The 72,089-nt window shown below is 37.8% G+C and overlaps 2 protein-coding genes and 1 pseudogene across 3 annotated transcripts; 2 read left to right on the top strand and 1 right to left on the bottom strand.

Annotated features, from left to right (window-relative positions):
• The first annotated feature begins 39,304 nt into the window (after positions 1 to 39,304).
• LOC149176015 (polyamine oxidase 1-like) lies at positions 39,305 to 42,560 on the top strand (annotated as a pseudogene). Its single transcript, XR_016258343.1, has 10 exons — positions 39,305 to 39,510; positions 39,633 to 39,882; positions 39,975 to 40,133; positions 40,232 to 40,293; positions 40,383 to 40,539; positions 41,079 to 41,202; positions 41,345 to 41,494; positions 41,599 to 41,853; positions 41,981 to 42,062; positions 42,358 to 42,560. The product of XR_016258343.1 is annotated as a polyamine oxidase 1-like (transcript).
• Positions 42,561 to 47,816: 5,256 nt separating this feature from the next.
• On the bottom strand, positions 47,817 to 49,387 carry LOC149176014 (uncharacterized). Its single transcript, XM_089419832.1, has 2 exons — positions 49,218 to 49,387; positions 47,817 to 48,942 (listed from the first exon to the last, which is right to left on the bottom strand). The coding sequence occupies exon 2, from the start codon at positions 48,877 to 48,879 to the stop codon at positions 48,412 to 48,414; it is 468 nt and encodes a 155-aa protein (XP_089275958.1). The 5' UTR covers positions 48,880 to 48,942; positions 49,218 to 49,387; the 3' UTR covers positions 47,817 to 48,411.
• Positions 49,388 to 60,145: 10,758 nt separating this feature from the next.
• Positions 60,146 to 61,131, top strand: LOC149176013 (17.4 kDa class III heat shock protein-like). Its single transcript, XM_089423008.1, has 2 exons — positions 60,146 to 60,565; positions 60,655 to 61,131. The coding sequence occupies exons 1-2, from the start codon at positions 60,161 to 60,163 to the stop codon at positions 60,916 to 60,918; spliced, it is 669 nt and encodes a 222-aa protein (XP_089279134.1). The 5' UTR covers positions 60,146 to 60,160; the 3' UTR covers positions 60,919 to 61,131.
• The last annotated feature ends 10,958 nt before the right edge of the window (positions 61,132 to 72,089 follow it).

Here is a 72,089-nt window from a genome sequence, read left to right as displayed (position 1 = left end):
CACTCTTCAACTTCAACTTCATCTTCAGGAATAGCACTTTCTGCATGTGGTTGTCAAGCATCTCAGTCTAGCTATGCACTAAATGTATCTTCTTCTTCTCATTCTCATGAGTGGCTCATTGATTCTGGAGCTTCTTATCACATGGCCAAAAACAAAGACATGTTTTCTTCTTTAAATGATTGTATCACCAAAAATATATATGTTGGTGATGATAGATCTCTTAGTGTTGTAGGGACTGGAACTGTTCATATAGACAATGGTCAATTTAATGATGTATTATGTGTTCCAACCTTATCCTGCAACCTTCTATCTGTATATCAGATAAGTCATTCAAGTGAAGGTAAAATTGTTGAATTTTCACCTCACGATGTTGTAATTAAGGACCTACGAGATCCTAGACAGATTTTAGCTACTAGCATTGATAATGATTCTACAAGGTTGTATAAGTTTCACAACTTTGGGTCATCAAATCTTCCCTCGGTATTTGTTGCTCATAACGATGAAGTGAGCAAACTTTGGCATGAGCGATTTGGTCACTTAAACTATCGCTCCCTTCAGAATCTATGTAAAGAAAATATGGTGACAGGTCTTCCAATGGTATCTTGCAGAGATGGTGTTTGTTCCGGATGTGTACTTGGAAAACATCACCGGGATAGTTTTGAAAAACGTGCCTCTTGGCACGCCTTAGCCCCTTTACAGCTTGTGCATAGTGATTTATGTGGTCCACTTCCAGTTGTTTCATTCTCTGGCTACAAGTATTTCTTAACTTTCATTGATGATTTCTCCAGACGCACTTGGGTATACTTCTTAAAACTCAAAGAGTGTATTTAACATGTTCTTGGCCTTCAAGGCCTTTGTTGAGAAACAATCTGGACATAAAATTCTTAAGCTAAGATCTAATAATGGCGGAGAATATGTTAACAACAAATTCATCAACTTTTGCACTGAGAATGGAATTCAAATGCAACATACTGTTCCATATACTCCACAACAAAATGGTGTCGTTGAAAGGAAGAATCACACCTTAAAGGAAATGGCTAATTGTATGCTTCAATCTAAAGGACTTGGTCTTAATTTTTGGGCAGAAGCAATTAACTATGCAAATTACATAATAAATCACACTCCTACTAAGGTTTTAAATAATATCACTCCAGAAGAAGCATGGAGCTCAACTAAACCAGATGTAAGTCACTTTCGTGTTTTTGGAAGTGAAGCATGGGCCCATATTCCAGATGAGAAACATATAACTTTAGAACCTAGGAGTGAAAAATGTATTTTTGTTGGATATTCTGAAGATGTCAAAGGATATAGACTTATTCCACTTAAGTCCAAAAATGTTATCATTAGAAGAGATGTAAAGTTTGTTGAAAATATATCGGCCTACGAGCCTAGTTCGGCGGATGTGCCACCTCTCCCTATCTCTTCTACTTTTGAAAATATTTCTTCTTCAGATGATGAAAGCGATCATGACAATCCTCCCCCACCTTCTCAGGATCCTCCTTCAGCTCCTCAGCTTCCAAAATAGGTCTATGCTACTCGGGATGCAGCAGGTGATCTTGTCGGTGATCCTACAGATCAGCGATGTACACGTTCTCAATTTGATAGAGCCTCTTCTTTACTGGCTCAAGCTTCAGTGAATTATGATCCTGACACCTTTGCAGAAGCTTCAGGCCATCTAGATTGGGAAGCAGCTATGAATGAAGAATATCATTCATTATTGGCAAATGATACATGGGATCTTGTTCCTCTACCAAAGGGACAAAAACTTGTTAGATGCAAATGGGCTTACAGAACTAAGTATGGACCAGATGGGAAAGTTGATAAACATAAAGCTCGTCTTGTTGCTAAGGGTTTTTCACAAGTTGAAGGCATTGACTCCAATGAAACCTTCTCCCCTGTTGCCAAAATGAACTCTATCCGCCTTGTTCTTTCCCTTGCTGCCTCTTTCAAATGGGAAGTCCATCAAATGGATGTTAAATCTGCCTTCTTGCATGGGGACTTGCATGAAGAAATCTATATGGAACAACCTATTGGCTTTATACAAACAGACTCCAGCCTTGTATGTCGGCTTAAGAAATCCCTTTATGGTCTCATGCAAGCTCCTCGAGCTTGGTATGCCAAAATGGATAACTTTCTTTTAGAAACTGGCTTTTCTAGGTGTCATTCTGATAATACTGTCTACACCAAGAAAGTGGGCAAGTCTCTTATCATTATTGTTCTTTATGTTGATAATCTTATCCTGACTGGTAGTGATCCCAACCTTATAAACCATGTGAAGTCTAGCCTTAAAAGGAAGTTTGAAATGACAGACTTAGGACACTTACATTATTTTCTTGGTCTTCAAGTCTTGCAATCCAAGGAAGGTATTTCCCTTTCCCAGTCCAAGTATGCTTGTGATATTCTACGCCATTTTCACATGGAAGACTGTAAGCCAGCCCCTTCTCCCTTTCAGTCTGGAGTCAAACTTTCAGTCACTTGTACTTCTCCTGAAGTTGATGCTACCTTATACCGTCAACTTGTAGGAAAACTTTTGTATCTTTCCCATACTCGTCCTGACCTTTCCTTTGTCGTTGGCCTTGTTGCTCGGTTTATGCAAAACCCACATGAAAGTCATTGGAAAGTAGCTAAAAGAATACTTCGTTATGTTCGAGGTACAGTTCAATTTGGGATCCATTACGGTGCCGAAGCATCTCCTCTATTAGTTGGTTTCATTGATTCCGATTGGGCTGGTGACCCTGATGATCGGAAGTTTACTGCAGGTTATGTGTTCACTCTTGGTTCAGGACCTATTACATGGGCTTGCAAGAAACAAGGTGCCATTTCTCTTTCTTCAGCAGAAGCAGAGTATCATGGTGCCGTAGAAGTTAGTAAGGAAGCCTTGTGGCTTCGTCAGATCCTGTCAGAGTTTGGCTTTCAGCAACAACATCTGACTACACTTTGGTGTGATAATCAAAGTGCTATTCAACTATGCAAAGATCCAGTCCAACATCAGCGCAACAAACACATTGAATTGCACATGCACTTCATCGGAAAGCTCATTCACGACCATGTTCTTGAAGTGAAATATTGTTCAACAGATGATCAAGTTGCAGACATCTTTACAAAGGCTCTCACAGAGGCGAAGTTTACTAAACTTCGATTTATGGTTGGAGTTTAGGAAGTTGTCACTAAGGGGGGATATGCTCTAGTGCCTCCTTCCTTCTCCTATTGTGTCATATTTGTAAATCCTTCAATCCTATCCCAAGTTGTTCTTAAGGGGGGATGTTAGGATATTCTGACACATAGGAAATAGTTAAGTATAACTTGGTCTAGTATAGAGTTAGGTTAAGTGTGTTTCTTTACTATGTACATTTTGTAACTTACAATCTGACGGTCACGATATGTAGTGATCTGACGATTCATTCTCTCCTCGGTATTACCGAAACTTGATCCATGGCTTAACACCCGATTGGTCCATGATCTCTATTTAAAGAGCATGGAGGGTCATTTGTAGGGTAACTGTCCATGAGAGAAGCTTATGTAAATTTTCATTCTTTTATTAATAAATTGCCTGAAGTGGCCGCGTTGGCTCAGGTCGTGGACTGTTTCCCTCTTTGAGGGTTTTAACCATGTCAAAAATACTAGTGTATTGATCTGTGATCTGTTTGTGAGCGGTGTCCTTTGGTGTTCTGTCTGAGGAACTTACCCTGTAAATTCCTACAGATGTGTGAGAACAAGAACCTTCACACAATGTAATTAATCATATATATAATAAAATGAAAACAATTATAATAAACATATTTTAATAGTATGACACTCTAAAGAATTTACAATTTTTTAATTAATTAGAAGTTCAAACTCAAAATAAAATTATATTAATAAATATTTATAATTGACATGTTATAATAATAAAAAATGACATCCTTTGTAAATTTTACACAAATTATAAATACAACGAGTAAAACCATTAGATAAGTGAATAGTTTAACAACACAGTGTAATTAACAATGAAGCCTAATTTCTACCATATGTTGGGTAAAATTGACAAACAAAAAGTCTGGGAAAAGATTATTTCATCTATTAATTAAACTTAGTTTCTTCCAAAGCAAAACTAGATGATTCAATTTGCCTATTAACCATTGTTAATTTCACATTGACCAATACAAGTTATAATGTTTTATGTAACTTTTTCTAGAGCATAATTTCTAGCTTCTCACTAATGCGATACTTGTTTTATATGAATTGTTGATTTTACATTCAATACATTTACATATAATCAAAATTTTACCTCTTTCTTTCCAGTGCTTCCTTCCCCTGCTTAGGGGGTACGCTAGTTATCATTATGCATTAATTTTTGACAATGTGCTAGCTACTTTTTTCATGGTGAATTCATCCAAAATAAATGCCCAGGTATGAATCTAATTTCAGTGTCATACTATGTTTTATTTTGGTTATGGGTCATTCTTTTTGTTCTCATTCAACATATACCTCAACATATTTTTTGTTTCTGTCGGGAACCTGAAAACCATGTTTTTCATCTTATAACAGATAGATTGAAACATGTTTTTCATCTTATAACAGATAGATTGAATTTTGGGGCTATGCAGATGTGGTTTTCAGAAAACCCTCCAGACAAAGCTACAATACATGAATGTTGAAAATGTCGATGATTACAAATGGCTAAATTCTTCCTATTGTCTAGTTCCTAGATAGCTTGATTTGTAGCAATGAAAGAATGTTATTTCAAGGGAGATCATCCAACCACTCTGGTAACAACTTTTCCAATTTGAAGTATCGAAATCCAAAATACTTATCTATTCTAAATCATTTTTGCTTTTATTTACCTCAATTTTACGCTAAGTTGGACAATATCCTCTCTTTTTAAATGATGATATTGTGGTACAAAAAACTTTGTTTGCACTTTGGTTTGTCAACCTCCAAGGAAAGTTAAATGGTAGTATCTCAATGCCTATGCTTGGGCATATACGATGAATGTTTTTACTTAAAAGAATGGAAGAAACGTGAGTTATTACAAGTGGCAAAGCACGGTTAGTTTTTATACCAATCTTTGTATCTCATTATCATTATATAAAATGTCTCTTTAAAAACAATAAATAATAATAAAATTCAATTATTCTTCTTTATGAGCTTTCTTAATTGTAGTCATGTATACTGACTTGTGGATCTATTGCATTTTTCAAAACAAGGACATTGGTTTGTCAACCTCCAAGGAAAGTTAAATGGTAGTATCTCAATGCTTATGCTTGGGCATATACGATGAATGTTTTTTACTTAAAAGAATGGAAGAAACGTGAGTTATTACAAGTGGCAAAGCACAGTTAGTTTTTATACCAATCTTTGTATCTCATTATCATTATATAAAATGTCTCTTTAAAAACAATAAATAATAATAAAATTCAATTATTCTTCTTTATGAGCTTTCTTAATTGTAGTCATGTATACTGACTTGTGGATCTATTGCATTTTTCAAAACAAGGACATGGTATTGTTGATTTGTGGATCTATTGCATGTCTCAAAATGAAGACAGGGAGGATAGGGTATTGTGGAAGCTTGGAACATTGCCTCCCAATTTGATTACATTTTACAACTTGACCTTCCTCTGAATAGCTCCTAGCATGTATTCGGCCAAGGATACACAACCCAAGTGTGGAGTTTTTGGATATTGAAAATTCAATTGTTCGTCACAATAATGGGAACATGAAGCCTACCTTGGTTTGAAATAGCAATGAGAAAATACAGGTCTTATTGGACAAATTATGTAAAATTTGATCATCTATATCTATAACAATGCAATATCAATTAATTAATTAGTTGTTTATTTCCATCCCAATACCTGTTGCAGGAAGTAAATTTATATTCCTATTCATTGTGGTTTGTTATATATTTCTATTCATTTATTTGTCCATTGAGTTTAGGAGATATGTATCTATTCATTTTTCCATGGAGTTTAGGATGGATCAAGTGATGGCAAAAACAAAACTTTTTTTTTTAATTGTAAAAGGAAAACACAATATGTAAAGTTCCTAGACATAGTTGCCAATATTTTCATAAATAAATTGAGATTCTATGATTTTTCTTGGATTGATGAGAGTTCCTCCTTTTTATCAAATGATTGCTTAAAAGAGGAAATTTTATTTAGAGTTGCCAACATTTTGAGAAATAAATTAAGATTCTATGATTCTTCTCAAACTGATGAGAGTTCCACCTTTTAAAGTTGTAGAATTTTTTTCACAATATCATTCATAATATGTCTATTGGCAAAAATTTTCAATTTTTCTTGCAATTGTATGTTTTATAAAAGTATCTAATATGCTAATAAATCCCAACATTTAATTGACCCATTGAAATTCATAGGACCATCCATGCACCAATGACATTTCATTTTCACTACTAAATCTCAAATATATGTTTATTGGCAAAATTTCCTAGTTTTTCTTTCAATTATAGATTCTATAAAAAGTATCCAATATGCATGTTGGTTGGCACATATTCCTATTCACTTGTTCCTGGCATACTTCGGTATATTTTGAGAAATATAGTTGATGGTGACCTTGATTAGGATACAACATCTTTATAGGGAAAGAACTTTTGTAAATGCACCACATTGTTTAGTGAAAAAAACATTTGATTCTTTCACTACTTAAATACAAATGCATACTTTTTGACTCATAGTGTGGGGCAAGCATTAAAGGGCGAGGTTTTTTGTTTCATTTGAGGGATTTTTTAAAAGGACTTGGCCTGTGTAGATTTCTAACCTTCCACTCATGTTGAACAAATATTTTCAAATTTTTAATATCGTTATGCAAGCTTTACACATTCTAATTAAAATTTCAGTTTACCTTGTAAAGGTTTGAAGTGTTTGAATATCATCACAAAATTGGGGCTCTTTACATTATATATATATATATATATATATATATATATATATATATATATATATATATATATATATATATATATATATATATATATATATATATATATATATATATATATATGGATTAAAAGTTTAATGATATGTTTTGATAAATGATAAAACTATATTTTTTTAATACAAATATTGGATAGTTCACACATTAACAAGTAATATTGCCTTTAGTTGAATTGTAAGTTGATGGAACGTCAATATCATAAATAATATATAAATGGTAAAAGTATATCTTTTTCATGTAAATATTGGATAGTTCACAAATTAACAAGTAATATTGGTTTTGGTTGATATGTCTAAACAATGTTGTTCTCTATTTTGTTCTTTCTTTTTTAATAATTGTCTTCTTTTTCTTTTTCTTTTGTTATTTATTTCATTTTTGTCTTGTATTCACATTTATATTTTATTTCAATGTTTCTTTGTTGATTTGAAAGAGGAAGCCACAAATGTAAATGAATTTATAATAATATATTTTTGGATTTACAATTTGTGTTTTATTAATCAAACGTTTTTTGAATATTTTTGTCTCTAATATTTGTATATCTGGACTCTTATACACCAATTTAAATTCATAATCTATGTATAGGTTTGAGGATTCCTCTCACGTCTTCCTTATCGTTCTTATGCTTCACCCCTTCTAACAAAAGTAGATTACAGCCATAATAGACATTTTGTGGCCTCAACCTGCCCATCGGGAAACTAGGTCTGTTTTCCATCGGAATGCATTATATGCCATCCAAAATTTGAAGTTCTTAAGTCTGTCAAACTTAGCTTTATAGGCCTAAATGTCTAGAACTGAGTTCACTATTAACCTACTAATAGCAGTGCTACTTAAAGACATATACAACATCAAAATTTAACAACAGTCACAAAAACAAAACAAAAAACATCTAGAGCTAGTCCTTTGAGGACTCCATTGGAGTTGGTTCCTTTGCACTGGAACCCAGAATATCTGACTGAGGCGGGCACCTGATGTGCTGTTCAATACGACCCAACTGAACATTTTGTTGCTGAATTTGAAATTGGACAAGTTGGAATTCCTTTTGGATTTCTTGAAATCTTGGATCAGTTTTAATGAAACTTGTGTTCATAATTTCTCTAGCCACTATATTCCTCATCATCCAATAGAAAGGAATTTATTTTTTATACCATGTAAGCTTGTTGCGGGTATTGTCGGGATGCAGAACCAACATCCTCCATTCTTCCTCCTGTATCTCCTGCTCGGCTCATTGGTTGAGGTCCGCCTCCCAACCTGCAATCATCTGTCTCACCTGGGCAGGGTTGCCTGTGACATAAGCTTGAGTCGCAGCACTGATATGTCGAGCTTGTGATTTCTGGCTAGTTTGCCTTGGCAGTTGCAAGGAGGAAGCTCATCTTCCCTCCCTAGGTGTTGCATTTCGGAGACGTCTGCACCCTCTTGTATTATTTTGTTTTTTCATTGCGGTTGACCAAGCCATATTCACCAAACTCACACTAAACAACAGAACAATATTTGATCCAAACTGTCAGTCGACCAGATGCCCACAACTCGCAGAATAGGCGGGCTTTCAACCTATTAACACCTGGTGCATTAACAAAGAACAAAAAGAGGGGACATATAAAATTAGGTTTATTTCTAATAAAAATACAACAGAACTGGGCGTCCCCCTTCCATTGGTACCCTTCTCCATCTGCTAGCACCTTGGGCCATTTCCCACATCGAAATTCAGAGTAACAGTGAACCAAAACTGACATCCTACAGGTCCTAATTGTAACCCAATTCGACCAAATATAGAAACAATCATGTCAACCATGACAGATACCCTTCTCGCAAAGAGAGAAGGTCCGTACTATGCCATACATTCCTATGTGAAGTAATAAATACTATACAGGACTAAAACCGGTTTTAAAACAACGGATTCAACCATATTCCCATCTAACGAACAGACCATATCGAATATCAAAGTCACCCATTCATGGGAGGGAACTAAGATTGTATGAAATATTGTCACATTTTAGGTATGTCTCTGGAAAGGGTCAAAGGGAAGAGACAACACATACCGTATAACCATTTCCATGAAGCCTGCGTCGAGACCCTTCCACAATTGAGGCCTGTCGTCCAAACTTGTCGTAGGAAAGGAGCTCGATCAGTGATCCTCAGCTCCCAGAACTGCAATGCACCACAACCAAATTGCATGCAAAGAACTGGCGATATCCTCCACCACCTGGTTGTTTAATTCTCAGCACGACTTTCCACCCAACTTGCTCTCTCCCATGCCTCCTCGCATCACCTCATATATGTCATACATGTCGCACACCTGCCACGACCGCCCTCCCACATTAATAACCATCAAATCATTCATGGCTTGGGTCCCAAGTGGACAATTCTCTTGCACGCACCCCGATCAGGGGATCACCAAAATTATGTTAATCAACATAGTACTTTAGAATATTGTTACCTATCTTTGTTCCTCTCATGCTTTCTATTATTGGTATGTGAGACCAATATCTAATCATTCCCTTGAATGGAGTTACCATGTTTTGACTTTTTAATTAGTCAAGGATTTTGAGTTGTTAGGATTTTGTTTTAATTGATGGCAAAGAATGGAAAAGGATGGAAAAGGTGTCAAAGGTTTTAATGATGATGACACTAGCGATCAGGATATAGGTATAAGGAGAAGAATGAAAAATAATAGGAAAGGTGAGAAGGTACAGTGACTTCTAAGCCATTTTTAGAGTAGAAGATCACTTAAATAGTAGGTGGAACCCACTTGGATGGAAAGATCCTTCCAATGATATGTGGAAGTCAGAAAATGGCCTCCTGGATCAGAAGATATGGGCAATGTAAGGCAAGACCGAAAAAAGTAAGTTTGTAGAGCTATTATTGGTAGTGATGTAGAGTAGGTCTATTTTGGTGCATTACCAATTTGGCGGAAGGAAGACGGAGCATGACCATTAAAAGACAAGCATGTATGTGGGTGGATTTGTCGCCATGCGCCCCCATCCACATATCGTCAGTCATGTGCAGGCTCGAGCGATTTTGAGCATTAATGTGCAGGGGGGTGTGCAATGGCCGATTTTCCCAAACTTTTGATCACAAGATTGACGATGGAGGATGACTGTACCCACTCGCCCTTTATGCCACAAACCACTTGAGGGGGGTCCGAAAACCACTAGTTGATTTTGTATGGTTGTGATTGTGATCGCGATGTGACTATGACATGTGATCACAGAAGTGGAACCATAAGAAAATGGGTGACTAACTAACAGGCGATAGGGGTCCAACGAGGAGAGGGCACGTGGCAGCATTTGGTTGATTGATGATGACGTCAGCATGACGCACAAGGTGACACGTGGAAGTCATTTTTGGACTTTTCAAGTGGCTAAGTGGACCATTTCTCGGTGACATGTGGACCAATCTAAAGACACTACGTGGCAAGGATGGCACAAGCATGACATCATCCCATAAGCTTAATCCTGGAAGACTTTGAACGGAACCTGTGGGATGATTGGGCATCGGGAGTATGTGGCAGTTGTTAGAGACAACTCAATGCAGTTGCATTTGATTGGTGTGCAGGTGTACCGGGCGGACCCTTCGGGACAACTCATCTTGATCCCTTGACCCTGAAAGGTTTTAAGAGTGTGAAAATAAGAACGGCGGGATGACAGGCACCAGGACAAATTGGCATGTACAGTTAAGTAGCGATGACAGGCACCAGGACACATTGGCATGTACAGTTAAGTAGCGACGACTAATGGGAGAAGTGGAAAGGTTGCCCCTTGCAACACATAATCCTACAAGGTAGACTCCGGAAGGAAATTGAAGGCACAATAGAGGAGTGTCGGGATAAAGGAGTCGGCGGCCAAACTTTAGTGCCAAGACATGGTTCGGTGCAGCAAAAAGATAGAGGACACAGAGGTAGTGTGCCAATAAAATAAAGTTTGTGAAATTCCTACAATATTGATTCACCCCCCTCTCTCAATATTGTCCTAGTTTATAACAATTGGTATTAGAGAAAAGTTGCTTCAAATCAGTTTAATAGCTAGAAGAAAGATTGAGGACCATGGAAAAGTAGGAAGGAGGAGTTACTAATGGGGCACCTATGTTCAATGGAACAAACCATGTATTTTGGAAATTAAGGTTGAAGAGCTATATTCAATCACTTGGAGCTTATGTATGCGATGGTGTAGAAGAAGAATATCAAAAGGCTCTAGCAGTGATTACTAGAAATCATAAGATTGAGTTCACATGCAATGCTAAATCCATGAATGCCTTGCTTGTTGGCCTACCTGAATCAGAACTTGTAAAAGTAATGGACTACACATCTGCTAAATCTATATGGGATAAGATGAGTAGCTGCTATGAAGGTGATAGTAAGCTAAAACAAGCTAAACTTCAAGGATTTAGAATGAAATTCGAGTCTTTGAAGATGCATGACAATGAAGATATTGCAAAGTACTTCTTAAGAGTTGATGAGGTTATGAACAACATAGGAGGCCTTGATGAGAAATTAGAAGAATATGTAGTAGTTCAAAAGTTGTTGAGATCTCTTCCTGAGAGATTTAATCCCAAGGTTTCAACCATTGAAGAAATGACTAATTTGAACACTTTCACTTTGGATTAGCTAACGCACACTTACTGCTTATGAGATGAGAATTTCCAATGGCAATCCTATAACAAAGAATTCATCCATTAAAGCAGACAAGAAGCCCAAGGAAGAGCTTGATGATTCATGTTGTGAATCAAATGAAGAAGAAGCCAAGTTTGTGAGGAAACTCAAGAGAGGCTCAGGAAAATATAAAGGTAAGTTACCTTTTAAGTGCTTTAATTGTGGCAAAGTTTGTCACTATGCTTCAAAATGTCCTAAAAAAGGACTATGATCCTAGAGAAAAATTTAGGAAAATACAAAAGGATAGGAAGAAGGCTAAGATGAGGAGTCTCTATATCCAAGAAGCCAACTTATCTGAAAGTGAAGTCAGTGAATCCTCCAATGAGGACAAAGATAATGAAAGTCCAAAAGAATTCATGCTTATGGCCATAGACAAACTGAAAGTGGAAGTTATTAATTATGATGAAGAAGACACTGAAGTGGATTTAGAACGAGCGTTGGTAAGTGTTCTTGAAGAGATTTACTTATGTTATTTGATAGCTTGCAGTACCTGTAATGTGCATTGATTTACTAATTGTTGTTTGGTGATAAATGTATCCATGATGCATATAGTTTGGTACCTTAATTAGCACTCCATTGTTTCTTCCATTCCACCTCTCCAGTCTTCCATACTTCTGTCAGAACATTGTTGCTTAGGATTACGCCTTGTTTCCAACCCTATGCATCGGATTCCCTCCTCTCTTTCCTCCTCTTCATTTTACTACAAATCCAATATTAAGTTGCCTATTGTTGTGTCGGCCACCAAACCAGACATTTCTCGTTGAGATTGGCCCGATTTAATCCCTATGCATTTAGATACTTGTATTGTCTTGCACTCACCTTGATGAAATACTATTGAACCAAGACCCCTTCGTTATCTTTTCAAAGTACGTGACAATTGGAGTGCAGTATAAATCCCTACTCATAATATCCAAAAGCACTCCTCTCTTTAAGATGTCCTAGGCATTGGTCTATAATCAACCCAGAGGTTGTCTCTAGGAAGCTTTCTATATCTCCTGAAGCACTTGTGCTACATGTGCTAGAAAAAGTGACAACATATTTCTGTCGTCGTTTCCAAGGAACGAATCAGAATATTTTTCCCTGGGTACGACAATTTTTACATTCCCCATATCAAGTGAGCAAGGGAAGCGTGGGTTGAATATCTCTCACCTTGGCAACTCCATTGTCTGAATTTCATTATAAACATCCTGGCGACTCCACTGTCTATATATTTATTTGATCATCTTGGATTTCAAGAGGCCTCATACTCGCTTTGATGCTAAACAGCTAAAATTTTTCCCTACTTTGAACTTGAGATCACTCACCTAAAGGGGTTTTCAAAATGGCCATTCCTGCATTCTTCGCTAACTAATTTTCCCCACTAGATTTTTCTTCTATTGTTGGTTATCCCAAACATGTCCCTTCATTTCATGAATGGAATACCTATTTTCCTAGATTAAGTGGAAACACAGATAGAAGGTCGGACCAACACCTTAAGAATTTTCATGAATGCACAAAACAACAGGGCATTGTTTTTGAAGATGCCCAAATGAAATTGTTCATGTACTCTTTAGAAGAATATGTTAGATTTTGGTACAGAACAATACCTCGTGGCATAATATCTCCCTTAAAAAGCTTTCATATAACATTCAATCATTATTGCAAAAGATTATATCCACTGAATGCTCTGTTTGAAGATTGTTGCGTACATTTTAATGTTGAAAATATTCCTGAGGTTAATGACCCTAATGAAGATGTTTGTGAGACTACATTCCAAGAAGATATCTACTCACATCAAGAAGAATTGCCCAGTGATCAAGAAAGAAAAGAAGGAAACACCATCAAGCTACAAATAAACCCTCAGAGATCTTATTCAGCCGAATTTAATGACTCTCCTTCCTATGATGAGTATGAATCCGATGGGAAGTCGAGTGATACAGAACTGCAAGAATCCCAATCATGGGAAGATGCCCAGAAAGAAGAGGCTCTAGTTTATGAGTCACATCCTTCACCTGGAGAACAAGTTAAAGAACCCCCTCCGATTTGTGATTCATATGATTCTCAGGAGCATGAGATGGTCGTGGATTGTCAAAGGGATCTACTTACAAACAAGTGGAGAGAGGGCTTTCAGAGACAAATTTTTCAAGAAGAGCCAAAAGTTGAAGAGCTAAGCAAAGTCTGTGGCTACCTGTTGCAGAAAGTTTCCTCCCTGAAAACTGTTCAAGAAAGGGAGACAACTACAAATTTTTCTCATCAGTTCCATGATCCAGTAGCTGACTACATGGTATCTTTCTTTGGCCTACAACAATATACATCTATTCCAACGTATGTGTCAAACCTTTGGTCTGAAGCTCTTATAGGGTGTATGCACATGTTAACCACTGATTTTCAAGAACATAGCCCCATTAGAATGTTCATGGAGGAGATTAAAAGAGTTGAGCATCAACTACTGAAATTGGGGCACATATCAAAAATTTTGTCCAAAGCTTTTATGTGGTACATGCCTATTTTAATTGTTGAATTCCTAGAGAATGATGGCATAAGTTCCAGTGCCCTGATGTTGAGATGGTATCATTGGAAGGTTGAATTCACTTGGGTGAACTGAGCCTTGTACTTAAGTAGGAGTTGTACATAAATAAGCTCACTAGCTGAGCATTTAATTTCCAGTTGTTAGAATTTATTTTTCTGCATTTTAGTTTGATGAGGAAATGACTCCCTACGAAAAATGTTCCATGGAGATTTTCTAGTTATATAAGTCTCTTATATTTTTAACTCCATTCCTAAGGGTGAAGGTTATTGGTATGCAGGTTCTCAGCACCTTGCCAGCAATGAACTGTCCCCAATTGGAGCCAATGTTGTCACCTACTGCAAAATGTGTTTTCAGCTGCCCAAAGTGTGCAAAAGAGTAGAGATGTTTGCAGTCATATTACAATCAACAGAAGCACTCAAAGCTAAATCGTACCCTCTCAATTGGATAGTGCTCGGAATAAGATTTCCAACAGTACGTGGAAGTCCAAATATGGACTTCTGGATGAGAAGATATGATCCGTTGAAGTTAAGGGGTTTTGTTCCCTTTGAAAGGAAAGAAAGAAGAGCATATCGGAGGTCCAGGAGACATCGACAATCGCAATATTAGAGGTCTCACAAATCAGAGGTACCGACACAGTGGTGATCGCAATATCACAGGTCATAGCATATCGACGCATCAAATATCAGAGCTTTGATATATCGGAGGTCCAACAGCGGAGCAAAGCCAATCAGCGATCAATGATTGTCGATATCACAAATCAACAATCGAAGGTTCCAAAGCACATCGCAACATCAAATCAATATCGTCGATCAGCGACCAGTGATCATTCATATCAACAAATCGATGCGTTAGCGAGGTGACAACTCTAAAATGTTACAATATTGTGAGTTGTGATATGTTAGTGTTAAAGCGTCGGGGAGGGCCAATTATGACTAACAAAGAAATTCAACGCAAAACCAAGGGTAGATGACCTTTTCTCTCTCCTCTAGAGGGCCACATGGTGGAATACCATTGGTCCCGATAAATCCATGTGGCATCTGATGTCATCATGACATGGTTGTATGTAAGACACGTCGCTGGAAGGTTCAACTTTTTGAGGGTTCCTAAGGGGCAAAAACAGGGTGAAACATGTCACCATTCACAAGGCGCTACATAGCATTGATTACATCGCAGTCAAAGGTCACTAATTAACATTTTGTAACACTGGAAAAAGAAAAACCTATGATTGAATACTTCCGATTAGGGGGCTTCGATAGTGGAGGTAGCCCCACAGTCACAAAGGGAACGAGGGACCAAGGGTGGAGCCAGAGGCCGAGTACCAAATGCCTATCACAATCTAAGATTGCAAACATGTAGTGGCTCCAATGTAAAAGCCCTGACTGGAAACCTCTGATGTAGAGGAGCTCCGATATAGGGTGTGTGGTTGCTAGAGCAACGCAAAGGAATTGGACATTAATCTATTTACAAAGGAAAAAGGCCCCCTTGATAGGAGAAAAAGACCCTAGCGCCTTAGGACTATGCATCGAGTCATAGCCCACAGTCATATGATGAAGAAATAAAAGGGGGCTAAAACAAAGGGGGCTAAAGATACCGAAACTTGCCTATTTTGTAAGGTTTCTAAGTATAATGTTCCAATAATGAGAACCTCTGATATAAGCATTACGACAGTGTTACTAGGAATTTCATGGCTTTGATAGTGTTATATAGGAAGTATAGAGGGATGGATGAGTCAAAAGCTACGGTTCACGAGCAACACAGAGACCACCATTATTAATCGCTCCTAGCTCTAGAAAGTGGGAAGTTCATTGAATTCACATGGTTAAAGAGGAGAGTGACAGGCGGACAGCCTGAATCATTAAGGCAGAGAGATGGCTTAAGCAGAGGCCATAATAGGAATGACGTAGAGATATTTTCCTCCCATCATCATTTAGATTTTCCTTTTTCTTTTATTCTGCAATTTTTGTATTTCAAGAAGGGAATCAAATCTATTGTAATCAGTTGGTAAGTTGATCTATCACACCCCGAGATAGCTAGTCGATCAGATATTTGGAGCTCTAGTTGAGATATTTTGTAATATATTTTCAAAGTGGCTCCAATGTAAAAGCCCCTACTAGAAACCTCTGATGTAGAGGAGCTTCGATATAGGGCATGTGGTCACTAGAGAAACTCAAAGGAATTGGACGTTAATCTATTTAAAAAGGAAAAAGGCCCCCTCGATAGGAGAAAAAGGCCCTTGCACCTTAGGACTAAGCATCGGTTCATAGCCCCCGGTCATATAATGAAGAAATAAAAAAGGGATAAAACAAAGGGGGCTAAAGATCTCGAAACTTGCATGTTTTTTAAGGTTTCTAAGTATAATGTTCCAATAATTAGAACCTCTAATATCAGCATTACGATAGTGTTACTGGGCATTTCATGGCTCTGATAGTGTTATATAGGAAGTATAGAGGGATGGATGAGTCGACAGCTACGATTCACGAGCAACACAGAGTCCACCACTATTAATTGCTCCCAACTCTAGAAAGTGGGAAGTTCATTGAATTCACATGGTTAAAGAGGAAAGAAACGGGTGGACTGGCCGAATCATTGAGGCAGAGACATGGCTTGAGCAGAGGCCATAACAGGAATGACGTGGAGATATTTTCCTCCCATCATCATTCAGTTTTTCCTTTTTCATTTATTCTGCAATTTTTTGTGTTTCAAGAAGGGAATCAAATCTATTGTAATCAGTTGGGTATCCGAGCTATCACACATCAAGATAGCTAGTCGATCAGATAGTTGGAGCTCTGGCTGAGATATTTTGTAATAGATTTTCAAAGCTCTCCCTCTCCTTATAAAAAGAGGGAAGAAACACTTAATAATGGTTCTATAATTCTACACCTGTGGGGTCCAAATTCTGTGATTCCACTTTTGGTTCTATTTTCCTGTTCATGACGGACTTGAACTATGTATTTCTAAATGTAATGGACTGTTGAATTGAACTCATTTTGAGGATTAATGGAACGCTTTGGTGATTCCAATCAGATCAACGCGCAATATGTTTTTCTCCTCAGTATATCACTTCATGTATGTTCTTTCTCCCTCTGAAATAGTGTAATGAAGTTGTCGGTTTCACTCTTATTCATGGTTGTATGTTTGTTGCTAAGTAGTGAGAAGTACCTTTGTAGTTACAAATTTACTTGTTTTATTTGATAGCCTACAGTACCTGTAATGTGCACTGATTTATTAATTATTATTTGGTGATACATGTATCCATGATGCATATAGTTTGGGACCTTAATTAGTGCTCCATTGTTTCTGTCATTCCACCTCTTCAGTCTTCCATACTTCTACCTAAACATTGTTTCTTAGGATTTTGTCTTGTTTCGAGCCCTATGCATCGAATTCCCTCCTCTCTTTCCTCTTCATTTTACTACAAATTCAAGACTAAGCTGCCTATTGTTGTGTGTCATCCACCAAAACGAGAAATTTATCATTGAGATTGGCCCGATTTACCCCCTATGCATTTAGATCCATGTATTGGCTTGAGCTCACCTTGATGAAAGATTATTAAACCAAACCCCCTTTATTATGTTTTCAAACTACGTGACAATTGGAGTGCAGCAGAAATCCCTACTAATAATATCCAAAATCATTCCTCTCTTTAAGATGTCCTAGGCACTAGTCTACAATCAACCCAGAGGTTATCTCTAGGAAGCTTTCTATATCTCCTAAGCACGTGTGCTACAGGTGCTAGAAAAAGCGACAACAGTAAGGTTCACCGATCATGAAGAAAAACAAGTAGTTATAAACTAATGGAATTCATAGGATCATGACATAATGAAACAACAAGGAAGCAGGTGAATAGAATAAGGCTCCTTCATTCGGAGGAATTTGTTGCAGAAATTCTGAGGAAAGATGGGGTATGTATGCTCACAAGTGATATGGTTATAGACATCATGAGTCAATGTTCTATCTTAAGAAGCATGATCAGAGAAAGGATCTCCTCCTAGGATGCATAAATGCATAGATCACATATTTAATAGATGAAATCGACATAATATGTCCTCATATGAAAAATGAGTTAATTGGATACAATTGAGGAACTCTAATTGGAATATCCTAGAAAGATAGGAAGAGATCGTGGAATGAGCAACAATGGTAAATGCAGTCAACATATGAGAGACCAAGAAGATTTGAATATGGTATCTCCCAAAAAGATATGAAGACTCTGATGGAAGTGTGGAAAAGATAGAGACCCTTGATAACACATATATTTAGGTGTTGTGTCAAGATGATGCTGGATGATGATGCCTACAAGAAGATGTACTTCTACATGAACATTGTTACTTAGGATTTTGTCTTGTATCGAATTTCCTCCTCTATGCATCGAATTTCCTCCTCTCTTTCCTCCTCTTCATTTTACTACAAATTCAAGATTAAGCTGCCTATTTTTGTGTGTCATCCACCAAAACCAGAGATTTCTCTTTCAGATTGGCCTGATTTTCCCCTTGTGCATTTAGATCCATGTATTGGCTTGAGCTCACCTTGATGAAAGATTATTGAACCAATCCCCCTTTATTATGTTTTCAAATTACGTGACAGTTGGAGTGCAACAGAAAGCCCTACTAATAATATCCAAAAGCACTCCTCTCTTTAAGATGTCCTAGGCACTGGTCTACAATCAACCCAGAGGTTGTCTCTAGGAAGCTTTCTATATCTCCTAAGCACTTGTGCTACAAGTGCTAGAAAAAGAGACAACAGTAAGGTTCACCGATCATGAAGAAAAACAAGTAGTTATAAACTAATGGAACTCATAGGATGATGACATGATGAAACAAGAAGGAAGCAGGTCAATAGAATAAGGCTCCTTCATTCAGAGGAAAGATGGGGTATGTATCCTCACAGGTGATATGGTTATAGACATCATGAGTCAATGTTCTATCTTAAGAAGCATGATCAGAGAAAAGATCTCGTCCTAGGATGCATGAATGCATATATCACATATTTACTAGATGAAATCAACATAATATGTCCTCATATGAAAAATGAGGTAATTGGATACAATTGAGGAACTCTAACTGGAATTTCCTATGAATGAAATATGTGAAGAAAGATAGGAAGAGATTGTGGAATGAGCAACAATGGTAAATGCACTCAACATCCGAGAGACCAAGACGATTCGAATATGATATCTCCCAAAAAGATATGAATACTTTGATGGAAGTCTAGAAAAGATAGAGACCTTTGATAACACATATCTTTAGGAGTTGCGTCAACATGTACGCTGGATGATGATGCCTACGAGAAGATGTCATGGTGAAAAACATTCACAAACGTAATTATGATTTAAGTGTTCATTACTTATTTATAGTATTCGGATGGGCTTATGCAAGACTACCAAAGGGAAGAACTATGGATATCTTCCAAGAAGAATGAAACACCCTTCCAAAGAAGAAAGCATGATGAAGGTAGCATAACATGAATCAATGCCATATGTAGACTGATAGCTCACTTTTTGATGAGAGGGATGATGACATGATTAACTCATGGATGAAAGTGATGGATGGTCTATGCCCTATGAAGAAGTCCCCAAAAGAAAAAGACTCATTGACAAAGAAAATACATGACATCGAAGGAAGGAATTTTGATATGGGGGCACATATCAAAATTTTTGTCCAAAGAATTTATGTGTTACATGCCTGTTTTAATTGTTGAATTCCTAGAGAACGATGGAATAAGGTCTAGTACCCTGATGTTGAGGTGGTATCATTGGAAGGTTCACTTCACTTGGGTGAATTGAGCCTTGTACACAAGTAGGAGTTGTACATAAATAAGCTCACTAGCTGAGCATTTAATTTACAGTTGTTAGAGTTTATTTTTTTGCATTTTAGTTTGATGAGGAAATGACTCCTTACGAATAAAGTTCCATGGATATTTTCTGGTTATATAAGTTCATTATATTTTTAACTCCATGCCTAAGGGTGAAGGCTACTGGTCTGCAGGTTCTCAGCACCTTGCCAGCAAGGAACTATCCCCAGTTGGAGCCAATGTTGTCACCTACTACAAAATGTGTTTTCAGCTGCCCAAAGTGTGCAAAAGAGTAAATATCTTTGAAGCCATCTTTCAATCCACAGAAGCACTCAAAGCTAAATAGTACCATGTGAATTGGATAGTAATCGGAATAATATTTCCAACAGTATGTGGAAGTCCAAATATGGACTTCTGTATCAGAAGATATGGTCTGTTGAAGTTAAGGGGATTTTTCCCTTTGAAAGTAAAGAAAGAAGAGCATATCGGAGGTCTGGGAGACATCGACGATCGCAATATCAGAGGTCTCGCAAATCGAAGGTCCTAGCGCATCGATGATCGCAATATAAGAGGTCATGGCATATTGGCACATTAAATATCAGAGCTTCAATATATCAGAGGTCCAGCAGCGGAGCAAAGCGAATCAGAAATCAACAATTTTCGATAGCGTAAATCGATGATTGAAGGTTCCAAAGCACATTGCAATAGAAAATCAATATGGTCGATCAGTGACTAGTGATCAGTGATATCGACAAATTACAACTAACAAAGAAATTCAATGCAAAACCAAGGGTAGGCGAGCCTTTTCTCTCTCCTCTAGAGGGCCTCATGGTGGAATACCATTGGTCTCGATAAAGCCATGTGGCGTATGATGTCATCATGACGTGGACACATGGTTGGAAGATTCAGCTTTTTGAGGGGTCATAAGGGGCCAAAACAAGGTGACACATGTCACCATTCACAAGGCGCTACATGGCATTGATTACGTCACAGTCAGAGGTCACTAATCGACATTTTGTAACACTCAAAAAATAAAAACCTATGATTGAAGACTTTTGATTAGGGGGCTTCGATAGTGAGGCTAGCCCCACGGTCACAAAGGGCATGAGGGACCAAGGGCGGAGCTAGAGGACGAGTACCAAAGGCCTATCACAATCTAAGATTGCAAACATGTAGCGGCTCCAATGTAAAATCCCTTACTAGAAACCTCTGATATAGAGGAGCTCTGATATAGGGCGTGTGGTCACTAGAGCAACTCAAAGGAATTGGACGTTAATCTATTTACAAAGGGAAAATGCCCCATCGATATGAGAAATAGGCCCTAGCACCTTAGGACTGAGCATCGGGTCACAACCCCTGGTCATATGATGAAGAAATAAAAAAGGGGCTAAAACAAAGGGGGCTAAAGATCCCGAAACTTACCTGTTTTGTAAGGTTTCTAAGTCTAATGTTTCAATAATGAGAACCTCTGATATAAGCATTACGACAGTGTTACTGGGCATTTCATGGTTATGATAGTGTTATATAGGAATTATAGAGGGATGGATGAGTCGACAGCTATGATTCACGAGCAACACAGAGCCCACCACTATTAATCGCTCCCAACTCTAGAAAGTGGGAAGTTCATTGAATTCACACGGTTAAGGAGGAAAGTGACAAGCGGAATGGATAAATCATTAAGGCAGATACATGGCTTGAGAAGAGGCCATAACAGGAATGACATGGAGATATTTTCCTCCCATCATCATTCAGTTTTTCCTTTTTCTCTTATTCTGCATTTTTTGTATTTCAAGAAGGGAATCAAATCTATTGTAATCAGTTTGGCAGTCGAGCTATCACACGCTGAGATAGCTAGTCAATCAGATAGTTTATGCTCTGGCTGAGATATTTTGTAATAGATTTTCAAAGCTCTCCCTCTCCTTATAAAAAGAGGGAAGAAAGACTTAATAGTGGTTCTATAATTCTACACCCGTGGGGTCCAAATTCTGTGATTCCACTTTTGGTTATAATTGCCTGTTCATGAGGGGATTGAGCTATGTATTTCTAAATGTAATGGAATGTTGAATTGAAATCATTTTGAGGATTAATGTAACTCTTTGGTGGTTCGAATCAGATCAATGCACAGTATGTTTTTCTCCTTTGTATATCACTTCATGTACGTTCTTTCTCCCTCTGAAATAGTGTAATGAAGTTTTCGGTTTCACTCTTATTCATGGTTCTATGTTTGTTGCTAAGTAGTGAGAAGTACCTTTGTAGTTACAGATTTACTTGTGTTATTTGATAGCCTACAATACCTGTAATGTGCACTGATTTACTAATTGTTATTTGGTGATAAATGTATCCATGATGTATATAGTTTGGGACCTTAATTAGTGCTCCATTGTTTCTCCCATTCCACCTCTTCAGTCTTCCATACTTCTACCAGAACATTGTTTCTTAGGATTTTGTCTTGTTTCCAGCCCCATGCATCGAATTTCGTCCTCTATTTCCTCCTCTTAATTTTACTACAAATTCAAGATTAAGCTGCCTATTGTTGTATGTCATCCACCAAAACCAGACATTTCTCTTTGAGATTGGCCTAATTTACCCCCTGTGCATTTAGATCCATGTATTGGTTTGAAATCACCTTGATGAAATATTATTGAACCAAACCCCCTTTATTATGTTTTCAAACTACGTGACAATTGGAGTGAAGTAGAAAGCCCTACTCATAATATACAAAAGCACTCCTCTCTTTAAGATGTCCTAGGCACTGGTCTACAATCAACCCAGAGGTTGTCTCTAGGAAGCTTTCTATATCTCCTAAGAACTTGTTGTATAGGTGCTAGAAAAAGTGACAATAGTAAGGTTCACCGATCATGAAGAAAGACAAGTAGTTCTAAACTAATGGAATTCATAGGATGATGACATGATGAAACAGCAAGGAAGCAGGTCAATAAAATAAGGCTCCTTCATTCTAAGGAAGTTGTTGCAGAAATTCTTGAGGAAAGATGGGGTATGTATGCTCACAGGTGATATGGTTACCGACATCATGAGTCAATGTTCTATCTTAAGAAGCATGATCAGAGAAAGGATCTCCTCCTAGGATGGATGAATGCATATATCACATATTTACTAGATGAAATCAACATAATATGTCCTCATATGAAAAATGAGGTAATTGGATACAATTGAGGAACTCTAATTGGAATTTCCTGGGAATGAAATATGTGAAGAAATATAGGAATAGATCGTAGAATGAGAAACAATGGTAAATGCGGTCAACATCTGAGAGACTAAGAAGATTCGAATATGATATCTCCCAAAAAGATATGAAGACTCTGATAGAAGTCTAAAAAATATAGAGACCCTTGATAACACATATCTTTAGTAGTTTTGTCAACATGTATGCTAGATGATGATGCCTACAAGAAGATGTCATGGTGAAAAACATTCACAAACGTAATTATGATTTAAGTGTTCATTACTTATTTATAGTAATTGGATGGGCTTATGCAGGACTACCAAAGGGAAGAACTATGGATATCTTCCAAGAAGGATGAAAGACCCTTCCAAAGAAGAAAGCACGATGAGAGGGATGATGACATGACTAACTCAATGATTAAAGTGATGGATGGTATGTGCCCTATGAAGAAGTCCCCAAAAGAAAAAGACTCCTTGACAAAGAAAATGCATGGAATCGAAGGAAGGAGTTCTAGCAGTTGGTCGTCCCATAATCTCCAACTGAGGAGCTATTGTAAGTCCCTAATTAAGAGGGAGCTTGGAAACAAGTTTCGTACTTGGAATTAATTTGGAAATTCCTAATCCAAGAGGGATCTTAGGTACATTTTGTCTGTAGGAATGAGTAAATTTGTCCTGCCTAACTGAGAGGGGGAGATAAACACATTATTCTTGTCTTCACTTGGGAAGACAGAATAAAGGATTGGGTAATGATTTGGAATCCGACACTCTTTGAGGATGAGATAAGGAATCCAAAATAAGAGGATTCGTGGAGGACCGATATTCTTTAAGGGTTGGGGAGTCCAAGATAAGAATAGTCCTCATGGAGCACACCCTGAGAACCCAGGTGGGGTATGTTCCGAGAGAGAAAATGATGAGGGTGCCTATAAAACATTGGTATCACTAGCATTGAGCTCAGATCTTGTGGAGAGATAGAGTTGTTATTCAAGGCATTTATATATAACAATGTTGGTTAATATGATACTAGGCAAATGGATTACCAATCTGATTCTTCTTATGAGAAGTTCTTCAGATTGAGAATGACCAAGTACCATTATGAATACCCCCATAGTTAAGAGGGATTGTTGTAAAGTGTAACTAGGTTCAGTCTTCATATTGACATGTAATTGCGATTTTATGTAAGAGATGTAAAGAAGATAAATAAAATTATTGTAATGCTTGCATCATGGGTTTCATGAGCAAGAGATTTTATTATAGTATAGGCTCCCATTGAGAGCCCTTGGGAACTTTGTCATCTAGTCATAAAAGTATAAAGAGTCATTGTCATGTAATGAAGACATGTTACACATTGTAAAGAGTCACACTCGTCTATGTAAATTCATCCTCCAAGACCTTGTCACTAGCCCTCATCAAGTCGACCTACAACGAAGGGAGAAATCCAGAAGATGATGTTGGCCCTCCTTCAAGTGATCATCTCGCCCTAAAGGACTTCAAAGTAAGAAAGCTCGATCAAGCAATTCTAAAAAGAAGTGCAAAAAACATACAAGAGAAAGCATCTATCTCAGCGAAGCAAAAGGAAGGAGAGCGAAGTTAGTTTGTTTACTGTTTTGGGAAGTATATCCTCCCATGTGTGAAGGAAGAAGATACGAAGGTGCCAAAATAAGGTCGAAGTCTTTCATCTACATCAAGGTTATCTTATTTGGGTAGAAGGCCTCGCTAGAAGGAGTCAAGTAGAAGTGCAATAGGTCTCTCTCTTGAGACTAAGATTCTCAAGGAAGCCGAGAAGAGGAAGACCGAGATTCTGAAGGAAGCCGAGAAGAGGAAGAAGAAGAAGCAGTGTCAGAAAAGAAGCTAGTGACTTGGTCTTGGGAGGACTCTATGTCAAGGGTCATTGTCATGGTCTTGGTGTTATCAATTGAAGATATATAAGAAGAATTTTGTTTGTGTTTTCCTCTCAAAGAGTGAGAGGTTTTTCCCCTGGTTGACAAGCCTATATATTGTCTCTTGTCTCTCTATTTTTTCATGATATGGTAATTGTCTTGATGAGAAGAACATAATAATAATTACAAGAAAGAGAAGATCATAATCAAGAAGCAAAAGTGTTAAAATTGGCAACTAGGGCCAAACTCTGTGTGGGTCATCTTATTTATGGCAGCTGATATTTTTCTTAGATCCCTCTCATCGAGAGGTGTAGGATTGATCTAAAGATCATCCGATTTTGATAAGTATTCATGGAGTTATGAATTTATTTGTGTTATAAGACAATTCGTCAAGGTCAGAAAGCAACTAAATAACACCCACATGTGCTCAACGTTTTAGTATAAAAGGAGATGACTTGAGAGTCATTTCACACACACTCCTCTCTTGATTTCTCTCCACTCGCTTTGGGTTTTTAGTGGAAGAGAAATCTAGGAGAGGAAGCCCTAGACGTTGGATGAAAGGAGGTTGCCCTAGCTGTAGCAAAGAAGACAGGCCAGCGAAGCTATGGAAGCGATGACATAAAGGAGCCCTTACCTTTGTCATGGAAGAAGTTTAACGCAACTATGGAGGAGGCCTTAACAAGCCCTAGTCGCAGTCCTAGAGGGGAGATCTAACCCTAGACGCAGTGAAAGAAAGAGCCCTGATTGCGAATACCTATACGCTGCCCTAATGAAATCAAACCGCAATCAAGGAAGAGATTTATTCACTGTCCCAAGGGTGATCCTAAGTTGTCTATAGGATGCCCTAACCATAGCAAAGAAGACAGGCCAGTGAAGCTATGGAAGCGATGACCTAAAGGAGCCCTTACCTTTGTCATGGAAGAAGTTTAACGCAACTATGGAGGAGGCCTTAACAAGCCCTAGTCGCGGTCCTAGAGGGGAGATCTAACCGTAGACGCAGTGAAAGAAAGAGCCCTGAATGCAGATACCTATACGCTGCCCTAATGAAATCAAACCGCAGTCAGGGAAGAGAATTATTCACTGTCCCAAGGGTGATCCTAAGTTGTCTATAGGATGCCCTAACTGCAGTCAAACAGAAGGTCTTAGCCGCAACAATCATGGGTATTTTGGAGGACCGAATTGATGTAAGGGATACCAAGGTAGGGCAGACTATTTTCAGGTTGCGTAGAGGTGTCTTGGGTGCAAGAAATGGAAGCGTATGACGTTGTATGGAGAGGGCTAAACACAGGTCCTATGTTGTTGTTCTAAAGATCCCTAGCCGCAGTCAATAAGTATCTAGTCTCACCCAAACTGCTGGTCATGGAGTTGGACACAGTCCTTATGGGGTTGACTATGGGATAACATGGAGGATACAACAATGTGCTCTAACAAACAGACTTGGAGCAGCATGCCAATAGGTATAACTTTTGATGGCCTCACCTAAAGGATGCCCACCAATGAAGCAAACAAAAAATCATCTAAACAACACGGTGATGCAGTTTAGGAATGTACAACAATGTTATAATGATGGGACAACAACAATACAATTGGGACAGCAGATATGGCATAGCACAATTGGGACAACAGCTGTGATAGGACAACAACAATACAATTGGGACAACATCTATGGCATGGCACAATTGGGACAACAGCTGTGATATGACAGCAAGCAATACAATTGGGACAATAGCTGTGATGGGACAACAACAAAAGAAAATTAGGACAACAGTACAATAAGCAAGCTACAACAAGCACATGGCGGCAATAAGTGAGGTATAGTATGAGGTAGCATTGGTGAGTGCAGCAAGATGATAAGGTACATCAAGATGTTGTAGTACAGGAAGGTGCAACATAAGGTGAAGCACTATGGTAATGAGGTCCAGCATAGTGATGAAGGGTGCAGCACAGTGAGGTGGAGCATGATGATGAGGTACAACACAATGCATGGCGATGGAGTCACCTGGGAGAATCAGTTGAAGCAGCATGTCTTCAACTAAGTTCAACTACCTCATGTATCATCTACTTAGAGATGATCTATGCTCTTACTTAGATAAGTCAAAGTGTTGACTTATGTTGTACATGTACTATCTCTCTCTCTCTCTCTTTCTGCTGAACTATTGAAGAACATATAACAAGAATTGATCAAGGAGTTCCCCACATTGGTGTTTGTCCCTGGCTAGTGCCACATCTTATGTCCTCTTGTCTTGGCTTGTCTTCTGCGATCTATGTTTATGTTCTATCTATAATTTACTTTAATGCTAATATGATTGCTAATCGGGAAAATATATTGAGCTAACTGTGAAAATTGAAATAAATTGCTCTAAGCATAGAAGACAAATCCCAAGCAAGAGTGAATGAGCAATCACCGAAGACAGTTGGGAAAGGACAAAAGGATCAATGGATTCCTCATCCCTCTTCTAATTCACCAAGGTTGAAGTCGAAGCAGAGAATATTATCAGAATGGCGCAACAGAAGCTTCTGATGGCCTACCTAAAAGATCACTTCAATGGGAAGTTCAAATCTAAGGGTGGAAGGAAAAGAAAATGCCTTGGTTGTAATAATTCTGACCATTATGTGAAGGAGTGTCTGAATGGTAGGGACACATCACTTGATGATGATAACAATCATTCCATGGACATCTTCAATGACGGAGGAATGCCAATTAATGCAAGTCATCAAGGAAACGACCAACTCTTCAAAGAAAGCAAGGAACCCAGGTATGAAGAATCAAATGTTGTCTTTGGTAAGATAAAGCAACATTATCTTATATTGGTTCTCTCCCCCAGACTCTTTGGGAATCTGGCTTATTAATTTTAGTGCTTCAAGGCACTTCACCAGATAGAAGGGTGCTCTCTCTAATTTGGTAGAGATGGAAACAATCGTGGGATTATACTTGGAGTCGATGCCACCTATCCCAGAAAGGGTGTGGGGAATGTTACCCCTTAATTGAATGAGAATAACTCGTTTCATTTACAAGAATCTCTTTATGTACCTAATCTCGAGAAGAACCTGGTGTCCATTTCGGCAATGGAAGTCAAAATTTTCAGCGTGGCATTGATCGATGGAAAGGTACGTGTTTGAAAATAGAATTTTCAAATATGCTTTTGCTCATGGGTTTAGGGTTGGAAATTTGTATCAAGTTGCAGGAAGTCCTTTGGGGACCATGTGAGTTAACACATCTCATCTATAGCACCGGAGGTCTACTTTATAGGGCCCTACCCGATGTGAGTTAGATGGTGACAGGTATGCCTGAATTCAAAAGGAGCTTGAAGGTACATTTTCGAGATGTACCGAAGGAAAATCTTACAAGGGGACCATTCCCCTCATGTATCAGGTCCACAGGTTTGGAACAACTCAAGGGGTTTGAGATTCATGATCGGGAATCTCATGTATGCAGGTGGAAGAAAGCCCTCTATGGCTTGAAGCAAAACACCTCGGGCTTAATATGAGAGGATTGATAGTTGTCTGATGAAGCTGAGATTCACTAGGAGTGAAGCCGATCCAAACCATTTCTTAAAGGTTGTGGATGATAGACCTCTCATACCGACACCTTATGAGGACGACCTATTTCTGACAGGTGCATACCCTCTCATTTGTAAAAGTAAGAGGGAGTTGGATTCTGGATTTAAAATGATGAACTGCAAGCCCGTGACTACCTCAATGGATCTTAACTTTCAGAAGTTATGTGGTAGGGATGTCGGACCTGTTTTGGGAGATGCCTCTAAGTTTCACAAACTCATACTAGCATTGATGTTCTTAGTGAACTCCTGTCTAGATATATGTTTTGGAGTTAGCATGTTGGACTCATATTTGGTTGAGCCTCATTGGATTGCTGCCAAGAATCACTTGAGATATCTTCAGGGCACAATCTCTCATGAATTGAGATACACTGTCGCAAATATGAAGTTGCATGATTATTCTGATGATGATTAGGCAGGCGGTGTGGAGGATCGCAAGAGCAGTTTTGAGTCTTGGTTCTCTTTGGGCTTTTCTTCGATATCTTGGATGAGCAGGAAGCAGAAGTCGGTTACTATAAGCACCGCTGAGACTGAATACACAGCTACGAGTATGATCTCGTGTGAATATGCTTGGTTGTGGAAGCTCTTCAGTGAGTTGTTTATACACATGATGGATACCACCGTGATATTTTGTGTCAACCAGGGGGGGATCTGATTGTTGAGAAATCTTATATTCTATGATTGCTCCAGCATATAGACATCAAATACTACCTTATCTGGGATATGGTACATCGATGAGCGAGAAGGCTCCATCACATTGAGACTGATGTACAGGTCGTAGACATTCTGTTGAAGCCACGGGGAAAGGTCAAATTTGTGACTTTCCCGAACGACTTGGAGTCATTGAGAGACCCTCTTATGAGGGTCCTACATGATGCATGCATTGAGCTCTGGGAGATCCGGGGGGCTTGGGGTACTTCTTGGAGCAACAAGTGACCATAGGGAAACTCACCCTCCCCTAATGGTGCACTGTGTACAAGGTGAATGGTTCAGCCTTCCCCTGTGATACCCCGTGGCGACTTATGGACAGGATGAGTGGTTCTCCTGTCAAAGCATCCTACCCATGCAGTCTGGGACTCATGGGAAGTACCTCTCATCTGACCAATGATTAGGGAAATGGGGTTAGGGACCATAGTAGTACTATCGATGTGTGCATCGTTGTATCTACTGTACTCCCTATGCTAGGATGACCTCCATTGATCTAGGATCAATGAAATTGATCTGGGATGAGTATGAGTGGTTTGAGACACTCCCTTTTGATATTGATCTAGGATCAATTGGAACTGACTTTGGGTTAGTAAGAGTGACATAACTCACTCTCTTGGAACTGATCTAGGGTTAGTAAGAGTGGTATGACACACTCTCTTCATATGGAATTGAATTCGGGTCCATAGAGAATGGTATGAGACATTCTCGAGCAATTCTTCTTCTTCATGGTTCAGCATAGTAGAACACAATAGAGCAGAGTAGAGCAGTGCAAGGCACTGATGGCAGAGATAGTACAGTTTGGCAGATGGATCAGCGGATGGAGTTCTCCCTAGTTGAGAGGGAGTGTTAAAATTGGAAACTAGGGACAAACTCCATGTGGGTCATCTTATTTATGGCAGATGATATTTTTCTTGGATCCCTCTCATCGAGAGGTGTAGGATTGATCTAAAGATCATCTGATTCCGATAAGTATTCATGGAGTTATGAATTTATTTGTGTTATAAGACAATTCGTCAAGGTCGTCCAGCAACTAAATAACACCCACATGTGCTCAACGTTTTAGTATAAAAGGAGATGACTTGAGAGTCATTTTGCACACACTCCTCTCTTGATTTCTCTCCACTCGCTTTTGGTTTTTAGTGGAAGAGAAATCTAGGAGAGGAAGCCCTAGACGTTGGAGGAAAGGAGGTTGCCCTAGCCGTAGCAAAGAAGACAGACCAACGAAGCTACGGAAGGGATGACCTAAAGGAGCCCTTACCTTTGTCATGGAAGAAGTTTAACGCAGCCATGGAGGAGGCCTTTCTTAGCCCTAGCTGCAATCCTAGAGGGGAGATCTAACCCTAGACGCAGTGAAAGAAAGAGCCCTAATTGTAGACACCTATACGCTGCCCTAATGAAATCAAACCGCAGTTAGGGAAGAGATTTATACACTGTCCCAAGGGTGATCCTAAGCTGTCTATAGGATGCCCTAACCACAGTCAAACAGAAGGTCTTAGCCGCAGCATTCATGGGTCTTTTGGAGGGCCAAATTGTTGTAAGGGAGGCCGAGGTAGGGAAGATTGTTTTAGGGCTACATAGAGGTGTCTTGGGTGCAAGAAAGGGTAGTGTATTACGCTATATGTAGAGGCATAAACACAGGTCCTATGATGTTGTTCTAAATATCCCTAGCCGCAATCAATAAGTATCGAGTCTCACCCTAGCTGATGTCATGAAGCTGGTTGCAGTCCTTATGGGGTTGGCTGTGGGATAACATGGAGGATACAACAGTGTGCTCTAACAAACAGATTTGGAGCAGCATGCCAGTAGGTAGGATTGTTGATGGCCTCACCTAAAGGCTGCCCACCAATGCAGCAAATAGAAAATCATCTAAACAACATGGTGATGCGGTTTAGGAATGTATAGCAATGTTACAATGATGGGACACCAACAATACAATTGGGACAACAACTATGGCATGGAACAATTGGGACAACAACTGTGATAGGACAACAACAATACAATTGGGACAACAGCTATGGCATGACACAATTGGGACAACAGTTGTGATAGGACAACAGTAATACAATTGGGACAGTAGCTATGGCATGGCACAATTTGGATAATAGTTGTGATGGGACAACAACAATAGAAAATTGGGACAACAATACTGTAAGCAAGGTACAACAAGCACATGGTGGCAAGCAGTGAGGTACAGTATGAGGTAGCACTGGTGAGTGCAGCAAGATGATAAGGTACAACAAGATGTTGCAGTACATGAAGATGCAACATAAGGTGCAACACTATGGTAATGAGGTCCAACATAGTGATGATGGGTGCAGCATGGTGCAACACAGTGAGGTGGAGCATGATGACGAGGTGCAGCACAATGCATGGTGATGGAGTCACCTAGGAGAATTAGTTAAAGCAACATGTCTTCAACTGAGTTCAGCTACCTCATGTATCATCTACTTAGAGATGATCTATGCTCTTAGTTAGATAAGTCAAAGTGTTGACTTTTTTTGTATATGTATTATCTCTCTCTCTCTCCCTCTCTCTCTCTATTTAACTATTGAATAACATATAAGAATAATTGATCAAGGGTTTCCCCACATTGGGGTTTGTCCCTGGCTAGCGCCACATCTTGTGTCCTCTTGTCTTGGCTTGTCTTCTGTGATCTATGCTTATGTTCTATCTGCAATTTACTTTAATGCTGATGTGATTGCTAATCTGGAAAATATATTGAGGTAACTGTGAAAATTGAAATAAATTGCTCTAAGCATTGAACATTACCTAAATTTAACAAAAAGTCTATCACAAGCAAGTATCATAAGTAGAGAAATCACCTAACCATTGATGCCCTAGATTTCTCAACTATACAAACACTCCATTTGATATAGTGAAAAACCATTATTTAAAGGCAACATGCTCATGGAAGGACATGTACCATACCAACACTCCATTTGATATAGTTAACAACCATTATTTTAAGGCAACATGCTCATGGAAAGACATGTGGCAGCCTTGTGTCGTTAAAGCATGGCTTGAGGGCTATAGTTAGCCTAATTGAGGAGCACTCAAAGGAATTCTCTAGAGATCCAATATATATATATATATATATATATATATATATATATATATATATATATATATATATATATATATATATATTATTTACAAAAGGTCATGCTCGAAGGGAGTTCTCATACTAGAATGTCCTAGAACAATTCATTTTGAAAAGGAGAGCATCATCAAGATATTGTTCATACTAAAGAGACTACTTCATCTGCATACTAACTTCCTTTCCTTTCATATTCTTGTGACATGTTTTTCACACTGTTCTCACTGAAAATCCCAAGCATCAAATGTGTTGAGTAGGCATCTAGATGCTCCTACGACATTATTTTCCACAACCAATAGATGCCATAGGTGACCGTTGCCTTGTTAATAAAAAGTTTCACAATTCTTGCTTCATTTTTTAGCATCTAAATAGTTCTATTGGAATCCCTCCTACATTCACTTAGATGTCTCTTCATTGACCACCTCCCCACTACTCTCATTATAGGGAATCACATATGGTCTCCACCTATTTTAAAGGCCAAATATAGTTCGGTCTTCTTTAATCTTTGATCCCCATTACAAGAATCCATTGGAGCTTAAAACCACCACCTCACTACTCTCATTTTTTACTCTTTTTTAATAATATATTCTCTAACACCACTTCTTCTTCAATAAGGGGTCACAATTTTTTTTTATTACATGCTATGATCCATGTAGAATGCAAGAACCTCAAATGTTATGATCTCTTTTCCAATCAAGACTCGATGGTTATCATATAACTTGCATCATTATTATATCCGAAGATGAAAGTAATGAATGAAAACAAACAATTAAAAGTTCAGCAACATAAACCTAGATAATGCATGTGTTTTTCAATTACATATGGTGCTTCTTGCTTGTTACAAAATCATATGGTACTTAATTTTGGTTGAAATAATTATACATATTGTCTTTTCACTTGACTTATTTTTTCAAGTTTAAGAACCAATCAATACACTTCTTTATACATTCATTCTCATCTTTATTGGTGTCACCAACTAGATTAGATTCTTTCCACTAAACATTAACGGTTACCAAATAAAATTTACCTTTTATGAATATTAAATTTTTAAAAATAAATCCACCTAAAATTTGAAAAAAACACCAAACATATAAACAATTACAAGCTATAAATTAAATAAACAATTACTCAGTTTCTGAGTGAGACTAAATATTAATATTATAGATGATTTCAGATTTATTTTAATCTAACATATATTGATGATGCAAAGAGATCAAATCCTTTTGTATAAACTAACTTTTTGGAGAGTGCAAAGTTGTTGAGGTGCAAAGAGAAAATATAGACACGATTCTCCATTTTTCAAAAAATTTAAAGCTTCGTCTTCACACAATATCGATTTATAAGCTAATTCATATAAACGACATTACCCATTAAATCCTTCTAAGAACTTATTTCAGCAAGAACTTCAGGAGCCAATATTTCAGCAAGAACTTATTGAAACCCTACGAGTGGCCCGAACCCTTCCTGCTGCTTCTTCTGTTTCTGCTATGAGCATTAATGTACTCCAGATTACTCCTGAAGATTCCCAACCTCTTGGATGTCTCGTGCCAGCTATGGTAAAGCTTGCCATATCTGCTCTGCCGTGATTCAAATAGTTTTAAAACTTTCTCTTTAGAAAGGAGGTCCTCCGCCTCGAATCCCACAGTTGAAAATGAATAACATGCACCCACTGCCCAAGAAGATGCCAAGAGGAGGAACACCACAGTGCACAAATAACAACTATAGCCCCTGATAAATTATGTGTGTCCAATGAAGAATACATGATGAATTAGAGGGAATTAAGCAGATGGCCACAACGAGGGAAGTGAAATTAGCATGCGTTTCCATGAATTGAAACGGACTTGGGATATGTTACAAGTTGGCACGATCAGTGATCATAACTACCAGTCTCAGCGCTTACATTCTGAGGACAGTGGGAGATCAGGGTTGACGATGGAAGAAGGAATGTGATTCATAGGTGTACTTGTTTTTTTAAAGATACGACAGTAATACAACCTGGCCATTGGATAGCTGCCACTTGGCACGCTGTGGGTGGCTTAGATCAGACCATTCGATGACTGCCACTTGGCATATTGTGAGTGGCCCAGATCTGGCCATTGGATGGCAGCCACTTGGCGCACCATGAGTGGCCCAGATCTGGCCATTGGATGGCTGCCACTTGGCACATTGTGAGTGGCCAGATCTGGCCATTGGATGGCTGCCACTTGGCACATTGTGAGTTGCCCAGATCTGCCCATTGGATGGCTGCCACTTGGCGCACCATGAGTGGCCCAGATCTGCCCATTGGATGGCTGCCACTTGGCGCACCATGAGTGGCCAAGATCTGCCCATTGGATGGCTGCCACTTGGCGTACCATGAGTGGCCCAGATCTGGCCATTGGATCGCTGCCACTTGGCACACCATGAGTCGCCCAGATCTGGCCATTGGATGGCTGCCACTTGGCACATCACGAGTGGCCCAGATCTGGCCATTGGATGGCTGCCACTTGGCACATTGTGAGTGGCCCAGATCTGGCCATTGGATGGCTGCCACTTGGCACATTGGAGTGGCCCAGATCTGGCCATTGGATGGCTGCCACTTGGTCCATTGTGAGTGGCCCAGATCTGGCCATTGGATCGCTGCCACTTGGCACATTGTGAGTGGCCCAGATCTGGCCATAGATCTCTGCCACTTGGCACATTGTGAGTGGCCCAGATCTGGCCATTGGATGGCTGCCACTTGGCACATTGTGAGTGGCCCCGATCTGCCCATTGGATGGCTGCCACTTGGTCCATTGTGAGTGGCCCAGATCTGCCCATTGGATGGCTGCCACTTGGCACATTGTTAGTGGCCCAGATCTGGCCATTGGATCGCTGCCACTTGGTCCATTGTGAGTGGCCCAGATCTGCCCATTGGATGGCTGCCACTTGGCACATTGTGAGTGGCCCAGATCTGCCCATTGGATGGCTGCCACTTGGCCCATTCTGAGTGGCCCAGATCTGGCCATTGCATGGCTGCCACTTGGCACAATGTGAGTGGCTCAGATCTGGCCATTGGATGGCTGCCACTTGGCCCATTGTGAGTGGCCCAGATCTGGCCATTGGATGGCTGCCACTTGGCACAATGTGAGTGGCTCAGATCTGGCCATTGGATGGCTGCCACTTGGCACATTGTGAGTGGCCCAGATCTGGCCATTGGATGGTTGCCACTTGGCACAATGTGAGTGGACATATCTGGCCATTGTATGTCTGCCACTTGGCACATTGTGAGTGGCCCAGATCTGGCCCTTGGATGGCTGCCACTTGGCACATTGTGAGTGGCCCAAATCTGGCCATTGGATGGCTGCCACTTGGCACATCGTGAGTGGCCCAGATCCAGCCATTGGATGGCTGCCACTTGGCACATTGTGAGTGGCCCAGATCCAGCCATTGGATGGCTGCCACTTGGCACATTGTGATCGGACAGATCTAGCCATTGGATGGCTGCCACTTGGCACATTGTGAGTGGACCAGATCCGGCCATGGCTGCCCGGCACTTTGTGTACGTTATTGCTTATAAAGTCATATGAAATATGCTTTTTTAACAATGTGGGATAACACTGTGCAGTCATAACTACGTTTTATTTTATCGGCCGACGTTGGGAGTGACAAGGGATGGTCAGCCCATACATATACGCAGCGCTTTGGATCAACGTGGCGCCATTGCTGTGGATCAATGAAGAGTTCAAACAGCAATGGTTATGCGCATTTTTATATTTTTTGCAGGACAAAAAATTTAAATTCTTTTTAGCTCGTTTGCGCTGGTCAATGGCTTCTATATCTGTATGACCTCGATGTCAATCTCATTCAACAACAACTAGGTCCATTCGAAATAGGTTTGGCCGACTATTGACCTATTTCTTTATTCGTTTTTCCTGGAATTTCATATAAACCAGGCTTAATTGAAATATCATTTTTATGGTCCAATAACTTTCCCCGGTATATAGTAGAGGGAAGGGAGGCCCACTTAAGTGAGTCCAGTTTGTTCCAATTAAAGAAACATTTCCTTATATATATTTATTAGAATTTTATAATGAGTAAAACTTTATAATTATGTTTTTATTTTTATTTGTTTCTTTTTTAAATTAGAAAAGTTAAAGATTTTAGTTTATCTAAACCCTACATGAAAAAAAAAAAACATTTCTTTATAAGTGTTTTAGTTAATAGATGAAATAAACCATTTAAAATGATGGAGATTTCATAACGAAAAGTTAAAGATTTTAGTTTATCTAAACCCTACTATAAATATTTGTCACTAAGGAAAAAAAAAACATTTCCTTATAGTGTTTTAGTTAATAGATGAAATAAACCATTTAAAATGATGGAGATTTCATAACGAAAATATTATATAGTTATAATAGGAATTTTATAAGGTATAATTCTTATATATATTTTTTATTAATATGGGAAGTAAACTATATCTATATATATATATAATGATAGAGATTACATAACAATATAATTTTATAATTATCTTTTTACTTTTGTTTCTTCCTTTCTGAAATTAGTCAACTCATTTAAACTTGTGATAAGTTTATTTCATCTAAATTTATTATAAATAGGAAAAAAATATTTTTTATAAGTTTTTATTAATATGTGAAGTAAACTATATAAAAATGATGGAGATTTCATCACGAATATAATTTTATAATTATGCTTTTATTTTTATTTCTTCTTTTCTTGAAATTAGTTATCTCATGTAAAATTTGAGATAAGTTTATGGTATAAGTGAAATCTTATGATTTCATTATTGAATTTTTTTTTCAATATTTTTTTTTTTAATTGTAATTTGATTGAAATAATTATAATGATAGACTTCTCACTTGCCCATGTGCAAAATTTGAGGAATAGAGAGTTTTCTTTTTCCTTAATCATCTTCAAAAATTGAAAACCTAAATCTCAAACCTAAGGGTAAGTTAGTTTATTTTCCCTAATTTGTTTGCACTTGGAATCATTCCAAAGAAACCCTAAAATGGTATCTAAGACTAAATGACACTGCGATAATATTAAGTACAAGACGCAAGATGGCCAACACATAATCAGAGAGAATGTGGTAAGATAAAACAAAGTATCACGCATCCCTACAACATAAAATTATCTAAATATGGAGGCAGGTTCATGAGTATAAAGGAGGACAGAAAGAATATGTAAGGGACTTCAATATTCTCAAGTAATTACAACAAATATTGAAATATAGATATACTTGAGAATAATATATTCTCAGATGGTTACAACTCATAAATAGTTCATGTGGAAATAAGTCTTGTGGGTTTTAATAACATGGTCAAATTATGTTCAAAAATATCTATTAATGGTGTTGGGGCACCTAGAGTCATGGTATATACATGGGGTACTTTCAATCTATAGTAAAAAAGAATATGCACACATGGGCACATGGAAAATTCGTCTTCCAATAATTAAAACCATGAAATATATGTTTTATTGTCTTCCTCAAGTGGCTATCTGGTAGTGGTTGATTTCCTCTTTTGTGGCTTGCTAATTCTCCAACACATGGATCTACAAATGCTCCACACCATCATTTCAAATTTTCTTCAACCAAGGTAGCTTGTGGACCCAACGCATAAGAACTTTAAGTAATATCTTGGAACAACTTGTCCACGCATGAGCCTTTACTTCAAAAGTAAATACATAATACACTAATGCTCCCTGATGTTAATCATAATTCAATGAATAATAAGAAATGTAATGGAAAATATTTTGTGCCTAGATCCTGCATATGAGCATTAAAATGAACTAATATAAGCTTTCAAGTAAATGAAAAGGGATTAAAAAATAAGGAAAAGAGCATAACAAAAGTTGGTAAATAATAACTCATCAAGGACCCCTTCTATTAGGCTTCACCTTTGTTGATAATCTTAATTAGATGAGATATTATTCTTCCCCTAGGGTTCTAGTCTCTTATTCCTAATCCTTAGATGAAATAAAACCAATTTTAAAGAGAGGTTTTCTCCTTAACTACGTAAGCCCCCTTTGATCTTTGTAGAAGCACAAATTTGTCACAAAGAAGAGACTAGGATTGAGGTTGCCAAAACCGCTCCCTATGTTTTTATGTAATCTTTAATTATCGAAGGATCTTGTTGTTGACATTTCTATTGTTTGAAGAGGTTGTTCTTGCTTCCTTTATTAATTTCATCATTGTGTTGATGCATCTTGTTTAACAACTCACACTTTATTCCTGCATATTTGAAAATTTGTTTTGGGCTAATTATGGCATAAGCTTAATTTTATCTTCTCTATAAAATCCAATCTCTATTATTCTAAATCTAACAAAACTACATAGCCCAATTGGATCACCGCTACTCTTGGTAAATTCTACCACCATCTTATGAAAACTACCCAAAACATTTTATTACAAGGGCTTTCCCCTTTTGTCGAAAAGGAATTGGCCTTTAGATTAACAAACTTACACAAAATTATAAAAATTATTTACTTCAAAAATATAAAAATACATACATACATATAACAAATGGCATATAAAATTTAAAATACATATGAAAACATTTCATATATTCACATCCACTAATACTAACTAATGTCCAAAAATAAAAATAAAAAACATATATTATAATATATGTATAATTTAAAGAACAATGTAATTTTGACAGTAAAAAATAAATAAATGATTTCCAGCATTACACAATAATGTCCCTCATCTAAATCACATAATCCATAATCATAATCATGTGCATAAACATAAAATCATATCATAATGTATTTGTATTGGGAAAAGGACATTCTACCTTTCTAATTACGCCGTAAGATGTTCCTCTCTGAAATCAACTCCCCCAGCTGCATGCCTGTCTTAATCCTAACCGTCAGATCTATTTTTAGATGATTAAACAATGTTCTGCCGTTCAATTTTTAAAAACCTTTTAATGTAAGATTATTTAATGTAAATTAATTAATCAGCGGCCACGTTCGCGCGGGATATCAAGCGGGAGGGTATTATTTGCTGTAGGAGGGAATTCTCGTCCGCGCGGGATATGAAGCGTTCGCTGCAGAGGAGGGTATTATTTGCTGTAGGAGGGAATTCTTTGCTTCAGACCGGAAACACCATCCACTCATTCATCCTTTTCAGATCTTCGGATCCCAGTCCCACACAGTCGGTGCAGCACACATGGATTCTTCAAATTCTTCCTGCACTGCCATTATAGTCGGCGCAGGCGTTTCAGGTAAGGAAATTGGGATTGTAGGAAAGGATCGAAAATGGGTTTAGTTTGTCTGTGTCTGCAATTCGATCATTTCTTTGTTTCTTCTGTTTGCTTATCCTTGTCATGTGAAACTTGGGTTGTAGGGATAATGGCTGCAAAGGTTCTCGCAGACAATGGAGTTGAAGACTTTCTCATTCTGGAGGCTGCAGATCGAATCGGTGGGCGGTTGATGAAGCATCAGTTCGCTGGCCTTACAGTGGAGGGTGGTGCAGGGTGGGTAGCAGGGGTTGGAGGCACCAAGATGAATCCCGTCTGGGAACTTGCCAAAAAACACAGCCTCCGGATTTGCTATTCTGATTATAGCAATGCTACATTCAACATATATGACCCCAGGTATTAACCCACATAAATTTTCTCAATGTGATCGTAGAAACAGTCATTTAACTTAAAATTTAATCTAATTGAAGGCTGTACATTTATGCTAGCGGTGTTCGAGTTCCTGGATCTGTTGCAGCAACTTCATATAAATTGGCAGTGGATTCTGCTAATCGTGCATTGGCCATTGAAGCTGCTTCTACCATGGCGGATGGGAGGGCAGTGGCTAATTCCGTTTGTCCATTCAAAGACTTAAAATCTGAGGAATTGTAAGTATTCCAAACCCCATTTGGGAATTGATAAATTTTGATTAAATTCTCAGCCTCTAATGGAGCTTCATGTTTATATTGTTTTTGAAATGCTTCAGCGTTCCATCAACGCCATTGGAACTGGCCATAGATTATATGTTGCACGATTTTGAGATGGCAGGTAGGCTTTTCATAATCCTTATTGTGTAACTCACATATACACTACAATCGTTACATATTACTGATTGCTAACTACTAATATGAATACAGAAGTGGAGCCAATCCCGACATTCACTGAATTTGGAGAACGGGAATTCATGCTTGCTGATGATCAGGGCTACGAATTTGTTGTTCATAAATGGCCGAAGAATTTCTCAAATATTCTAACAGCGGGCATGTGATAGATGACCGACTAAAATTGAACAAGGTAAAAGCTGTACCTTGCGTAATGAACAGACAGATCTTTACTATTAAGATTATTAAGAAAGATTTTTGTGACGCGAATTAGGTTGAGAAAATTCTTTTCATATTTAGGATTCTACAAAATATTAAGAGAAGTGGGGTATCTAAATTTTAATAGTCTTTTGGAGTTTTTAGGTTTTTAAATAAATTCTATTGAAGATGAATATTATAGGCAAAACCATAGTTTGTCATAACCCTAACTCCAAAATCACTTTTAATTTAACCTAGTCAAATTTACCTGAATCACTTAACATTCTATTTATAATATAAATAATCTTTATCATAAACTTTTTGAATCATCAAAAAAATATATCATCATATATAATTTTCTAAAAATATATATTAAAATAATATACCTTAATATCAACCATACCTTAATATGAACGGTTCAAAAGTACAACACAGTTATCTAAAAAAATTCTTAAAACAGACCTATCACGAATCATCATATTAAAAGACTGTCGAGCTGTACTCTGACGGATTTCTATTTTTTTGATGTTTTAGGTGGTAAGAGAAATACAATATACGAGCCAGAGCGTTACTGTTAAGACAGAAGAATTGCTCAGTTTACAATGGAAAATATGCTATTGCCTCTGTTAGCCTGGGTGTGCTTCAAAGTGCTCTGCCTGTAAGTACATTGCCTACCGATCTCTGTCAACGATAAACGCTTTTCTTTAATCCATATTGATAATTAAGGGTGTTTTTATTTTTTGGGCGCATTACGTACATAAATTTTGACCAATAATGGATTTAATATGATTGCTGTGCAGGGTTGGAAAAGAAAAACTTTCTTCGATTGCGATATCAGAATCTACACGAAGATTTTCTTAAAATTTCCCAGGAATTTCTGGTCAACGGGAGATGGGACAGAATTCTTTCTTTATGCTGACGAAAAGCGTGGATATTACACTTTCTGGCAAGTGGGTACTAGGGCAGAATAGTGTTCTTACATAGACAACGCGTTAACAATATATTATTATTATTATTATTCCCAGTACTGATGGAATTTTGATTGATACTGCAGCACATGGAAAATGCATATCCAGGATCGAACATGCTGGTTGTAACGGTCACAGACGAGGAATCGAAGCGGGTAGAGGCACAGAGCGATGAGGAGACAAAAGCAGAAGCAATGGCGGTGCTGAGAAAAATGTTCGGCGATGGCATTCCCGAAGCAGAACAAATTCTGGTTCCAAAATGGTGGAGTAACCGGTTTCAGAGAGGGAGCTACAGTAATTATCCTATTTTGGTGGACAAGCAGCACTTCCGCGACTTATGGGTAAAGATGAAAACACAATGACCAATATACCTTTAATTTGTACTCAAAACGAGTAGGCTTCGATATAATTCATGTGAAGATCTTTAACAGTTTGAAGCTGAAACGGATAATGTTTGATTGAGTACAGGCACCAGTCGGTCCCGTTTACTTCACGGGAGAACATACGAGTGAGAAATTCAATGGATATGTACATGGTGGTTACCTCTCAGGTCTGTGCTGCTTTTTTTTCCTTGGCTATAATATTAATTTTTTTTTGCTTTTTAAGTTATAAATTTCTGGTTTATCTGATTCTGTGATGTTTTATTGTTCACTATAATATTTTTTTTTTCTTGGGTTAACTTGTAAATTTTTTGGTTATCTGATTTACAAACTCTGGGATATATTCTTAATTAAGGCGTTCCCCTCTGAAATCACTCCCCCAACTGCCTCCTTGTCTTAATCCTAAGGGTCAGGGTCAATTTTTAAAAACCTTTTAATGTAAGATTGTTTAATGAAAATTAATAGGGTATGGTGGGCTGGGGCACCCTATTCCAGGTGACCCAAGCCCACCATACCCTATTGGGAAAGCTCCAGGTTTGAAGCTTTCATTTCCTTCCACTATTCTAATAATTCTGATTCTTGGGAAAAATTCTCTTAGTCTTATGAGGGTGACGATATGGCTCATATTTCTCTTTTTTAGGAACAGAGTGTTGAGGCTCAAGCTCTGAATGACAAACAACACTTCCAACAAGAGTTGAAATAGCCACCTCATCAATTATTTCAGCATAGTTAGCAGTAGGATGCTCTGACAACAACTTAGTCATAACATGAGTGACAACATAAGCTACAACAACATTCTCAAGTTCTTGCCTATTAGGAATAACCATCTCATCAATTTGTGAACCACAACCAGCAATAATCAACAATAGGTTGCTCTTCAGTCTAAATACCACCAGCAACAAACAAAACTTTCCTGTGCTCAACAAGGCCAGGTGTAGGCAAGGAGGTAGAAGCAACATCATATCCAAAACATGCTTTATATGTTTGTATCATATAGGAAATAGGAACAATAATACCCTGCCCCATTTTTCCAAGTCGTCGTCCTGTATATCCCATTTTTCTCAGCAGTAAAGACCCAATTCTGATATTGTGGTTATCAAAGCTAGGAGAAGCATCATTAGTAGCCAATAAAGCATGATGTGAAACTAAAACATCGACATTAGTAGTCTTACAATCAATAGTCGATGATCCTGGTAGCTCAATACTCTTCTTCTCAGAATGCTACAATCAACCGACTTCTTACTCAAGGTCATGTCTGCAAACCAACAATCCTTGAATCGTTCGATCCTTCTTAGTCGGATGCAGCAGCAAGGAGTCATAATATTCTTTCAATGCATTATACTCATCAAATAGTTATTATCTTCTTGAAGAGGGGAAACTTCTTCACAAAGCTTAGCAAGAGAGGCCTGCAAGTGGGCAACTTCATCAGTAATGCTCCATTTTGCCTAACTTTGTTTTGCATATGATTAGGATGTCTATCCTTGGTCAGCATGATGACTTGTCTTATCTATGGCATGGGAACTAATAATTCTATGCACTGTTTTAGCTATTGAACAGACTACTTATGTATATATATACATGTGTGTTATGATGAGATATTGTTTGTAATCTTGTCTGTCGAACTAATTAGAATGCATGGAATGAATGATGTATCAATGAAATGTGGTCTCAATAGTTGGATACTATGGTTGGGACATATGATAATAAATGGCTGTTGATGCTCTTGAGAAAGTGTGAACTGTGTAAGATTGGCCAGACTTGCAAGAATCACCACTGCCCACCTAAATTGTCCACGTCATCATTAATGTGGAAAATTGGATTATTATGTATTATTTCAAGAAGGAAAACAAACAACAGATTCCATGTATTTTAACCAATTAATGATGCAAACTATAAGAGCTAACCAAAACTACAGACATCATAAGAACAACCAACTATAGGTGGTTCATTGATTATGAATTTGATAGCCTCCAATTTCTGAGAGAATGTCTTCAGTTTTTCTAACATAATATGTTTACTGTAATAATACTACCTAAAAGTAACGGGCATGAGAATTCCCATATTAAGGATCACTGAATCTCTAGTAGCAGAAAAAAAATTATTGTCCTTGGCCTAGTCCTAGTTTAATCTCTGGCCCTAGTTATTTTGATATCAACAAAATAGGAATTTGAGGAATTAAAGCAATGGCAGGTAGGAGAGGCTTACACTGGCCGGTGTTGATTCATTATTTGAGACAAGACTTGTGAAATTGTGCATAGACAATTGACTTGTTTGTCCTGATTTTGGTGATAAATTTTGCAGGGTACCGGTGCCTTGTGAAAACATACCTGAAAAGAAACCAGGGAAGCAAACATACGCTTCTCCCACTAATCCAATTCATCAAGCTGACATAACATAAGTAAAAATAGGTCTTGCAAAATTTCAATCCTTATAGCAAAATTTACCTAAAGATTTCGGTAGGATTTCCAAATCCTATTTCAAGCTATGACACAATTGACTAGAGAATAAGATTTGGTGAACATGCTCTTCTTGGAGGCCTTGGAGGTTTCTTCCCACTGGATTTCAGGTTACTGTTTACATTCCCATCATTTTCCTTCTCCGAACATCCAGAAAGGGTATCCATGCCTCTTGCAAGACCCATATCTTCAGACTGGTTTGTAACCGCAGTAACAGTCGACTCCTTCACTGTATTGTGATGAGATGAAAAAAACAACTTAGCATTTGTCTCCTGGACAACCCCACATTGAAGTATATTCTTCCTTGCCTTGTCATCTTCTGATGCATTAACTACTAATGTTAAGCTTAACCTATACCTTATTTTTCCAAAAAACGTTTTGATCAATGCTAGGAATGGTGGAGCCTCTGCTTCAGTGACTGTAATATCACTTTCTAAATCATACTAATTTGCCCTTCCTGATTTTAAGACAAGCCCATCTATATCTAAATACGCAATGAGTATATTAGCATTCTTTTGAACAGTAGCACTCAAACTCAAGGGCATAATGCACGCTTGTTTTAATTGCATGCAGCTCCCCAGCCCATCCATTTGCATCACAGTAGTGAGCCTAAAGGGTACCCAAAACTTCTTAAACTAAAGCAAAACTGCCATTCCTATCAATTGACAACAACATAATCTCCAAATTCAGCAAAGGGGCATGAAACTTCCCACTAGATGACAATCTTGAATGAAACCCAATGCCTAAAAGAACATGCAAAACTCATGTGGGGACCTAAATTCCCTACTGCAGGTTGGTACCCAAATGTCAAATTGTTCTTGAGAATTAGCCTGAGATAGCCATTCTCATTACACCTTCTTTAATTAACAGGCTTTGCTGAAACCATTCCTGTACCTACTCAGCAATTTTGAGCTTGATTAGCACAATAACTTCAACAAGATTTGAATGCTGAAAACCAACATCTGATAACTATACACAATTCAAGGGTTCCCTAAGCTTGGCTAGTGGAATGGAACAAATTTCTGCAACGTGGATAGTGTTCTGGCTTTCCTAATATACAACGATCGCTAAGCATAATCATCTGATGTTTTGCAGTGTTTAAGCATGTTTTTTTGACTTATTTCCAGGAATTTTTCTATTACAAATATGTCCCATCACTAACTCTGGCCTCTGGACTCTAGAGTTTTGGTGTTTGGAATTGATTTATAGTATTCATGCCCATGTTTGTGTTTTTCCGTTCGATAACTCGCTCAGCCTGCCAGACCCACATGGTCTGTATGCCAAAAAAAAAATATGTTTGGCATTAATGTTGTGAGATCGATGGCTCATCCGGTGTAAATTATATTAATTAAAAGAGTAGTCCAACGAGGTAGAAATTTCAATGCTTTCTTTCAGGTGGTTTGGAAGCACATGAGGATATGTTCATGGTGTCAGGGTATATCAGTTGTTGCCACTATCCACATTTTTTACAAATCCTTGTACTATTTTGTATATAAATATCCCTACATTGATTGCTAAGCAGAGAACTGCTCATTGAAGTTTTTTTTCAAGCTTTTGTCTGGATTATTCAAAGTGTCAAAATTAACTTCACAAGCTGATTGATTTTTACTACAAAGGAAATCTGAGTTTCATCATTTCTTCATATTTATTTTTGCAGCTAATGTGGAGGAAAAATATTGACTTTCTGGCAAATGTTGGACACAGACATCACTTCTAATGGAATCTACAATGCCAGAAAGTTCATGACCATTTTCACATGTTCTCACACTAATAGGCAGTCCAGAAAATCTCCAGCCACCATTGTTGTCACCTTGATCTCATCCTCTACAAATTAAGAATCTAGTGTATGGTATAGATTGGTAATTTGTCATTTCCAAATTAAGCCCCATTTGGTCGGTACTTATAGTTTTTTAAGCAGTCATAGTTTTATAATTATAATGGCGTTCAAAGTGGTGAAGTCTCTTGCAAGTTTTCTGTTGCTGTTGAATTTCTACATGTTTCTTGTTGTGGGTGCTATTGCTAGATGGGCTCTCAATGACACCCTTTACCACACATACTGGTACTTACTAATTTCTTAGTAAATATACATATTGTTTTTCTGGTACTGCTTTGATAGCTGCGATTGTAAGGGTTGCTTCATGCCTTTCATGACTCCATCATTTTTGGATTTTGCGTGCCCTTGGCTTCCAGTGCTAAACGACGGATCCAAATGCACTTGGTATGGATTAAGATGTGTTAGAAACAAAATAAAATTTTTGTGGTACCCTTTACGAGATGGGTTGAGATTTCGATCTTGGGACAGTTTCATCATCTACCCAGGATTTTTAATAGGTACATCGCGCATTTTATAGAAAAATGACACTTACAGAACTCATTGTGTATGTGTGTATGCACTTCATATATATATATATATATATATATATATATATATATATATATATATATATATATATATATATATATATATATAAAGAGAGAGACTAAACGCCCAACAAAGGTCTTTCCTCATGTGATTTCCGCCGAAGTTCTGCTTTCAACAACTATTATGGATCACAGAAGCCTCAATTCAATAAGAGTGAAAGAGATCATACACCAGGTAGTTGTTCAAGTTCCCACTTAGGAGTAGCTATAGATATAGACAAATCATGTAGTCTACATTTTCTGAATTCACGAAGAGCTGAACAACCCTTCTATTGTTGTTGGTTTTCTAGCATTTAGTATCAAGGGTAATTTTTTTTTTTCTGTGTCGGGTGTTATTGCTATCTTTCTTGCACTGTATTTTTGGTTTGACACACAGTACCATTGAGATATTAAAGCATGTATCAATTTTCTTGAATTCACATTTTACTTAGTTCTCCATTTTAATGGTGTGCTAATCAATTTCATTTCTTGTGATCCTTCATTTTTCCAAATCAGTAAATATTTTGGGAAATCTCGATAGTAATTCATTGGTATTAATTCGCTTCCTTTGCAAATTTGATGCCAAAGGTCATAAGGGGATGCTATTGTTTTACCCTCAACTTACTCCTTGTAAAGTTACATTTCATCCTTCCTCAATTAAAATTGTGCAAGGTTGTTACAAAAGTCTACATGAGCACACATTGCCGCTCTTATTTTTTTAACTGGGAAGAGTATTTGTATTATATAATTCGGTGTCTAGCTCACTGCAATTACATTAGGCAATTTCATAGATGTCTCTTCAAAATTTTCAGTGTCCCTCTCCTCATTAAAAATATTTCATACCTTACCTGGAGAGGGTGATTATGGCTTACAAAAACAATGAATTTGTTTGTAAAGACTTTACAGAATTGCCCCGACAATTTATTATATTTTGTTTACTATTTTTTATATTCAATGATCTTCTATATCTCACTATTCTTTTCGAATTTATACCTTACGGCGTTTTCTTTGCAACATTTGGTGCAAATGCTAGTTTACTCATTTACGCATCCCAAAACAGAGTACTCATTGCGATCAATTCTTTGTTCCAAATTCAAAAAATAAATTACATCTGACTGACACCAGTGGAAAACCAGACTTCCCACACAGACAGATATCAATTCTTTGTTCCAATTTCAAACAAGAAATCACGTCTGACACCAGTGGAAAACCAAACTTCTCCAAACAAAAAACTGCTTCCATTCCATTGAACAAAAATGGAACAGCACCTGGTTACAGTTGAAGAACAAAGAAACAAAAAGGGTTAAGCAAAACGCCTTCCTCTATCGTCAGTTTACGGAAATCTGAATTGTTTTGAACTCCATGGCAGGCGGAATCCTAGGCACAGTAACAGTCAAAACCCCATCCACACACGATGCAGAAATGCCCTCGACATTGGCATCCCCAGGCAGCGTGAATTTCCTGGCAAACTTAGGGCTTCTCTTTCTTTCCACTCGCAGATATTTACAGCCCTCCTCATCCTCGACCGCGTCGCGCTTTCGCTTGACTCCCTGGCATTCTATCACCAGCAACGTCTCCTCTTCCACATATACCTTCAAAAAAATAAACCCTCCCTGTCACTAAAATGAAACCCTAATCAAGAAACCCACCCTGCTCACTGGATTTAATTTTCGCCATTTACCTTAATGTCGGACTTGGTAAGGCCCGGAACGTCAGCGTAGAACACATACTCCTTGGGCGTTTCTTCGATGTCCACCGCTACGCCCTTGTTCTCCTCATGGTGATGGCCATCTAACCGCCTGCATTGACTTTTGAGCATCTGCAGCTTGTCATATAACAAAGGGCTCATCTCCAGCTTTTCTGGGAAGTGCAGACCACGATCCATGTGACTCTTCTCCATTGACTTTTGACTTTTGAGCATCTGCAGCTTGAGCATCTGCATATCCAGCTTTTCCGGGAAGTGCAGACCACGATCCATGTAACTCTTCTCCAGCTTTTCTAGAGCACGATCCAGGTAACTCTTCTCCACGTCTTCTAGAGCACGATCCATGTAACTCTTCTGCAGCTTTTCTATAGCACGATCCATGTAACTCTTCTCCAGCTTTTCCGGGAAGTGCAGACCACGATCCATGTAACTCTTCTCCAGCTTTTCCAGAGCACGATCCAGGTAACTCTTTATCGCTCAAATCTCAATCTGAATTACCAAATTCCATAGAAAATACGTTACACTCAACTAATTTCCCCAAAAAAAACGCCATAAAATTATTCAAACCCTCCTTAAAAGATTCTACAGACGAAAAATTGCCATAAAGTTATTCAAACCCCCGTAGTTGCCATTAAAAGACTCTACAGAAGCTTAAACCCTGCAACCAAAAATGTTAAACCCTACCAACCAAAAAGGAAAAACCGTGTATATTAGATTTACCTTCTGAAAAGAATAAAATGGATAACAGTCTATATTAGACTTACCCTCTGAAAAGAAATAAAATGGATTACAGGCAGTCACAGTGGATGGGTGAGATTCTTTGCAAATCGATTCCAAACACCAAAACTCTAGAAGCAGGACATCGATCAAGCAAATTCAATTGACAGTTCTGATCCCACCCCTCGTGATATATAGGCACATAGAAACTTCGAGAGGAAAAATTGGAAGAGAGTGGAACGTTCTCGAGCTTTACAATTGGGACGTTTAACTTTTAAGCCATCAATTGAGTTTTGGTTCACCAAAATGTTAAAATTTTAAAAAGTTTTATTATTAAGTTTTTCGGCAATTATAATTTTAAGAAAAGTAATTTAAAAATAAAGTTTGGTAAAAATAATTTACGCTTTACATGGCGCTGAACAAAATCCAATTTACAATATAAACATTTAACTTTTAAGCCATCAATTTAGTTTTGATTCATCAAAATGTTAAAATTTTAAAAAGCAAAGTTTTATTATTAAGTTTTTAGGCAATTATAACTTTAAGAAAAATGATTTAAAAATAGAGTCTGGTAAAATTAATTTAAATGTGTACAATTGTCTTAAAATTGTTTAGTTTGACTAAAAAAATTTAAAGAAAAAAATTAAAGATAAAAGTTTTAGTAAAAATTATTTAAATTGTATAGTTGTCTTAAAAGTGTTTTTGTTTGACTAAGAACTTGTTTCTTTAAATGTAATGGCCCAAGACCCACAGGGAAAAGACTGGACAAGCACCTACAGCTGGAATAGTTCAATTTAGTTTTGGTTTACCAAATTGTTAAAATTTTAAAAAGGAAAGCTTTATTATTAAGTTTTTCCGCAAGTATAATTTTAAGAAAAATAATTTAAAAATAAAGTTTGGTAAAAATAATCTAAATGTGTATAGTTGTCTTAAAAATGCTTTGTTTGACGATTAACAAAGAAATTCTAAGAAAAAATAAAGTTTGGTAAAAATAATTTAAATTTGTATAGTTGTCTTAAAACTGTTTTTGTTTGACTAAGAATTGGGTTTCTTTAAAGGTAATGGCTCAAGACCTAGAGACATCTAGTAGGAGTGAAAGTTTGCCCCTTACGAACAACTAGTTGGTTATTCTAGGTGGTGTGATTTTCCTTGAATAACAGTGATGAATCGACCTAGAGACTTCGAGTAGGAGTGAAAGTTTGCCCCTTACGAACAGCTAGTTGGTTATTCTAGGTGGTGTGGTTTTTCTTGAATAACAGTGATGATTCAACAACTAGTGATGAGTGTCCTCACAACTAGTTTCACAACTGACAAATAAATTATAATAGATTATAGATTTTCTTACCATTTATAAAAAACTTAAATTTGCATAGTGTTTAATTAATCTATTATAAGAAAATAATTTCAAATTGATCAAAACACATTGTGGTAAACTTAAATTTGTAGTGTTTAATTAATCTACTCTAAAAAAATAATTTCAAATTGACCAAAATACTTGGATGCAGCGATATAACAAATGGTTTAGTAAATAGGGTACTTGCTTGGGGTATAAAAGTATAGGAAGAGGCTTTAGGGTCAGTTGGAGAACACACTAGAGTGATGAGTCGTTCAATTTTCTAGAGTGAGGTTTGCTAAGAGAAATCGAATCAATGATCAACAGCTAGTGGCAGTGAGTACATAACAGAGAGGCAGAGTTGGTACTAGTGAGACAACGCAGATCCTGGAGAGGTTGATGCAGACGCAGTTGGGTGTTATGCAGAGGTAGCTACGAGCTGCACAGAGGCAGGAGAGGCCAGTGTGCGTGACTCAGAGGGTCTGATGGCTGACGTAGAAGCTTCAAAAGGTCAAAGAGGTTAGTAGAGTTGAAACAGGGCCAAAAGGTAGCGTTGGGAGGATTTCGTGGGACAGACTGGGAGCTGGTGAGCTGGGTAGGGTGATGCAGTCCCTATCAGAGTTATGCAGAGCAGTGGAAGATGCAATTGTTGTTGTACGATTGTTCATCTGGTGATTAATCAACCGAAATATCTATCTCCGAGGAGAGGTACTACTGCTAAGGGAATTGTATGTTGGTTGAGCCATTTCTGGCACCTTAGTTGTATTATGAAAACTGTATAATAATAAAACCCTCCGAATAGCTGCACTGATTTTTCCACATTGGGTTTTTCTGGGGACATTAGTCCAAAAGTAACGGTGTCACTTGTGTGCTTGTTTTCTTTTAGTTGCTGATCTGTAGATATTAACACTGTACTTGTGTTTATTTTCAGTGTTTACATGGTAAATAACTTGTTAAGTAATTAAACACGTAGGAAGCAATAAACCAGATAGTACATGAAGAATTTCTAACGGGTTAAACTTAGAAATTCCAACAAGGTATCAGAGTGTGGTTTCAGATCATAAGAAAATTGTAGGCATTAACCAAGCAGAGCATTTGCAACAGATTCAGTGGTCCCCAGTGACAGAGCTGATCCTTGCAGAAGGCGACAGAGAAAGGAGTGGTGCAGAGGCACTCTGTCATTGTTCTAGGCCAGAGAAAGGCAACGCAGAGGCTAAGGGAGGTAGAATCAATCTCACACAGAGCCTAGGAGGGTTAGCGCAGTTGGCTAGGGGAGTTGATTTGATGGTGTCGAGATTGCGCAGAGTCAAGTGGGTTAATCCTTCACTTATTGGGGCATAGGAGGCTGTGGGTAATTTGTGGAGCGAAGCTAGTGCGGTACTATGGTCAGAACAATACCTAAAAGGGCAAGACCAAGGAGGAGGGAGTTGCTGTTGAGACGGTTTTCTAGTGTAGGAATCCAGATCAATGTTATAGTTACACAAATGATCAGAGTGGGGAAACTTGACGTTGGCAGAAGGATTTCTAGGAGGGAAATCGGGACTTAGAGGGAGTCCAAAGGAGAAATTCTAGATGAGAAGTAAGGAGACTCAGGAGGAGTCAAACTGAGAACTTCCAAACAGGAAGAAGAGAGACTCGACAAGAGTCGAACAGAGGACTTCCAGGAGGGAAGTAGAAACACTTGGAAGAGTTGAAAGGAGAGCAGTGAAATGGCCATGAATTAGATGAGAGATCAGGACACGCTAGACATAGAGTGCAACTTTGTAGTCTAGAAGGCCAGGATCTTGTCCGTTCTAGAAAAAACATCGCATCAAAGGATTCACCTTGAGAACGATGGCTATCCTGGTCGACCTAGTAGTGAATGGTATGTATGATGAGACAATGGCTAAGACAAAGTGAATCATCCTTGATGGGGTCAAGGATCATGTGGTACCGCATTTTTGCTTAGAAGGAAATGACAAAGGAGATGTGGGACACTTTGAAGACATTGTACCATCATACTTCTGTGTAGAGGAATATGCCCTTGGAGAATCACCCAAGGGCATACCAGATGCAGAAGTGAGAGAAGATAGATGTCTTCCTCGATCGGTTGAAGGAGATCCATGACCAACTAACATCCATAGGTGGCTATGTGTGTCAAAAAAGCTTTCCCTTTACTAAAAATAACATCATAGTCTCTATCCTCCAAATTGCAACAAATACCAAATTATGCTTGAGACTTGGTACATACATGACATCTTTCAAGTGGAAATGGGAGCCCAACTCCCTCTTAAAGCATGCAATCCCAATTCCTTTGGTGTTGTACCTCCCATCATTACCCAATTTGATGTGCATTTGGAGATCCTTATGCTCCAAGTTGCTAAAAAATTCTGTACACCTTGTCATATGGAACGAGACACTGAAATCTAAGTACCACACACACCCCATATAGTGTTGGATATGCACGCTATTAGGGTGAAGTCTAATTCAAATTATGAGGCTAGTGCTTCACCTCCTACTCCTCCTGAGGGTTTCTTGTTAGAATCTTTGCGTGGAAACTTTGTAGCATAGTGACTATATTTGTGGCAGTGGAAGTATTTTATCTGGCTCAAGTATTTCTTCTTGCCATATTTTTTGTTGGATTTAGGTTTGTTATAGGTCTTCTTTCCTTTTCCCTTAATCCCCTTCCTAACCAAGGAAAAATTTTCTTCATCCTCTCATTTGGATGATGCTCCATCTTTGGTATTTCTCCTGATCTCTTCTTGTACCAAATCAGACCACAACCTCTCCCAATTCGGTATTTTTTTCCTTCCATTCATAGAGTCCTGGTAGCTATGCTAGGATTTTGGAAGGCTTAGAAGATCTAGGCGCACTAGGTCACATTCTGCAACATTCTCCCCAACCCATCCAAGCTCATCTTGAAATTGTGTAAATCTAGTCAGGTACTGGACAACATATTCATTCTTCTGAATCCTTATGTTTTGAAGTTTGTCTTTTAGGGCCAATTTTCTATGGTCACTGTTATTTTCAATTAGCTTAGTTAGTGTCTCCCACACAGAAAATGGTGTAGCTTTTCCATGGAGATTTGAGATCACATGGTTTCTCACACCTTTCCAGAATAATTCTCCTGGCCTTCGCACCATCCTTCTTCCATTGGGATAATTGATTTGCATCAGACTGTTGGGGTTTTGCAATATCAGTATTGATATATTCTAACATAATTATTATCAAGCACTTCTTCCATCCAATCCTTCCAGGCAATGAAATTTGAGTTACTCTCTAGGGCATACTCCAATATTACTATGTTGAAAGACATTGTCCAAAATCTGAAGGAAAACTTCAACAATGAAGCTACAATTCAAAATTCCTGAGGGAAGAATTCAAAATATTGGTTCTAATGTGGTTTCAGGGCTCCAATGCCATGTAGAAATGTTGATATAAATTGCAATTGTTCAATAAATCAAACTGAAATCAAGAGACACAATTCTAATCTAACAATCTACGAAATGGAAATCACAGTTTAGAACAACATGCATAGACATGAAACAAGAAAAACCAAAATTACATAGTGATTTCTGTAGAAATTTTGAATAATATGACACTTATTCACAGAGATTATCTCGATTATACACTATTGCGGAATGCATGCATAATACATAACCTTCTCTACGTTGATCATCAATTTTGCAGAATTTAAAACAATGAAACATCAATCGCATGCGCACATTAACATAATATGTAACCCAGGGAAAGCATACAGCTGAAAACCCCACACTATCTGTATATTATAATGATTGAGAACATGTAACAATACATAGTACAATACTCCTCACAAGTACTCAATACTATCTCCACCTGTTACACACAAACTAGCTTAGATCTGAATCAATCACAAGTTCAAATCTCCTCCACTGCTTGCCTGCCTCCATTGTGCAATCCTGCATGAGAATAGATGAGAATGACTGATCCAAACTCGTATTTCCCTGGTTGAACCACACAATCCTCATTGGCAATACTCGATCCATTGATTGTGCAAATCTCATGCACAACTATAGTCACAACTGATAGCAATCTCAACCTCTAACACCTGTCTCCATTGAACTGTCCATGCACTGAGTTAACTGATGTATTCTTTAGTTGCTTTATGAGTTAATAATTAGTGAATTAATTAAAAATTAATTCACATCACTGATCACTAGTGTATTCTACAGTTAGACTAAATACACCAAGTCAAACTGAACACAACTCCAACAACTGCACCAAACTCAACCACATGAGTTCTAACTGAAGTCCATCATGCAATAGCTCAACTGACCCATAAGAAAAGCGTATCTCCTTCTGACAGCTGCATGTGCCACATCTGTAGCTCAAACTGAAGTGCTCCAAGAGGATAAGATAATGTTTATAGTTCAAATATTATTATGAGCTAATAATATTCGACTGTTCTACTTTTAGCCTGACAGTCTAAAAATAGACTCCGCCCATATGTCTAAAAATAGAGGTCCATCTATTTTTACCAACATGGCCAATCATCCACAAATAGCATCCTGCAACTCATAGACCATGATCCATATGTCTAAAAATAGACATAGTCTAAAAATAGACTTTGTGCCAAAAATAGCCTGCGGGCCCACTTAGTGAAGGCGACTTCTTTCCACTAAGCTCCATCATCTTGTTTCATTCTCAACACTCCCTCTCAACAAAATATGGATTATCAGCAACCCCTGTCCTGCCTCGGTGGTATTCAAATTTTCTCATGGTCAGTGCCTTCGTCAAGATATCAGCATCTTGATCCTCCGTTGGAATGTATGAAAGTAACATGATTCTCCGCTGCACACAATCTCTGATATGATGGTACCTGATGTCAATGTGCTTAGATCTATCATGAAATATTGGATTAGCTGAGAGTTTAATGCAACTCTGGTTATCACAATAAATCACAGAAGGCTTCAAGTATGAATCGAACAACCCGACCAGGATCTTCCTCATCCATATAGCCTCGCATGCAGCCAAATTGTTGCCATATACTCGTGCCACAGATCTCTCCTTCCTGCTATACCAAGAAATTGTTGTCGACCCGATACTGAAAATCCCTCCAGATGTGCTCTTTTTGTCCGTTGGGCTCCCTGCCTAATCTGCATCCGTGAAGCCACATAGCTTCACCTCTTCCTCCTGTCTGTACCACAATCCATATCCGATGTGCCTCTGAGATAATGCAATACATGCTTGCCTGTCTTCCAGAAGAGCTTTGTTGGCTTAACCATAGCTTGTGAAAGCTGGTTAACAACATAGCATATATCAGGTCATGTATTGACCAGATACATAAGCGACCCCACCAACTGTCGATAAACAGTGGCATCCACTACCTCTGCTGAAGTAGCATCCTCATTCCTCCAACCTCCAGGAAGAGGAGTATCAATATGCTTGCATACATGCATGTTGAACTTCTCTAGTAACTCCCAAGCATACTTACCCTGAGAAATAAATAGTCCATCACTGCACTGCCAAATTTCCAATCCCAGGAAATAATGAAGGAGGCACAAGTACTTCATCTCAAACTCCTTAGCAAGATCATCCTTGCATAAAAGTATCAACAACTCATCACCTGTTAGAATCAAATCATCTACATAAAGTACAATGATAAGCAACTTACCCTCCACCACAATCTGGTGTAGGTTAGGATCCGCCTCACACTTGGAGAATCCAAGTCCGGTGAAATAACTGTCTATCCGTGTGTACCAAGCACATGGTGCTTTTTTCAACCCATACAACACTCTCTTGAGCCTACACACCTGCGACTTGCTGTTGAAGATCTCGAAACCTTCGGGCTGCTCTATGTACACCTCCAAGTCTCAAGCATAATTTGGTATTTGTTGCAATTTGGAGGATAGAGACTATGATGTTATTTTTAGTAAAGGGAAAGCTTTTTTGAGACACATAGCCACCTATGGATGTTAGCTGGTCATGGATCTCCTTCAACCGATCGAGGAAGACATCTATCTTCTCTCACTTCTGCATCTGGTATGCCCTTGGGTGATTCTCCAAGGGCATATTCCTCTACACAAAAGTATGCTGGTACAATGTCTTCAAAGTGTCCCACATCTCCTTTGTCATTTCCTTCTAAGCAAAAATGTGGTACCACATGATCCTTGACCCCGTCAAGGATGATTCACTTTGTCTTAGCCATTGTCTCATCATACATACCATTCACTACTAGGTCGACCGTGATAGCCATCGTTCTCAAGGCGAAACCTTTGATGCGATATTTTTTCTAGAACGGACAAGATCCTGGCCTTCTAGACTACAAAGTTGGACTCTATGTCTAGCGTGTCCTGATCTCTCATCTAATTCATGGCCATTTCACTGCTCTCCTTTCAACTCTTCCAAGTGTTTCTACTTCCCTCCTGGAAGTCCTCTGTTCGACTCTTGTCGAGTCTCTCTTCTTCCTGTTTGGAAGTTCTCAGTTTGACTCCTCCTGAGTCTCTTTACTTCTCATCTAGAATTTCTCCTTTGGACTCCCTCTAAGTCCCGATTTCCCTCCTGGAAATCCTTCTGCCAACGTCAAGTTTCCCCACTCCGATCATTTGTGTAACTATAACATTGATCTGGATTCCTACACTAGAAAATCGTCTCAGCAGCAACTCCCTCCTCCTTGGTCTTGCCCTTTTAGGTATTGTTCTGACCATAGTACCGCACTAGCTTCGCTCCACAAATTACCCACAGCCTACTATGCCCCAATAAGTGAAAGATTAATCCACTTGACTCTGCGCAATCTCGACACCATCAAATCAACTCCCCTAGCCAACTGCGTTAACCCTCCTAGGCTCTGCGTGAGATTGATTCTGCCTCCCTTAGCCTCTGCGTTGCCTTTCTCTGGCCTAGAACAATGACAGAGTGCCTCTGCACCACTCCTTTCTCTGTCGCCTTCTGCAAGGATCAGCTCTGTCACTGGGGACCACTGAATCTGTTGCAAATGCTCTGCTTGGTTAATGCCTACAATTTTCTTATGATCTGCAACCACACTCTGATACCTTGTTGGAATTTCTAAGTTTAACCCGTTAGAAATTCTTCATGTACTATCTGGTTTATTGCTTCCTACGTGTTTAATTACTTAACAAGTTATTTACCATGTAAACACTGAAAATAAACACAAGTACAGTGTTAACATCTACAGATCATCAACTAAAAGAAAACAAGCACACAAGTGACACCGTTACTTTTGGACCAATGTCCCCAGAAAAACCCAATGTGGAAAAATCAGTGCAGCTATTCAGAGGGTTTTATTATTATACAGTTTTCATAATACAACTAAGGTGCCAGAAATGGCTAACCAACATACAATTCCCTTAGCAGTAGTACCTCTCCTCGGAGATAGATATTTCGGTTGATTAATCACTAGATGAACAATCGTACAACAACAATTGCATCTTCCACTGCTCTGCATCACTCTGATAGGGACTGCATCACCCTACCCAGCTCACCAGCTCCTAGTCTGTCCCACGAAATCCTCCCAACGCTACCTTTTGGCCCTGTGTCATCTCTACTAACCTCTCTGACCTTTTGAAGCTTCTACATCAGCCATTAGACCCTTTGAGTCACACACACTGGCCTCTCCTGGCTCTATCCAGCTCGTAGCTACCTCTGCATAACACCCAACTGCGTTTGCATCAACCTCTCCAGGATCTGCGTTGCCTCACTAGTACCAACTCTGCCTCTCTGTTATGTACTCACTGCCACTAGTTGTTGATCATTGATTCGATTTCTCTTAGCAAACCTCACTCTAGAAAATTGAACGACTCATCACTCTAGTGTGTTCTCCAACTGACCCTAAAGCCTCTTCCTATACTTTTATACCCCAAGCAAGTACCCTATTTACTAAACCATTTGTTATATCGCTGCATCCAAGTATTTTGGTCAATTTGAAATTATTTTTTTAGAGTAGATTAATTAAACACTACAAATTTAAGTTTACCACAATGTGTTTTGATCAATTTGAAATTATTTTCTTATAATAGATTAATTAAACACTATGCAAATTTAAGTTTTTTATAAATGGTGAGAAAATCTATAATCTATTATAATTTATTTGTCAGTTGTGAAACTAGTTGTGAGGACACTCATCACTAGTTGTTGAATCATCACTGTTATTCAAGAAAAACCACACCACCTAGAATAACCAACTAGTTGTTCGTAAGGGGCAAACTTTCACTCCTACTCGAAGTCTCTAGGTCGATTCATCACTGTTATTCAAGGAAAATCACACCACCTAGAATAACCAACTAGTTGTTCGTAAGGGGCAAACTTTCACTCCTACTAGATGTCTCTAGGTCTTGAGCCATTACGTTTAAAGAAACCCAATTCTTAGTCAAACAAAAACAATTTTAAGACAACTATACAAATTTAAATTATTTTTACCAAACTTTATTTTTTCTTAAAATTTCTTTGTTAATTGTCAAACAAAGCATTTTTAAGACAACTATACACATTTAGATTATTTTTACCAAACTTTATTTTAAATTATTTTTCTTAAAATTATACTTGCGGAAAAACTTAATAATAAAGCTTTCCTTTTTAAAATTTTAACAATTTGGTAAACCAAAACTAAATTGAACTATTCCAGCTGTAGGTGCTTGTCCAGTTTTTTCCCTGTGGGTCTTGGGCCATTACATTTAAAGAAACAAGTTCTTAGTCAAACAAAAACACTTTTAAGACAACTATACAATTTAAATAATTTTTACTAAAACTTTTATCTTTAATTTTTTTTTAGTCAAACTAAATAGTTTTAAGACAATTGTACACATTTAAATTAATTTTACCAGACTCTATTTTTAAATCATTTTTCTTAAAATTATAATTGCCTAAAAACTTAATAATAAAACTTTGCTTTTTAAAATTTTAACATTTTGATGAATCAAAACTAAATTGATGGCTTAAAAGTTAAATGTTTGTATTGTAAATTGGATTTTGTTCAGCGCCATGTAAAGCATAAATTATTTTTACCAAACTTTATTTTTAAATTACTTTTCTTAAAATTATAATTGCCGAAAAACTTAATAATAAAACTTTTTAAAATTATAACATTTTGGTGAACCAAAACTCAATTGATGGCTTAAAAGTTAAACGTCCCAATTGTAAAGCTCGAGAACGTTCCACTCTCTTCCAATTTTTCCTCTCGAAGTTTCTATGTGCCTATATATCACGAGGGATGGGATCAGAACTGTCAATTGAATTTTCTTGATCGATGTCCAGCTTCTAGAGTTTTGGTGTTTGGAATCGATTTGCAAAGAATCTCACCCATCCACTGTGACTGCCTGTAATCCATTTTATTTCTTTTTAGAGGGTAAGTCTAATATACACTGTTATCCATTTTATTCTTTTCAGAAGGTAAATCTAATATACACGGTTTTGCCTTTTTGGTTAGTAGGGTTTAACATTTTTGGTTGCAGGGTTTAAGCTTCTGTAGAGTCTTTTAATGGCAGCTAGGGGGGTTTGAATAACTTTATGGCAATTTTTCGTCTGCAAAATCTTTTAAGGAGGGCTTGAATAATTTTATGGCGTTTTTTTTGGGGAAATTAGTTGAGTGTAACGTATTTTCTATGGAATTTGGTAATTCAAATTGAGATTTGAGCGATAAAGAGTTACCTGGATCGTGCTCTGGAAAAGCTGGAGAAGAGTTACATGGATCGTGCTATAGAAAAGCTGCAGAAGAGTTACATGGATCGTGCTCTAGAAGACATGGAGAAGAGTTACCTGGATCGTGCTCTAGAAAAGCTGGAGAAGAGTTACATTGATCGTGGTCTGCACTTCCCGGAAAAGCTGGATATGCAGATGGTTAAGCTGCAGATGCTCAAAAGTCAAAATTCAATGGAGAAGAGTCACATGGATCGTGGTCTGCACTTCCCGGAAAAGCTGGAGATGAGCCCTCTGTTATATGACAAGCTGCAGATGCTCAAAAGTCAATGCAGGCGGTTATATGGCCATCACCATGAGGAGAACAAGGGCGTAGCGGTGGACATCGAAGAAACGCCCAAGGAGTATGTGTTCTGCGCTGACGTTCCGGGCCTTACCAAGTCCGACATTCAGGTAAATGGCGAAAATTAAATCCAGTGAGCAGGGTGGGTTTCTTGATTAGGGTTTCATTTTAGTGACAGGGAGGGTTTATTTTTTTGAAGGTGTATGTGGAAGAGGAGACGTTGCTGGTGATAGAATGCCAGGGAGTCAAGCGGAAGCGCGACGCGGTCGAGGATGAGGAGGGCTGTAAATATCTGCGAGTGGAAAGAAAGAGAAGCCCTAAGTTTGCCAGGAAATTCACGCTGCCTGGGGATGCCAATGTCGAGGGCATTTCTGCATCGTGTGTGGATGGGGTTTTGACTGTTACTGTGCCCAGGATTCCGCCTGCCATGGAGTTCAAAACAATTCAGATTTCCGTAAACTGACGATAGAGGAAGGCGTTTTGCTTAACCCTTTTTGTTTCTTTGTTCTTCAACTGTAACCAGGTGCTTTTCCATTTTTGTTCAATGGAATGGAAGCGGTTTTTTGTTTGGAGAAGTCTGGTTTTCCACTGGTGTCAGACGTGATTTCTTGTTTGAAATTGGAACAAAGAATTGATATCTCTCTGTGTGGGAAGTCTGGTTTTCCACTGGTGTCAGTTAGATGTAATTTATTTTTTGAATTTGGAACAAAGAATTGATCGCAATGAGTACTCTGTTTTGGGATGCGTAAATGACTAAATTAGAAGGCAGTAACGAGCCATATATAGGGTATTCAATGTTGAAGATGCACGGGACATAGTAACACACGAATTGCCTTTTTTTATTTACTGGCGAATTTCACAATTCGTGTGTTATTATGATCTTCATTGAATACCCTATATATGGCTCGTTATGCCAAATTATAGAATGTCTTTTTCCCAATACAAATACATTATGATATGATTTTCTGTTTATGCACATGATTATGATTATGATTATGGATTATGTGATTTAGATGAGGGACATTATTGTGTAATGTTGGAAATCATTTATTTATTTTTTACTGTCAAAATTACATTGTTCTTTAAATTATACATATATTATAATATATGTTTTTTATTTTTATTTTTATTTTTGGACATTAGTTAGTATTGGTGGATGTGAATATATGAAATGTTTTCATATGTATTTTAAATTTTATATGCCATTTGTTATATGTATGTATGTATTTTTATATTTTTGAAGTAAATAATTTTTATAATTTTGTGTAAGTTTGTGTAGTTACGATTTGGATTTAGATTAGAATTTCCATGAAACTTTTGTAAGATATTAGGATGAAAATGGGTTGTCTCATTCTTATTTCAAACATTGGATAAATCATTCATGTAGCATTGCACATTAATGTTAGTGTGATCTCCATTTTATATTATATTAGGAGTTCTCTACATTTCTGTTGCAAAGTGACCAATGCTCAAGATTATTTTGTTAGATATTTGATGTAACATTATTTTGGTTTAGTACCACACACAAGGGAAGATGTGACAATTGCATTGGTTGTTTGGTTTCACTTATCATTACATCTTCCTATTATAGAGTGGGGTAGGAAGAATAATCTCAATGTTTGTAAGTAGTAGATTTCTTTTATGTTATGCTCTATTTGGCATTTTGGACTCATGCCTTATCTATAAAAACTCATGGGAATGATTAGTTAGATAATCATTCCCAATTTTTTTGGAACATAATGGGATTGAAGACGCTTTGTAGCATGTGAAGTTTTTGACCCATTCCATCATGAACAACAATGACTTTGATTCACCTTGCAAGTACATAATATAGATATTGCCTATTTGTCTTGCACCTTGCAAGAGAGTGCAACCCCTACATGGAGTTAGTGTTATCCATGGAAAATGCACAATTTATTTCAAATTTTCATTGCACATTTTTGTTGCTGACATAGTGCAAATCAGTGGGAGCCTAAGTGATAGTTATAAGTTGTGAGGAGACACCTAGAAGCTATCATACATTATTCTATCTTTCATAAGCATCATTATACTCATCATCCTTGGTAAGAATAGAGGTGTAAAGGGGTGATCTTGGCTTGATGGAGGCATTGTTCAAGATTTGTTTAAGATATTTGGAGGAGAGTTTCATTTTGAGGCCTTTAGGGTCAAGGGCACATAGTTTGAGGCTTTTGCTACATATTTGAAGATATCCTTGCATGAGGAGATGTCATGTAGCATTGTTGACATGGTCAAACCTTCAAATGAATAATAAATGCATTCTCTAATTTATTTATTTTTTCTTTTGAAGAATGCAAGTGGACTTGATACCTCATCCAAAACCCTTCTAATAATATTTTATGAAGGGTTGAATCATCTTAAATTAATGGAGGAAAAGGTGGATAATGATATTCTCGATCTTTATTAATAATATTTTGATGCAAATTAGTTGGAAGGGAAATCCATAAAAAGAGATCCATTCTCATTGTTAAAAGGCCTAGGTGGAAGATAAGAATTTATCTCCCAAGTACTTCATTGAATATCTTTTAGGAAATTTGGAAGAAGGGAATTGGTTCAAGTTTTGGTTTCCTCATCCTTTATTCATTTCATGGATTATTAGGGTTTTGCAAGAATTTCCATTAGTTTGTTGTTGAAATATTATCTATGTGATGTTTTGATAATGATAGTAGGAAATACATGACGTGTTTATTTGGATTGTTGGAATCCACAATGCTGAGGGTCAACAATAAACACCTTGAAGGTTGTAGGAAACTTTACTAAAATGAGAGTGGGGGTGAATCAATTTAGTACATTCATGGACATAAAATTTATGTTTACTTTTCCTTCAAATATTTATCTGAACTTATTAACTAATAAGAAGAGCATCATATGAACAAAAAATTTAACTTATAACCAATATTTAACATGTAAATCACAACATAAAAATCAACAAATAAAAGAAATCACATGTGGACACCATATATAAATGGAAACCCATAAAGGGAGAAAACCACGAATTTGTTGTTGTGATGGAAAATCAAACTCATACTTCCTCTATTACATCAACTTTTGGAGGTTCCAACCTCTCTGCTATTTTGAAAGCTATAACTTGTTGGGAAGCTCCTACTCCAACTTACATAATTTTTTTGCAGGCTAATGTTAGAGAATGTAACTAGTGTCAGTCTTCATAATGAGAGATATTAATTAATAAATTTATTTTTATTATTTTATCAAGCATGTTCTTCATTCTTTTGAAGTCAAAAGAATTCAAATTAATATATATTTGAGTCATGGCATTTGAGATTTGAAAATATGGATTTTTTTTTTGGGTCAATTATAGCTAGTCAAAAGGTTCAAGTCGTCCCTCTCTTAGTCAAGTCATCGTGTGTGGGTAATTAACACCTCATGATCAACTATTAATAGACACCTACTCGAGCTCTTTTAAGGAGAAGAAAATAATATTGAAATAGTTTGATCTATGTAGCAGATAAAAAGTAAGACAAGTCAAGTTTTCAAGAACAAGAAAAAAACAAAAATATGAGGAAGACCAAAGTTTTGTACTTTATGTTTCACAGGTGCGAGTTTCCTGTAATCCTTTGACAGGGCCGAGGAAATCTGAAGCATCTTGTAGTTTCGTTAAAGGCAAAAATCTGAGTTGACTTGAAGTTGGTAACAATATTGAGACTCTTGTAGCTAAAGTGAAGTTTGAGGAAGGTTGAATATATCTTGAGAAAATAGATTCAAGGAAGTTGACCATATTTTACTTTGACTTGAGAGGATGGCTGACGTGGAACTTTTAAGGGAGTATTTAGTCTTAGGTTGGATATCTATTTTTCATATGATTCTATAAGAAGTGGATTGTTCGGGTTTTCCCCAGTTGCAGAGTTTTGACCTGGCATGGAGACTATATCTTGTGTTCTTTGTGTTTTGTGATCTTAATTTTTTTTATAATTGCTTGATGAAGAAGTAAAAACAAAATAATAAAATGGCAACAAATATCACGACTAATTATTAAGTAAGGAGAATCAACATAAATCTATAAATACCTTGATTTTCCAACATGGTATTAGAGTTAAGGCCGGTAAAAGTAGGAATCTTGAATATCACCATTATTGGCATAGTTGATACCTCTACAACAATCTCCTTCACCAAATACTATGATAAGGCAGTTTTGTTTAAGTGTATTCTTGAAGATCAAAATTTTTGTTCTTCTACCATCAAGAAGGATGAAGAAAGGTTGAATTTGAAGGAGGATTACAAGATCAGAATTTTCGTGATACAAGAATTCTGAGAAAGATCAAAATCCTGAAGCGTGAAGGACAGTTAGAAGATATGTAAGGTATGGGATGTCACTAAAGTCATGCTACAATATATGAAAATACAATCATGTGAGGCTCTACTGTCTAAATACAAAGTTCTATGATCCAAGTTGTCGACTGCAAGGCGAAATACATCTTTCGTAATGACAAGAAGGCATGACTATATGATCCAAGTTCCCGTTCATCTGAGTTAAGACTCTGAGATATGACATAAAGCCATATCCTCTTAGACAATTATATATTTGAAAAAATGACAGCAATCTGAAGTCATACAAGCTATGAAGTTGTTTTATGATTCAAAGAGGGCATAAGTTGATAGTAGTACGAGTTACACCATTGATTTGTAACACCTCCTCCAAGATATGATGAAGATACAAATTTCTGGAGCAATTATTCGATTCAATCCAAAAGCAGTGACTTATATCCGAGCCTATGGCAAGACACTACACCTTATCTATACTACACCTATACAATGATATGAGTTAATATAAGATCTAAAGGTCTTTTAATGCAAGGTTTAAAGATCCAAGCTTTCTCCAAAAGCGAATTAATTCTCGAGAAGATGTAAAAAAAAGTCGAGATGTAGTCTATGCATAGGGTGAACTTGCAGGATTAGATGGGATGCTAAAAAAGGCTATGATCTTATCCATTCAAAGAGCAACGAAACATAAGGAAGACATCTCTTAATTATGCCACAAACATTTGAATCCTAGAAAATAAGAAAAGGAGACCTTGTTTGATGAATTTTTTTGTGATTGCTTGGGCAGATTCAAATAAAGGAGTAGGCTAAGTATTTAAATGAAGTTGTGGGTAAATTTGTGTGAATTTTTGGGAGGCATATTTCTCTAAAATCATACCACACTCTCTGTGATTTTTGGAGGGAGGGTCTAGCGTTGAACTTCATACTTGAAGAGGAAAGAAAGGCCTTATAGTGGGCTAAAAGCATCTGTAGAAGCCAGGGCATGATAAGGTCTTGTAGGAAGAGGAGGAATGCAACTTGAGGAGGGTTTTTGGGAAAAGGAAGATAGGGTTTAAGTAGACCGATAAAATCCCTAACCAAGCCAAGAACCTACAATAGATGCACAAACCTAGAAAAGTATTGAAAGGTATGTAGCATGGTGTTTTCAAGTTGATTTTGTTGCTAGTGGATGAGGTCCAAGTTAGGACAGTTTGTTTGGGCATCTAAAAGACTGTTTGAGGGAAGAAAAACGTGTCTTTGAAGCCCTAGAACATTTGTCCAAATTCTGGAGGGATAGTTTTGAGAAAAAGGAGGATTCTCATAGTCAAGAGGGAATAAGGCTTATGTGTAATTGCAAATTGAAAGAAGGATCTGTTTTGGGGACCAAGCTTCTTAGTAGGCCTTCCCAAACAAGGTCACATCTCCCTGTAGCAACTATCAGGAAGAGTTCCTTTTGTGAGGGTTCTTTTTTTTTGCAAGTACAATGAAGCCCTAGGCATGACTAAATGGTGTATGCCCAAATTTGAAATTGTTCAGAAAGAAGACTTGAAGAAGCACTTTGTACAATGAGTGCAAGAGTTGGTTCACCATTATGTGGCTAGAATTGTGAAAAAACCATAAGGGCAATGAAGCAACGGAGATTCACTATCAAGTGGGTTGATCCAAAATTAAAATCAAGGTTTCATATTGTTTTTTGCAAGATAGCTTGTCTTTTAAGCAATGGATCGTGATTGCAAAAGCACACAAACTAAAGTAAATTTTGCAAATTTTTAATAGTTAAAATGGACAATAAGCAGCATCAAAACACAACAAATTAATGATGAATTTCACCCCTCCTGGGCTACATATCTAGGTCCAGCGTCCAATGGTGGCCTTTTTTATTATAATCTCAAATGTTCAAATACATCAACATACAAGTCTTAGCTTGTAAAAATAACACTGCCATTGCATCCAGAATGCCCAAAATACCCTATGTAGGCTCTTCTTGGGCTCAAAAAGGCTGAAAATAGCCAAAATAGGCCTCCTTCAAACTACCTGCAAATAGCTTGTTAAATTTTCTTAGGGCTATATTTGTCTTTGCTTTGATAATTGCATTTATTCATTAACACATTACATTCACCCCATAACATCATAACATTATTCATATTTACATCATTATTCAACAACATATGAAATTATATAGAAAGAACAATATCATCATCATCAATGTAGCAGAACATAAAGGAACAATAGAAGAAAAGTAGTCACACATAGAGACACCAGGATTGGTCGGAGACTAGGGTAAAACCCACTGTGGGGAAAAACCTTTCCAGATTTTCATAGAATTATTCAAAAAAATATAGTACAATTATCCATATCTTCATTCATACTACTATTCATCAAAATAAACTACAACATCCATGAAATGAACCCAATAATGCTTATACTCAAAATCCTGATTCTGAAGCCTGTAATGAACTATCATTTTCTATGGTCAATTGTCGAACACTGTAGTCACTGTGCGAAATATTTTGACAACTAAAATTCCATCATTTAGGTCATGTTCATATGGAGTAGGAGTCATGCATGTAGTTGGGAAGCTTATAATCGCTTTCTGGAGCTTACAAGCGAGTGATTGTAGTTTGCAACTGAGATTCTGAAACCTAGATGTCAGTCGCACAAAGGACGAGCTGTGCGTGGGACTAGGATGATTTGGTCGTAAGGATGAGCCTAGTAGTGAGCAACTACAGTCGAGATAACTTTTTCCAATGATTGCAACTGAGGCCCAAAACCCTAGAACAGAAATGCAAGCTTCAAACCCTGCAATTTCATCTTCGAGCAAAGCTGCTCCTCCGCGGACGAGCCTCAGACCTGTGCGAGACAAAAACCAAGATAGAATAGTGTCTCATGATGATTTCAAAATGAGGTAGATGTCACTTGTATTTATAGCCTTCTAAGGGCGTCCACTTTGCTTTAGGGTTGATCTTATCAAATATGCACATGTGGGCTTTTATTCATAAGTACACTTTCCCTTATCCATTTTGAGTGATATTTAGGTCGATTTTGGTCCTCTCATAAAGAGGATTTAAATGAAATCATTATCTATATCAAATGAGCTACCCAAAGTGTAATTTTAGCATAGTTTCATATTTTAACACTCCCTCTCAACTAGGGAGAATTCCACCTGCATCATGTCACGTGTATACTATCATCAAATCATATCCAATCACAAGTATCTCATCATCATGAATCATCATTGTTCATCTTGATTCATATCTTTCTTATTCCTGCTTATCTCTTGATTGTACCTTCTCATGTGTTGAACATTCTCGAATCTAAAAGAAGAAGAATTTCGACATTGGAGGGGAGCTCAATCTACCACCCATTATCTATCAGGGAGTCACTGCTACCGCGCAGAATTTCTACCAACAGGAAGCCCAATTATACCACCTGGGAAACATTATTGGGGAGCTAAATCTACGACCTACACCATCATCAAAGATCATATTATCAGGGAGCACATCTTAACCTGGAACCACATCAGGGAGCATATCTCAACCTAGAATCTCATGTGGGAGATAAACATCTATGACCCCATATCGAACAATAGGTGATATAGGGGAGCTACTACTCAACTCATCCTATTTCCTACTAATATTCCGAACAATGAACCTTAATAAACATGTAGTAGAACACCTACATCATAATCATCTGGGGTTGTACACACTAATTACACTCTCAACCCGTTGACCAAACGGGGAGCGTATTCCCAACAAGCCTAGCTTGTGGGTATGATTCCAACTAGGGTATAATCTAAAAATACCAATATAGGGTGAGCTACTACTCCAACCCTATGGGTAGCAGATAGGGGAGCAACATATATGACCCTATTTTCTAGAGATCCCTCAACCCCAAGAGCCCTCTATCTCAATTCCTCACCATGGGAGCTCAAATGGGGGGGAAGTTGGCTCAGTGTTCTCGATCAATGATGCGGTACCTTCCTGTGTTGTGCCTCTTCCTCCTACACCATCTCCTTCTACTGTGCACCATCTGCTCCTTGATACTCCTCTTTCCTCTTGCGTGGTCCTTCACTTAGAAAAATTTAAACAAAATAATTTTTGGGCTCCAACAAGCCGCTAACACAAAATTGTGGCTCGTCCCGAGTCAATCAACCCTTCTTTTATCCCCATGGATTCAGTAACCTTTGTTCATATTAAGGTTGCCTTCACGCTTATGGCACAAAACTTTGTAAGGGCAGTGAGGTGGTTTGGTTGTCTTGGAACTCTGAAACCAGATAAGAGGGGAGTGTTACACTTCGTCTCCCCATATCTGTGCTCTCAGAAAAAGAAACTTAAGCACCACTGTTGCTCCATTCTCTAGCGAGTAGTGGCATGAATTTGACTTTCTTGCCTTCTCCATTTTTACTGCGAGGGTCAACATGGAGAGGCAGCTCATCCTTTTTTAGTTGGCTGCCACGTGCCCTCAAAGTGATTACAACTCCTTTTACCCACCATAGTAGGGGTTCTTCCCTGAGTGTCCCCATGCCCCCCAATCATGCATGGGGACAAAACCCTGTCCAGCTGCTACAACCCCCATGGTGGGGATTGCCTCGACACTAGTATACTAAATATATTCATATGGTCCTCCCAAAATCGGTGTCAGGATAAACTAACTAGTGGAGCTGCAGTGTATTGAGAAAACCATTCTAGTGAGCAGAGGGGGCCCTCCCTTGTTTACGCCACTTGATGTAACTTAATCACCCCTCATGGACGTAGTCTCTGATCCTCATTTTTCCATCCCAGGTTCTCTTGACACAGTATTCTCTTACATAGCCAAGTCACCTTATAGCCGTCAGCAGCTTTGACACTTTCTCTCAGTGTTTTCTCAACTCTTAACAATCCTCCATCAACTCCCTCTATTACTCTCATCACAACCTCCATCCCTTGCACCATCTTCACGATACTTCTCTTTCTTCGACCATGAACTACTCCAATCTCCTCTAATCTCTTCACCCCTAATATATTTTCCTTACAATTCTTATGCTACCTCTCTATCCCTTAGGTGGTATTTTATAGCTCTTCACATCCCCTGCTTCTCTTTAGGGATGATTGTGCTCTCGATTAAGTCATCATTGTTTACATGTTCGAATCACCGCTCCTCTCCATAGAACATGTGTGGAATCTTCTTTCAATTCAGATTGATAATATGGTTTACACGTGCTACTTCTCACATCCAATCTAGTCTCAACTTACTTTATTCCTCTACCTCAATATTATCATATTTCGGTTTCAATATTTCGATAATCCATGGATTGTATTAATATCACAATAACTGAAAAATGAGATAATGACAGGTTTATATATATATTGCTTGTAATCATGGACAAAAATATGCCAAGGGTGTTTGTGTTGAAAACATGGACATTTGTCTTGTATTAATTATAAGATTTTGCATTAATATAAGATTTATGCATGGAAATTTTGTCCTACACGCAATCTGCATATAGGGCATTATTTGGAGTCTACCACCAAGAGGAAAATGTTGGTCTAAGTTAATTCACATACTAATGAGAAGTACACTATGTTAAAAAGTGTAAATAGGTTCGGTCTTCATAATGACATGTAATTATGATTTTATGTAATGAGATGTAAAGAAGAAAAATAAATTATTATATTGACTTGCTTCATGGGTTTCATGAAGAAGAGATTTTGTTTTGGAGTCAAGACTCCCATTGAGAGTCTTTAGGAATTATTTGTCATCTAGTCATAAAATGATAGTCATTGTCATGTAATGAAGCCATGTTACATTTTGTAAAAGGTCAAATTTGTCTATGTAAAGTATTCTCCAAGACCTTGTCACTTATCCTCTTCAGTGAAGGAAGGATTCTTCTCGGGTATTTGTTTTGGGTACAAAAAAAAAGATCTGAAGGCATCAAGTAAAGATTGAAGAGAAGCAATATAGAAACTAGGGATTTTGATCTAGAGACCGAGATTCTTTAGAGATAGCCGAGAAGAGTAGTGTGGAGACTAAACACCGAGATTCTCTAGGAAAGTCAAGAAGAAGTAGTGTGAAGTATAGAGACCGAGTTTCTCTAGGAGTCTAGGAGAGCGATCAAGCAGAAAGTCGAGAAAGAGGCAGAGCATCAAGGTTAGTGACAAGGTTCTTGGGAGGATACTTAAGTCAAGGGTCTATGTCATGGTCTTGGCACTGGTCAATTGAAGATCTAGAAGAAGAATTTTGATCTGCTTTTCCTCTCAAGAAGTGAGAGGTTTTGGCCTTGGCTGGCAAGCCTACATACTGTGTCACCTGTCTTTTATTGTGCATATTGGTAATTGTCTTGATGAAAAGAACACAATAATAGCATAATGAAAAAAACCATAAGCTAAAAAGTAAAAGTATATCACAAGCAATTATCAAGTAGAGAAATCGTGTAACTATTCATGCCCTAGATTTCTCAACGCATCGAACAACTGCCGGGGACAATGGTGCAGGCGCAACATTGAAGGATACATGTATGAAAGTCGAATTTGGCAGCCTGTCGAATTATGTTTCAGTGGCCGCGTAGATGGGAAGGTGCGGATTAGGCAGCTAGATGAACTCAAATACTCCATTTTGAGCTCAATTTTGTTGAATTCAACCACAGATCAAGAATTTTCAGTCAAAACCATGTCAGAAAATGGATACGAATCTGCAAATGCGCTAGAAGGTGTGACAGTCAACCCCAACAGGGTCGAGGATGTGAATGCAGACAAACAAGATTTTGCAGATTTCAACGTATTAGCTGAACGATAGAGGCAACAAATGGGCTGATCAGAGGGATTTGAAGGGGAGGCTGTTGTAAAGAAGGTGGAAAATATTGAAAATGTTGAGCATGTTGAAAATTTAATTGAAAATGTCAAAAATATGAGCGACAAACCTACTATAAAATGGAAAAATCAAATGAGAATGGTGAAACCTCTATAAAGAAGGTTGAGAACTTTAATGAAAACGAAGATCAATCTCATAAAACGTTTACTATGCGAGAGCTAATAAATCGTTTGGACGAAACTGAAAATGATCAATGGCAAGGGCCGCGTGGAGTAGAAGAGAACGACTTGAAGAAGAGATTCAAAGGATCGGTGATGATGGAATCGTGGAAGCAAGTGAACAGGAAAATGACAGACTGTTTAGAGGAGCAATTGCTCATGACGACGAGAGGCGAGATACGAGGTCGTCCTACCCGTAAGTCTTGTACTTAATTTTTGTTAACTTCTCGGAATTTAAAATCGATTGAAGAATTGTGCTTTATTTTGATAATTTCGGAGAGCTTGATTTGAGAACTTGATTTAAAATGAAAGTAGACCTCATGAAAATAAACTCTTAACCGCAAATTTGTAGGTT

The sequence above is a fragment of the Pinus tabuliformis genome, chromosome 4_1 (genome assembly GCF_031772625.1).
Source record: "Pinus tabuliformis cultivar Carrire ecotype Pingquan chromosome 4_1, CPIR1, whole genome shotgun sequence".
In the NCBI taxonomy this organism is placed as follows: domain Eukaryota; kingdom Viridiplantae; phylum Streptophyta; class Pinopsida; order Pinales; family Pinaceae; genus Pinus; species Pinus tabuliformis.
This window is presented reverse-complemented; position numbering and strand designations above follow the sequence as displayed.

Bases quoted from the DNA above. Each gene is read 5' to 3' on its own strand.
- LOC149176014 (XM_089419832.1), bottom strand. From the start codon at position 48,879: ATGGATCGTGGTCTGCACTTCCCGGAAAAGCTGGAGAAGAGTTACATG.
- LOC149176013 (XM_089423008.1), top strand. From the start codon at position 60,161: ATGGATCGTGCTATAGAAAAGCTGCAGAAGAGTTACATGGATCGTGCT. The intron at 60,566-60,654 runs GTAAATGGCGAA...ATTTTTTTGAAG, and splicing joins TTACCAAGTCCGACATTCAG to GTGTATGTGGAAGAGGAGAC.